The sequence below is a fragment of the Zingiber officinale genome, chromosome 5B (genome assembly GCF_018446385.1).
Source record: "Zingiber officinale cultivar Zhangliang chromosome 5B, Zo_v1.1, whole genome shotgun sequence".
Lineage (NCBI taxonomy): Eukaryota > Viridiplantae > Streptophyta > Magnoliopsida > Zingiberales > Zingiberaceae > Zingiber > Zingiber officinale.
The window spans coordinates 135,929,922-136,001,150 of NC_055995.1; the positions used below are offsets into that span (position 1 = coordinate 135,929,922).

At 38.6% G+C, this 71,229-nt stretch overlaps 6 protein-coding genes across 13 annotated transcripts; 3 read left to right on the plus strand and 3 right to left on the minus strand.

Annotated features, from left to right (window-relative positions):
- Positions 1-28,016: 28,016 nt before the first annotated feature.
- LOC121986192 (hypersensitive-induced response protein-like protein 1) lies at positions 28,017-32,032 on the plus strand. Of its 6 annotated transcripts, none has more exons than XM_042540044.1 (6): positions 28,075-28,146; positions 28,428-28,544; positions 29,372-29,570; positions 30,867-30,987; positions 31,099-31,287; positions 31,408-32,032. In XM_042540044.1, exons 3-6 carry the CDS (start codon positions 29,382-29,384, stop codon positions 31,764-31,766), a joined length of 858 nt encoding a protein of 285 aa, XP_042395978.1. In that variant the 5' UTR covers positions 28,075-28,146; positions 28,428-28,544; positions 29,372-29,381; the 3' UTR covers positions 31,767-32,032. The 6 variants fall into 6 exon arrangements, with proteins under 6 accessions (XP_042395977.1, XP_042395978.1, XP_042395975.1 ...); XM_042540041.1 differs by having other exon boundaries at positions 28,109-28,274; XM_042540043.1 differs by lacking the exon at positions 28,428-28,544 and having other exon boundaries at positions 28,017-28,146.
- Positions 32,033-33,007: 975 nt separating this feature from the next.
- On the plus strand, positions 33,008-39,912 carry LOC121986194 (protein IQ-DOMAIN 28-like). 2 transcript variants are annotated; one of them, XM_042540047.1, is made up of 7 exons: positions 33,008-33,165; positions 33,625-33,740; positions 34,376-34,636; positions 34,780-34,983; positions 36,921-36,980; positions 38,252-39,209; positions 39,662-39,912. In XM_042540047.1, exons 2-7 carry the CDS (start codon positions 33,654-33,656, stop codon positions 39,691-39,693), a joined length of 1,602 nt encoding a protein of 533 aa, XP_042395981.1. In that variant the 5' UTR covers positions 33,008-33,165; positions 33,625-33,653; the 3' UTR covers positions 39,694-39,912. The 2 variants fall into 2 exon arrangements, with proteins under 2 accessions (XP_042395981.1, XP_042395982.1); XM_042540048.1 differs by having other exon boundaries at positions 38,252-39,194.
- Positions 39,913-41,353: 1,441 nt separating this feature from the next.
- LOC121986195 (zinc finger A20 and AN1 domain-containing stress-associated protein 6-like) lies at positions 41,354-44,514 on the minus strand. Of its 2 annotated transcripts, XR_006113356.1 has the most exons (3): positions 43,882-44,514; positions 41,770-42,006; positions 41,354-41,676 (listed from the first exon to the last, which is right to left on the minus strand). XR_006113356.1 is itself a non-coding variant. In XM_042540049.1 (2 exons), exon 1 carries the CDS (start codon positions 44,400-44,402, stop codon positions 43,902-43,904), a length of 501 nt encoding a protein of 166 aa, XP_042395983.1. In that variant the 5' UTR covers positions 44,403-44,514; the 3' UTR covers positions 42,054-42,069; positions 43,882-43,901. The 2 variants fall into 2 exon arrangements, 1 of the variants encoding a protein (XP_042395983.1); XM_042540049.1 differs by lacking the exons at positions 41,354-41,676; positions 41,770-42,006 and adding an exon at positions 42,054-42,069.
- Positions 44,515-46,638: 2,124 nt separating this feature from the next.
- LOC121986198 (transcription repressor OFP11-like) lies at positions 46,639-47,484 on the plus strand. Its single transcript, XM_042540052.1, has one exon. The coding sequence runs from the start codon at positions 46,827-46,829 to the stop codon at positions 47,463-47,465; it is 639 nt and encodes a 212-aa protein (XP_042395986.1). The 5' UTR covers positions 46,639-46,826; the 3' UTR covers positions 47,466-47,484.
- Positions 47,485-47,532: 48 nt separating this feature from the next.
- LOC121986196 (50S ribosomal protein L25-like) lies at positions 47,533-51,435 on the minus strand. Its single transcript, XM_042540051.1, has 3 exons — positions 50,917-51,435; positions 50,005-50,134; positions 47,533-47,969 (listed from the first exon to the last, which is right to left on the minus strand). Exons 1-3 carry the CDS (start codon positions 51,358-51,360, stop codon positions 47,746-47,748), a joined length of 798 nt encoding a protein of 265 aa, XP_042395985.1. The 5' UTR covers positions 51,361-51,435; the 3' UTR covers positions 47,533-47,745.
- A 1,055-nt stretch (positions 51,436-52,490) lies between these two features.
- Positions 52,491-54,200, minus strand: LOC121986199 (tyrosine--tRNA ligase, chloroplastic/mitochondrial-like). The gene has a single exon (XM_042540053.1). The coding sequence runs from the start codon at positions 54,153-54,155 to the stop codon at positions 52,605-52,607; it is 1,551 nt and encodes a 516-aa protein (XP_042395987.1). The 5' UTR covers positions 54,156-54,200; the 3' UTR covers positions 52,491-52,604.
- Between the last annotated feature and the right edge of the window lie 17,029 nt (positions 54,201-71,229).

Consider the following 71,229-nt stretch of genomic DNA (forward strand, 5'->3'; position numbering starts at 1 on the left):
ATAATCTGCAGGTTCGGCATTCCTCATAAGTTGGTCTCTGACAATGGAAGGCAGTTTCAAGGCGATAGAATCCTAGACTGGTGTCAAAGTTATGGGATTACCCAGGCCTTCACCTCTGTAGCTTACCCGCAGAGCAATGGTCAAGCAGAAGTAACTAATAGGGAGATTATTAGAGGACTGAAAACTAAGCTAGATCATGTCGGAGGTAGCTGGGTAGACAAATTACCCAGTGTTCTCTGGGCATATCGTACTACACCTCGTGAAGCTACAGGAATCACTCCTTTCCAGTTAGTTTATGGAGGAGAAGCAGTAATCCCCATTGAGGTAGGAGTAGAATCTGACAGAAGACAATTGTATGATGAGGATAATAGAGATCGACGACTTATGGAGCTGGACCTGATCGAGGAAATAAGAGATAAAGCTGCTACTCGTCTTATATCTTATCGACAGCGGATGAGACAGAATTATAACAAAAGAGTTATCCCCAGATTCTTCCAAGTAGGGGATTTGGTTTGGAAACGAGTTAAGCCTGTGGGAGATGTCAGTAAGTTGGCACCACAATGGGGAGGGCCTTATAAAGTAATAGAAAAGCTTGCGTCAGGCTCATACTATCTCCAAGATGCCGAAGGAAGAATGTTGGAACGCCCTTGGAGCGCTAATCATTTGTAACCCTATCGAGCCTGATTTGATCCTACTACTTTAAGTATGTTCACAGTGGCGAATTGAGATACTTGCAGTTTATGTACTTTGTTTCGTTTGGTGAAAGCCAAGCAAAATAAATATTGACACAGGAAATAAATATGGTTCATACAAATTGATAAGCATCAGGAGAAGCCTCCTTTCTATTTTTCAAGCAGTAAAATAAGGGGAAATCTTAAAGGCCTATTCAGCCCCCCTCAAGGAATTATAAGCCAACATGAGGTTAGCCCAAATATTATACTTTCCTATAAACCAAAGTCGATCGGGAAATTCTATGAAGTAATTCGGTCGGGTCTTCATAGGAGGAACCGAAGACTATAAACCAAAGTCGATCGGAAAATTCTATGAAGTAACCCGAACGGGCCTTCATAGGAAGAACCGGAGACTCTAAACTATTTCAAAGAAAAAGTCGATTGGGAACATTCTATAGAGTAACCCGGACGGGACTTCATAGAAGAAACCGGAGACTATAAACCAGTATAAACCAAAGTCGATCGGAAAATTCTATGAAGTAACCCGGACGGGCCTCCATAGGAGGAACCGGAGACTCTAAACTATTTCAGAGCAAAGTCGATCGGGAACACTCTATGAAGTAACCCTGACGGAACTTCTTAGGAAGAACCGGAGACTCTAAACTATTCCAGAGAAAAAATCGATCGGGAAATTCTATGAAGTAATTCGGTCAGGTCTTCATAAGAGGAACCGGAGACTCTAAACTATTTCAGAGCAAAGTCGATCGGGAACACGCTATGAAGTAACCCTGACGGAACTTCATAGGAAGAACCGGAGACTCTAAACTATTCCAGAGAAAAAGTCGATCGGGAAATTCTATGAAGTAATTCGGTCGGGTCTTCATAGGAGGAACCGGAGACTCTAAACTATTTCAGAGCAAAGTCGATCGGGAACACTCTATGAAGTAACCCTGACGGAACTTCATAGGAAGAACCGGAGACTCTAAACTATTCCAGAGAAAAAGTCGATCGGGAAATTCTATGAAGTAATTCGGTCGGGTCTTCATAGGAGGAACCGGAGACTCTAAACTATTTCAGAGCAAAGTCGATCGGAAAACTCTCTGAAGTAACCCGATCGGGCCTTCATAAGAAGAACCGGAGACTCTAAACTATTCCAGAGAAAAAGTCGATCGGGAACATTCTATGGAGTAACCCGGACGGGACTTCATAGAAGAAACCGGAGACTATAAACCAGTATAAACCAAAGTCGATCAGGAAATTCTATGAAGTAACCCGGACGGGCCTCCATAGGAAGAACCGGGGACTCTAAACTATTCAGAGAAAATGTCGATCGGGAACACTCTATGAAGTAGCCCTGACGGGTCTTCATAGGAGGAACCGGAGACTCTAAACTATTTCAGAGCAAAGTCGATCGGGAACACTCTATGAAGTAACCCTGACGGAACTTCATAGGAAGAACCGGAGACTCTAAACTATTCCAGAGTAAAAGTCGATCGGGAAATTCTATGAAATACATCAAGCAAGATTTCATAGAAGAAATCAGAGATTTCAAACTAACGCAAGGCATAATTAATCAGGGAATCTCCGGGTTTCGAAGTCTAATTAAGCAGGAATTGAGAAGGGATTCTATATGGGAGCCCAGATATATGAAAGTCTTTATTCAAAATCCGGCTCGGATATTATACTCAGCCTGAAGATCAATAATTTTATACAATTCTGTATCCAGTCTCAACTGAGATCATTCATCCTCGGGGAGATACAAAGCATACCGGATGTTACTTAAGGAAGAATCCATCAAGACAAGGCTTAACTCTGAAAGATGAACAAGGGATTTTTCTAATAAAGTTTATATTTAACAATCAAAAGCATGTCAGGAAGGGGTATTCTTAAACTAGCATGAAGGAGAAGCAAGTAAGTGTTAAAGTTTTCTTACACCTTGCAAGTACTTAATTACTCAGTATCAACTGCACTTTTTCCCACTGTCAGTTCTTACTTTACAAGTTCTTATAAATAATTTCCTTAAACATTTGGAAAAGGGCTTTTCAAATCTGAGGGTAGCTCTTCATTAATCCTGCGGCGATTTATGAAAGAAAGGGGAGGTTCTCTGGGTAGATATCCACCCTCTTTTAACTGTTGGAGAACTCCCGATACAGAATGATTTAGCACACCCACTATCCTGCGAACAAATTCCCGGGCAAATGCTGGGGACTGTAAGTAAGCTTGCCGCCATTCTTCCCACCGACTCTTTTCCTGCTCCTTATAATTATGGAAATCAGCTTGCAGCTTTGTGCTTTGTTCTTTTAAAACATCCTTCTCCGATCTTAGTTGTTCCAATTCCTTCTGGAGCAGTGATAATTCGTTATCTTGAGCTTTCCTCAGCTCTTGTTCCTGTAGAATAGTGAAATCATGAGAAGTCAGGTCCTGAGCTTGGTCAGAAAGACAGGCATTATGAAGCTTCTCTACTTTCTCTAAGATAAGACTTTTCTGAGAAGCATCTAAGAGAGCTTTCTCTTTTAGAGTGATCTCCAATCGAAGACCGGAATGCAGTCGATCCACCTGTAATTCTAAGGTTTTTCTAGCCAGCTCTTTGTCTTTTAATAGTTGCTGGCATTCTTCCAACTCTTGTTTTAGGATCCCCAACTGTTGATCCTGTAAGGTCACCTTCTCTTGTAATTGAGGCAGGTCACTGGTAGAAGAAGGAGGCGCGGCCCTCAATGTTTCCAATTGAGTTTTTAACTTCTGGTTCTCCTGATCTTTAGCTACGAGTAGCTGGTCAATTTGTAAACTTGAGGCAAGTAACTAAACAAAAAGGCAAGGTAATTAGGAATCAGTAGACAAAATTGATAGCATGTAACCAGAAATGCTTACCGCTATTGCCTGGCGACTGTGACGATCAGCTCGATGAGGAAGACTGAGGCCCCTTAGCTGCTCTTGACCTTGTGACCAAGATTCAGCTAATAAGCCCTGTAATTGTAACGAGTCATAGCTAGACGGTTCAGAGGGTCGTCTCAATTGAGAAGGAAGACCCAAAGCTTGTCTGAACAAAGGTCGGGGAATGGATGACACAGGAGGTAGAGAAGAAGAAGAAGATGCAATAGGAGGAAAAGCAGAAACAAGAGGAGCAGAAAAAGAAGTAGATGGAATCGATGGTAAGACAGGGGAGGGGGATTCAACAGCTGAAGGACTAATATTTGGAGAAGATCTCCGACAAAACGTCCGTTTAGCTCGAGACTTAGAGGCCAAGGGGGGCAAGGCCAATGCTAAAGGAGCAGAAAACGCAGGAGGAATATCATCCTTCTCAGGAGCAGAAAGCGGGGAAGCTGAAACAATAGAAGAAGAAGGAATAAGCAGGCCAGGTCTCATCATCCTAAGAGCAAGATTAGAGATAAGATGAGTGGGAGCTGTCGAGGCCTTACCTCTCTCAAGAGAGATGGGTGCTGGGATAAGAGGAGTTTGCACAAAAGTACCAAAGAAGTCGCTAAAAGGAGAAGTCTTAGTAAGATTTGGCTTCTGAACTAAGGTAACAAAAGGCTCTTCTTCTTCCTCTTCGGCAAGTGAGGCAGCCTCTGCCCGTCGTTCTTCCTCTGAAAGCAATCCCAGAGTAGAGGGATTAGGATCGGATCGGCGGGTATGTAACCATTCTTCCCCGAGGCTATTGATAAAAGACTTAGTCATAGCAGAATTTTTATACATGAAGGCTGGAAGAAGAGCATCAGCTGCAATATAGATATCAAACACCATTATAAAAAAGGATACGCTAATTAGTATAGGCAAGGCAAAATAATTATACCTACCAAAGGAACTGTCTGTTGGTGCGGGAAACATCCGACGATCGAACCTAAGTTTTGATAATGGCAAAGGATTCAAAGTTAAGGTGCTTTGTTTTCTGACAGCTTTTGCTGAGTGTTTCAGGAAAGTCCTAACTGCGGTTAGGCAAGGTAAAACCCTAGGGGGTGGTAACCCTAGGTCATAGGGGGTGGTAACCCTATGCGGAAAGCCTTGGCAGGTCGATGGCTTCAGGCAAAAGTCCTAGGGGGTGGTAACCCTAGGTGGAAAGTCCTGGTGTCGCGAACCAGGTGAAAGTCTGAACTGGCCGGTGAAGCGGATGTTCAGCAGAAAGTCCGGGAGCATCGAGTGCCGAGCAAAAGTCCAGTCGATCTGGAGGATCGTACTGGCAACAGGTAAATCTCCCGAGAGGAGTAGGACGCGTTCCCCGTAGAGGGAACAGTAGGCGTCGGGTCGACCTAGGGTTTCCGGCTGGAAATCCGAAGTCAGACCCGGACAGTCCGGAGACTGTCATAATTTCATATTCATACTATTATTTTGTGTTAACTTTGTGTTGCAGGTATCTTTGGATTAACATACTTGCAGGTACCAAAACACAAAGAAAGACTCGGATGAACTGTCCGAGGCGCCCCATGGAGCTTGGAGGCGCCTCGGGAGCGAGGAGGAAAGGCGGGACGACGCCGGAGGCCGAGGCGCCGACGAGGTTGAGGCGCCTGGATAGGTCAAGGCGCCTTGAACCAGATAGAGTTCGACCAGGTCGGTGCTGATCCACGCGGTGACTCGGCTCGTTCAAGGCGCCTAATGAGCAGTGTAAGGCGCCTTGAACCCCTTTATAAGGGGTCTCGACCAGCGCTTGAGACATCTTCTTCCAAGTGACTCAAGTGCTACGTCTTGCTCCAAACGACGTCCGAAGTGCTGCTACTTGTGCCCGACGACCAGGAGCTCCGAATCTTCATTTCTTTGTCGTTGGTATAATTAATTACTGTCGTTTATTGTACTTCAACTTGTAATCGTTTATCGAGCTTATAGTTGTTGCCCACCGGAAGCGATCAAGGATCGCGGGCCTTCGAGTAGGAGTCGCCTTAGGCTCCGAACGAAGTAAACGACCGTGTCTCTGTGTTTGTGTTTATTTACATTTTCCGCTGCTTTAATTACTCTACGAACGTTTTACGATTCCGATAATCGAACGAAATAGCCGCGAGCGCTATTCACCCCCCCTCTAGCGCGTCTCGATCCAACAATTGGTATCAGAGCGGGGTCGTTTTGAATTGGTGCAACCACCTTTCAAAACAAATTTTTCGCAGTTTTTTTTCGTTTTCGGAGTCGAATTAGAATTTAGCCTTATAGCTATATTCTAATTTTTGTTTCCCTCGAATCGACTTTTGCTCGAAGTAGGTGCAACACCACTCGAGTTCGTTTTTATTATCCTTTACTCTCGCACTACTAATCCAAGACTCAGTCTTGGAATAGATTTTGTTGTTTTTGTTCTTTTAGATCTAAAATGGCCCAACAAGAAGGATATAGCACCGTTCGTCCCCCACTATTTTCCGGAGAAGACTTCGGGTATTGGAAGGGGCGAATGGAGATATATCTGAAGATCCAGTTCGATACCTGGATGATCATCAAAACAGGACTGGAACTGCCAACTGGTACCGACGGTAAGCCTACACCCTGTGAAAATTGGGAGCCAGCATTTATCAAAAAGGTGGAAGCTGACGCAAAAGCCACCTGCACCATCCAATGTGGTCTTACCAAAGAAGAGCTCAACAGAGTCGGTCCATTCTCCTCCGCAAAAGAACTCTGGGAAAAGCTCATCGAACTCCACGAAGGCACTGACGACACCAAGGTAAGTAAAAGAGATCTTTTACTTAATAAATTATATAATCTAAAAATGCAGGAAGGCGAAACAGCGAGTTCTCTTCACGCAAGACATCCTTAACTCTCTTCACGGAATTGGCCAGAAGATAGAAAATCGGGACGTAATAAGGTATGCCCTAAACTCGTTTCCAAGGAATACATTGTGGGCATCAATGGTAGATGCCTACAAAGTTTCCAAGGATTTATCTTCTTTAAAACTAGATGAACTTTTTAGTGAATTTGAACTTCATGAGCAGACTAATGCACAGCCTACCGAGAAAGGTATTGCGTTGGTTGCAGGTACAAGCCGAACCCGGGAACCAAGACCACGACGGAGAACCGAACCAGCATCAGAAGCTGAACCAGATTCTGACGATGAAGAAGGTGACATTACAACCGAGCTGGTAAACCTCGTGAAGAAGCTCTACAAGATGAAAGGATTCGACAAAAGAGATCTAAAGAAGGCAGTAAAATCAAAGGAAGGCCCACAAAATACAAAGATGAAGTTTGAAGTTACATGCTGCGGGTGTAACCAAAAGGGCACATCAAAACCAACTGCCCTAACCTGAAGGAGATCAAAAACAAAGAAGGAAAAAGGTCCTTAAGGCAACATGGGACGAATCTTCATCAGAGGACGACGACGAGCTCGAACAAACGAGTCTACTCGCATTAATGGCCCGGGACCAAGTCGTCGAATCCGGATGCGAGAGCGAGTCTGAGGCCGAGTCCGAGCAAAGCCACGGATCCGTATCCGTTTCCGAAGGAACAGACCCCACTGTAAGTATTTCCCGGTTGAATACTTTAGTTAGCTATTTATTGCGCAAATTAGCTAAGTCAAACCTGAAAGTTAAGTCACTTCTAAAGGAAGTAAGTGTCCTTAAAGAAGTGGCTAACACCAAACCTTTACCTGACCAGAGTCAGACTGAATTACCAACTCAAGTTCAAAAACTTGAGAAAGAAAATTCAAATCTAACAAATCAGGTTAAAAATTTAGAAAATACCTTAGAACGGTTTACTTTGGGCTCCAAGAATTTGAACTTGATTCTTGGGACACAAAGAGCCATCTACAACAAAACTGGGCTGGGTTACAAAAGTAAATATAGATCCTATTTATCATTAATAAACAAACAAAGTATTAAAACAGTCCAAGCATGGGTCTCCAAGTCTAACTTGGTTAATCAAGTTGGACTTGGCCAATACTGGGTTCCAAAGGATCAAATATACTACCTCGATAGACCATATCGAGGCCATGATCCAGGGGGAGCAAAGAGAAAAACAATCCTAAAAATTTAAAATTAAAATTTGAAAGTAAAAAAAAATTAAATTCAAAATTCAAAATTAAAATTAAATTCAAAATTAAAATTAAATTCAAAATTCAAAATTAAAATTAAAAATTAAATTCAAAATTCAAAATTAAAATTAAATTCAAAATTCGAAATCAAAATTAAAATTAAATTCAAAATTAAAATTAAAAATTAAATTCAAAATTCAAAATTAAAAATTAAATTCAAAATTCAAAATTAAAATTAAATTCAAAATTCGAAATCAAAATTAAAATTAAATTCAAAATTAAAATTAAAAATTAAATTCAAAATTAAAAATTAAATTCAAAATTCAAATTAAGAAATTAAAACTCAAAATGAAGATAAGGGATCCAGACTCGCTGGCACCCCCAACTAAACTACCCGGGAGGGTAACTGAACCTAATCTACCCGAAATGGGTAAAACAAGAGTAGATTACCCGGCAGGATAATTAAGGTTAGATTAAAACGGACTAAGGTTAACTTGAACCACAGTACTGGTGAAGTTTTTGGATGATAGTACGTTAGGGAAGCTTGGGCATCGCATGTCTAGGAAGATATGGCTTCGACCTGGTGCATTTGGCCAAGTGGAACTGACCGAAGCTACCCTTAAATGGATCCTAACTAGTTAGACCAAGTTTTAGTACTAAGCTCAATGGGACTATAAAACCTAGTCAGTAGAATGCGTGTCGTTACAAGTTTATCCAAAGAATGCTTACTTGTTGAACCCAAAGCTAAACCTGAATCTAACACAAAGTTAACCCAAACCTTAAAATTGAATTATAAATCATCTCACATCAATCATAGGTTTCCCTGATTGAAAATTTAGATCGGGTGAGATGACTAAGTAATAACATTCATTTGAAAATCATTTTCAAAATCAATTTTAAAAATCATTTTCAAAATCAATTTTAAAACTCAAATTTCAAAATCAATTTTAAAACTCAAATTTCAAAATCAATTTTAAAACTCAAATTTCAAAATCATTTTAAAACTCAAATTTCAAAATCATTTTAAAACTCAATTTCAAAAAATCCTTTCAAAACTCAATTTCAAAATTATTTTAAAACTCAACTTCAAAATTATTTTAAATTTCAAAATTATTTTTAAACTTAAATTTCAAAATTATTTTAAAAATTCAATTTCAAAACTCCTTCAAAATTTATCTCTAACAAGTTTACTTCAACTATCGTGAAATCCATTAAAACAATTCAACCACTTCCTATGTAGGAATTGGATCAATGGATGTTGGATAGTGGCTGCTCCAGACACATGACTGGAGATAAATTGAAGTTTACTAAACTCACATACAAGAACTTAGGATCAGTTGCATTCGGTAACGAAGGTCAACTTAAGGTAATCGGAAGAGGTAATATCGAACTCAACTCCGATTTTATTATTCAAAAAGTCCTTTTAGTTGAAAATTTCAAGTTTAATTTACTAAGTATAAGTCAATTGTGTGATAGCGGATACGTAGTAACTTTTGACAAAACCAGGTGTTTAGTTAAAAACATTGAAAATCCTGAAATCTTACTTAAGGGACTTAGGATAAATAATATGTATTCAATTAATCTACCGACATCCTCAACAAAGTGTTTTCTAACACAAGAAGAGGAAACTGCTTTGTGGCACAGAAGATTGTGTCACACTCACACTAGACTCATTTCAAAAATGAGTCATAATGGTCTAGTTAAAGGTTTACCAAACCTAAAATTCATTGAAAATTCTATCTGTAATGCTTGTCAACAAGGAAAACAAACTAAGTCAACACACAAATCAACAAATCTTGAAAGAACCAGCTCCTTACTTGAGCTCCTTCACCTTGACTTATTTGATTCACATGGAGCTAAGTCACTAAGCAAGAACCAGTATTGCTTAGTAATAATTGATGACTACTCTAGATTTTCATGGGTAAAATTCCTAAAAACTAAAGATGAAACCTATGAAATATTTAGTAACTTTTGTAAATTAATAGAAAATGAAAAAGATACTAAAATTAAAAGAATAAGAAGTGATCACGGAGGGGAATTTGAAAATCATAAATTTACCCAATTTTGTAAAATAAATGGATATCAACATGAATTTTCATGTCCTAGAACCCCCCAACAAAATGGTCTGGTGGAACGTAAAAATAGAACTCTACAAGAAGCCGCTAGAACCATGTTAAATGAATATAATTTAAATCACCAATTATGGGCAGAAGCTATAAATCATATTCAAAACCGAATTTTGATCAACAAATTTCACAAGAAAACCCCTTATGAACTATATTATCATAAAATTCCTAACTTAAATTATTTAAAAGTATTTGGATGTAAAGTTCACATTTTAAATACTAAAGATTATTTAAGAAAATTCACACCCAAATCTAACAAAGGAATATTTTTAGGATACTCCTCAAACAGTCGAGCCTATAGAGTCTACAATCAAAACACCCTGAAGGTTGAAGAAACAACTAATATAATATTTGATGAAGAAAATAATCTACCAAATATAAATGAGAATGTTGATATTGATCCAAGAAATATAGAAGATGATGAAATTCAACCAAGTCTTAATAAACTAGAGGAACCAGCCCCTGACCCACTTATAAGACCAACTAGGGTCAGTACCTCTCACCCATCTGATCAAATTTTGGGTGATCCGAATCTAGGAGTCAGAACTAGATCCTCCTATAGAATCCACAGTCAGATTGCCCTAATTTCTAAAATCGAACCAAAAACAATAGAAGAAGCACTACCTGACCCGGACTAGATCATAGCTATGCAGGAAGAGTTAGCCCAATTTGAGAGAAATCAAGTCTGGGAACTTGTATCTAAACCCTCAAATAAATCAATAATCGATACAAAATGGGTATTTAGAAACAAGCTAGATGATCAAGGCGAAATAATTAGAAATAAGGCTAGGCTTGTAGCTAAAGGATTTAGCCAAGTTGAAGGTTTGGACTATGATGAAACCTATGCCCCAGTAGCTAGGCTCGAATCCATTAGAATGTTGTTAGCCTATGCAGCAAACAAAGGATTTAAACTATACCAAATGGATGTCAAGTCAGCATTCTTAAATGGATTTATTAAGGAGGAAGTTTATGTAAGCCAACCCCCAGGATTTGAGGACTTAGGATATCCTAATCATGTATTTAAGTTAAAAAAAGGCCTTGTACGAACTTAAACAAGCCCCTAGGGCATGGTATGAACGATTATCAAATCACTTAATATCCAAAGGTTTCAACCAAGGTCAAATAGATCCAACTCTGTTTGTAAAAACTGTAGAAAAAGACATCTTCATAGCTCAAATCTATGTTGATGATATAATATTTGGATCAACTAACTCTAATTTTTTAAAAGAATTTATTAGATTAATGGAAAATGAACTTGAAATGAGTATGGTTGGTGAACTTAATTTTTTCTTAGGCTTACAAATAAAACAAACTAAAGATGGTATATACATTTATCAAACTAAATATGCAAAGGAATTAATTAAAAAATTCTGCATGGAAAATTCAAAAATAATAAATACTCCAATGGCCACCAACATTAACATAGACTCTGACCCTGAAGGAAAACCAGTAGATCCAAAGTACTATAGGAGTGCCATAGGAAGCTTGCTTTACCTAACTGCAAGTCGACCCGACATATTATTTGCGGTTGGAATGTGCGCAAGATACCAATCTTGTGCAAAAGAGTCACATTTAACCTATGTTAAAAGAATACTTAGGTACATTAAAGGTACTCTAAATATAGGACTCTGGTACCCTAGAACTTGCACCTTTGACTTTCTTGGCTATTCTGACTCGGATTACGCCGGATGCAAGTTAGATAGAAAAAGCACAAGTGGTAGTTGTCAATTTCTAGGACAATGCCTAGTAAGTTGGTCAAGTAGAAAGCAACATTGTGTTGCTCTATCTACCACTGAAGCTGAATATATAGCCTTAGGCGAATGCACATCTCAATTGCTTTGGATGATGCACACTCTTAAAGACTATCAACTGAACTATCATAACACAAAAATCTCAATTGATAATATAAGTTCCATAAATTTAACAAAAAATCCAATTCATCACTCAAGGACTAAACATATAGAAGTGAAACACCACTTTGTAAGGGATCATGTAGCTAAGGGTGATATTATACTCAACTATGTTGAGTCAAAATCAAATCTAGCTGACATCTTCACAAAACCCTTACCTGAACTTGAGTTCAGCTCACTTAGAAGACAAATAGGAATGTGTTGGGTAGAATAGACAATGTTTGGTTATCATTTGCTTTTAAATTTCTAGGAAAATACTTATTTCAAAATTCCAATTTCTTAGAATTTTCAACATTTGGATCTAGCCTAAGTTTTCCCCTAGAAATCATGTTCCCCTAGGTTAAAGCCAGAGCATCTCACAAACACCTAGGTCTACCTTGCTTGTGTTTGAAAAACTTAGAAAGGCGTGAGATGCATAGGGTACAGCCTGGACTCAGGAATGCTTATATTTGTGCATCAATATGAGTCTGGGCGTTAAACACATCATAAACAATAATCAAGTCAAGTCTTCCAGCTCTAGCCAACTCTAACTGGACCAAATGGACTTAATTTGACTAACCATGTGAAAGTTACTGCCCTCTAGGCAATCAGCAAGTAGCTAAAGGTTAGACAATTGGGAAAAGTGTGTTTCAATTTGTTGTTTAAGCATGATTGTACTTTAAGATTCTAATCAAATTACTTTACCTTATTATTTTAAAGGCTCTGATACTTAATCAAATTAAACTCAATAATTTAATTTGACTCATGCTTGGACTAGAAAACAAACTACTGCTACTCCCTCTGTCCTAAAACTAAATATTTTTTAATATCAAAGTTTCTTCAAAATGAGTATTCAAAACTTAATTATAGTTTTTTCAAAAAACTTGTCAATGTAATTGAGTATTCAAATAGTTTCAAATCTAGTAAACTTTTTATAACGTGTTAAAGTTATTTTTTTTCAAGTGACCTCATATTTTCATTCAATTGACCTCATATTCTATAACTTCTAAACAAATCCTTTTATTGAAAATTCAAATGCTCATATTTTCAAACTTAATTAATTTTAAGACTATTTGAACTAGACTTAGTTAGATTGTACTCTAAACTTAGCTATTTGGCAAAATATTTTCTCAATACGAATCATTTTGAAGCTGAATATATAGCTAAGTATTTTCAAATTTGGAAAATTCCAAAACTCAAAAAGCTAAGTCGTTTTTGCTAAGAAGAAAATTGTTCTTTTTCCCTCTTTTGAAAATTTTCCTTCAGAAAATACAAATCTACTCTCAAACTGGTTTATTTTTGATATATGGCAAAGGGGGAGAGTAGGTAAATTAAAGCTAAAAGAAAACTCAAAGTAATTAATAAAGGAGGGCTAAACTCAAAGTAATTAATAAAAGGAGGGCTTTTATTAAGGGGGAGTCTAATATTACCAAGTTAAAAGTTTCCAGCTTAACTGCTATTGCATTTGAAGTCTATTTACTTAAGCTTGGTTTACTTTATGCATATGTTGTTTTTTTTCTTAACTTTGAATTACGTATTGCCATAATCAAAAAGGGGGAGATTGTTGGTGCGGGAAGCATCCGACGATCGAACCTAAGTTTTGATAATGGCAAAGGATTCAAAGTTAAGGTGCTTTGTTTTCTGACAGCTTTTGCTGAGTGTTTCAGGAAAGTCCTAACTGCGGTTAGGCAAGGTAAAACCCTAGGGGGTGGTAACCCTAGGTCATAGGGGGTGGTAACCCTATGCGGAAAGCCTTGGCAGGTCGATGGCTTCAGGCAAAAGTCCTAGGGGTGGTAACCCTAGGTGGAAAGACACAGTGTCGCGAACCGGGAAAGTCCGAATCGGCCGGAAGCGGATGTTCAGTGAAAGTCCGGAGCATCGAGTCCGAGCAAAGTCTAGTCGATCCGGAGGATAAATCTCCCGAGAGGAGTAGGTGAGGACGCGTTCCCCGTAGAGGGAACAGTAGGCGTCGGGTCGACCTAGGGTTTCCAAGGAAATCCGAATTCAGACCCGGACAGTCCGGAGACTATCATAATTTCATATTCATACTATTATTTTGTGTTAACTTTGTGTTGCGGTATCTTTGGATTAACATACTTGCAGGTACCAAAAACACAAAGAAGGACTCGGATGAACAGCGAGGCGCCCATGGAGCTTGGAGGCGCCTGCGGGTGGAAAAGCGCAGCAGACTGGAGGCGCCTTGAATGGAGTTCAAGGCGCCTTGACCGGCAGTGGAGGCGCCGATAGGCTGAAGGCGCCTTGAACAGATAGAGTTCGACCAGGTCCGTGATCCACGCGGTGACTCGGCTCGTTCAAGGCGCCTTAATGAACAATGTAAGGCGCCTTGAACCCCTTTATAAGGGGTCTCGACCTTCACACATCTTCTTCCAAGTGACTCAAGTGCTACGTGCTGCTCCAAACGACGTTCCGAAGTGCTGCTACTTGTGCCCGACGACCAGGAGCTCCGAATCTTCATTTCTTTGTCGTTGGTATAATTAATTACTGTCGTTTATTGTACTTCAACTTGTAATCGTTTATCGAGCTTATAGTTGTTGCCCACCGGAAGCGATCAAGGATCGCGAGCCTTCGAGTAGGAGTCGCCTTAGGCTCCGAACGAAGTAAACGACCGTGTCTCTGTGTTTGTGTTTATTTACATTTTCCGCTGCTTTAATTACTCTACGAACGTTTTACGATTCCGATAATCGAATGAAATAGCCACGAGCGCTATTCACCCCCCCTCTAGCGCGTCTCGATCCAACACTGTCCAAGGGAGTGTCAATGTGGCCTATCCCGAAAGGAAACATCAAACCCTCTTCGATCAGATGCGGCAAACTGAACTTTGCCCCTCGCAGTTTAGGTAGAGCAGACGCGACAGAGGGATCATTGAGGAGACCATGAGTGTCGGGAAGCAGGGGTAGGTCATGTATCCATTGAATAGGAAATGGAGGAGGAGAAGGAAGACGCATATAAAATTTTTTTTTATACCATTCACCTTGAGGGGGAATGCGATTGAATAGAATGACCTTGGGACGAGACTGAAACTTAAAAACACCAACATCTACCCGACGAGGGATGAAAAAGTGATAGAAAAGACGAGGAGACAGCGGGAAATCTAACAGTTTGGATACTCCAACGAAGCCTATTAGAATGGAAAAGGATTGAGGGACGAATTGGTTGAGCGGGATAACAAAATAACGGCTAACCTCACAAAAGAAAGGGTGAAGGGGGAATCTGAAACCTTGCAAAACTTGGTCCCTGAAGATGGAGATGAATCCTAGGGGAGGAAGGTGAGGACCCTCATGGGGAGCAGGACGGATAATGTAAGAGGGAAAACCATAAGTTGCCTGTAAGTCCACTTCTTCTGTATCTATGAGGTTGGAAGAACACGAGAGGAACCACGCCGGAGGAGAAACCGCCATAAAGAGAAGAGGTTAAAAGAAAAGGAATTGAGAAGTGAAAAGATGAACAGAAGGAAGCAGAAGAAGACTCCGTAAACCCTTGTCCCTCTTCTAGTCCTGTGCTAAAACCTCTAAACAAAAGAAATGAAAGGGAAAAGGAGAATAAAAGGTGCTTAGAATGTCAATCGTCATAAATAGGTAATAATATCAGAGAATAAAATCAAGGGAAAGAGATGAAGTCAAATAAACTTCCTCGGAAAAGGTGTAAAGTTTCCTTAGAAGTAATTTTTGAAGAGACTTCATAAAGACAAAGTCAAAATTAGTATTATAAACATAGGCTCAAAGCATGGGTATAGTAGAATGTAAGTTGAGCATCGGATATTGATCAATAGATGAAACGGGGTTAAATCAAACCATCCTGATGAATCGACCGGGACAAAAAGTAACCCAGATCCGCTGACTAAAGACTCAGTATAAGCCATCACATAGGATGTGTAATGTTAATACCCATAAGACCTGACAAGGAGGTAAATCGGTCGATTAAGATAAATCGACCGATATCGGAAGTCCCCTCGAAATATCGGGCGGTACTTATATATCGGCCGGGTTGTTGGAGAATTAGTCGTAGAGAAAGATTGAGCATGGATAAGCCAAGTGACATTTGGTACATTTACCTGAAACCAATAAATTATCTAAAGATAAAGTAAGATTAGCAATCTAGGGATACCATTCAAAACCACATAAGTTTGTCGGAGGATCATGGCAAAGTCTCGATCCCCCTTCTTTACAATAACCAGAAATTAAGTTAAAGTTAGTTTTGGGTACAAATCAGGAGGCCTTTCTTCAATAAGTCTGTGACGGTTCAGGAAATTGAGAGGAGGAATGCGCGCTAAGTAGCCCTCCTCTTCCAATTGTCGAATTCCTCCTTTGGCCCCTACAGTAAAAGCAGACAAGATGGATCTCACAATCGGTCGGTTGAATTCATTTGACTCAATCATGACAGTAGCTCGTTCTTTGTAACGAACATCTTCATGCTCCTTATAGACCACCAACGCCATCTGAGAGGTTTTCAATTCATTTTCCCTAGCAGCAACCTCGGCTTTGGTCAAATCAAGGGAACTGTTTAGAGATGCCACCTCGTTTTCTTTCAATTGCAAGGCCTTCAACTTCTCACTCAACTCTGCTTCATAATTATCTTTTAACTCGCCAAGTTTTGAGGTCAACTCTTGATTGAGGTCTGTAACTAATTTGAATTGGGCTTCAAGACTCTCAATTTGAGTTTCAAGTTGCTTCTTGGCGGCAGCAGAAAATTCGGCAGAAGATAGTTCGGTAACTTGCTGTTGCAGCCTTTTGTTCTCCGATTTCAATTTTTCGTTCTTAGTATATAAGATGTGTAATAGTCGAGAGAAACCCATATTCTCTAGCCACCACTGGGAGCATATCCAAAACTGTGAGATAGTATTTCAGAAACAGAAAGCAGGAGTATATAATCATACCTTATTCTCTTTATGAGAAAAGCGGTCAATCGCTTCAGGGATGGAAAGCCCCTCGAAAAGGGGACGAACCTCATCCCAAGAATTAGCAAAAGAGCCCCCCAGTAATATGGGGAGGACAGGGATGGTAGAAGAGCCAGCTGAAAAAGAAGAAGTAGGGATAGATGGTGGAGCAAAAACCAAGTAAGAAGAAGGCGAAGAGGGTAAAGATCCTAAAATCGGAATAGACAAAGGAAAAGTAAAAGAAGCGTCACCAGAAGTACTAGTTTTAGGAAAAGGAGAGGTAGGAAAATTCAAGGAAGGATAAAGTTCTGCTAATGTGGGCTCATCAAAAAGAAGATCAGTTGACACAAAATCTTCTGAAGCTAGCTCATCGGCAGAAAGAATGAGCCTCCTTTTTGGAGGAGGAGCCCTGGTTAGCTTGCGTCCCGGACGCTTGCCCGTAGAAATTTCAGTTATGGGTTTATCAGAGCTACCAGGGGATGTAAGCTCAATAAGAGGAATAGAGGCAGATAAGGAGACAGCAACAGCTGCGGGAGACGAAATAGTGGAAGCAGGATCAGGGAGGATCTGCGCAGCAAGATCCCTAGAAGAACCTCCTGGAGCCTCATGAAGCCCCGACGAGCTAGGCACTTCGGCTAAAATAGTTGGCCCTTCACTTATAGGGGGAGGGGCCAGAGCAGCTAGGAATTCAGCCTCCTTAGCACGAAGTAGGTCCTCCTCCACGCGTAATTCGTTATTGATCAAAGCATCATAGAAGTTCTCCACTGTATGAAAAGAAGAAACGGTTTAGGTAATTAAAAGCAGTAAAGAAGAGGCAAGATGTTACCTAAGGAAATGGGGGTATCAGGTTTGACGGGGCTTAAGCCAAATAGATACAGAAGTTCAACTTTCAACCATTTTGAAATAGAGAGCCGGTGACCTAGTAGCTTCTCACAATAAACGGGAAAAGAGGGAAGCAGATGAAGCTCTCTAGCATCGGGCAGAGGAGGTAAGAAGGATTTCCAAGCATGATACCACGGGATGGGTCCGGGAAACTTTAGGAAGAAAAAACAGGATTTCCAGGCCTTGAGAGACGATGGCATATCACCAAAAAGAACCATTTTAGTTCACGACTGGAACAAGAAAACACCAGGCTCAGAGAGTTTGGGGTAGGAAAACATGAAGAAATTCTGAGGAGTAGGAGGAATGTCTCGTAAACGGAAAAGCATGTAAGTACCACATAGATAACGAAAAGCATTAGGTGCAAATTGTTGCAGGGGAATGTCGAAATATTGACTTATTTCAATCAAGAAAGAGGGGATAGGGAACCTTAAACCCCCTATCAACTGATCCCTGAAAAAAGTCACGCAGTTATCAGGAGGATGATGAGGTCGATCATTCAGTTCTGGGATTATGATTCTATATTCCTTAGGAATTTCATACTGACGACGGATGGATGATCTAGCATTCTTATCAAAGATAGAAGACATATGGACATACCAAGGAGCAATTGCTTCCTCAGCCATGGACAAAGGTATAAGTTAGGGAAACAATAGATTACTTACTGGGGGCAATAAAGAGGAACGTCAAGAAGTAGCAGATACGAAGTTTTTTTTCGGTTGCAGACGACAACAAGAGAATGGTGCCAGAGGAGAAATGAGGTTGAGAAGAAGATGAAGGGTTTAGGGTTCAAGAAATATACCACTATAGACAAAATAAAATGCTTTCTAGTCCAACGGATGCCAAGGATCAGGGGAAAAGAGCGAGTGGTTCACGCAACGTGGCGGCCGGAAAAGGTAAGTGTCAGGTCATTTACATCGGATGTGACAGACCAGATCGCAAGGGGGTTGGTAGTGCCTCGAACATTCTCTCACCCGATGGAAAGCCAATCACTAATTAGAAAGTTTCGAAAGAAGACGTGAACGACTGGGCATAATAAAATAGAAAGGACAGAACTTTTTGACCATACCTACACTGAAGACAAAAATATTTTAAGAATAAAAGTTTAGAAGAGTGGCAAATTTTAGTCTATCCGTGTAGAATATGACTTAGTATTTATTGAAAATATTTTTAACGAGGGCAATTGTGGTTATATTAGTATGATATTGACTTCAGTCAATAAGACAACGTCAGTTGATATAACATTGGTTATAATATCAAAATATATTGATAGTTAAGATAACCTTAGCTATGATAAATGATGCATAGGATACATGAAGAAATAATGAACATAACACCACATTATAAATAATAGAGGAATTCAGTAAAAGCCTTTGATTAGATACAAAATTTGTCTTTACACTTAGAATCTGATCAAATACATAGCGTCACATTTCCTCAGGAACAACAAACCTCAAATAGATAGTAAATATTACAAGCACAAGCTCTTAGAGCCTTCGGAAAATTTCAATCACCACTGGAGTCAAACTTACCATGGAGCAGAGATAGAAATAGCCCACTTCGTCTGAACTTGTCAAGGCACATAAGAGGCAATATTTTGCCCTAGACGAAGAAAGCAACAAAAAACAAAAAAGCTCAAGGGCAACGAGACAGGGGAACATTGATTCATTCCATGATGGAAAAGTAAATGTAAAAACCACTTCCCCTCTCAAGCCGTGTGAGCTCAGCGAGTGGAGCAACCAAGTTTAGCCCAAGGGTAACTTGTGTTGTGCCCTTCACACAACACCCATGGGTCATTTGGCTGCCCCTCTATAAGTAGAAAAAATTTCTCTGAAGTTTCTTGGGTCCTTCAAAGCACCTACATCTTTGGATAGAAGATTTGAACTGTGAAGCTTCCTCTCTTAAGACGATCCCTTGAACCCCTGTAGTAAACGGAGCAAAAATCCCAATAAACTCATATATAGATCTCACCTGGTCCAACAAAAGTTGCCTCCAAAAAGGAGGATCCATGACCATGGCCTTAGCAACAAAAAGCGGCAAGGAAGAAAAAGAACTTAGAGGGGTTGTGAGTGAAGAGAAGGTTGTAGCCCTATTTAAAGGAGAAAAAGGCTCACAGGATTGCTATACTTAATTTATTAAGACAGTGGTACACAAAATCTGTGAGGTTATTTCAAAATCTGAAGCAGAGTCACGGGTAGGAAAAGACAAGACCATACTTATGTCTAGTCAGTCGTCTACACCTCCTTCGACTAGACTTAAGGGGAAGGCTAGTGATATGGGTTAGGTTTTAAGGGTCTTCAGATGAGGAAAGAAAAGGAAGAAAGAGTCAAAGGAGGTGGGCCAATAACGGCCGATACATGCCTGCCGAACGAAGGTAGGCCAATATCGGTCGATACATGCCTGTCGAACGAAGGTAGGCCAATATCGGTCGATACATGCCTGCCGAATGAAGGTAGGCCAATATCGGTCGATACATGCTTGCCATATGAAGGTAAGCCAATAACGACCGATACATACTCCAGAACAAAGACAGACCAATATCGGCCGGTACATGCCTGCTGAACGAAAGTAGGCCAATATCGGTCGATACATGTCTGCCGAACGAAGGTAGGCCAATATCGGTCGATACATGCTTGCCATATGAAGGTAAGCCAATAACGACCGATACATACTCCAGAACAAAGACAGACCAATATCGGCCGATACATGCCTGCCGAACGAAGGTAGGCCAATATCGGTCGATACATGCCTGCCGTATGAAGGTAAGTCAATATTGGTCGGGACATACCTTCAGAACAAAGGTAAACCAATATCGGTCGATACATGCTTGCCATATGAAGGTAAGTCAATAACGACCGATACATACTCCAGAACAAAGATAGACCAATATCGGTCAAGAGGGTTCTTTCGAGCAAAGAACCCACACAACTCCTTCAATGAATACCTTAGAAACATGTTGAATAAAATATTATTTTTTGACACAACAAAGATACAAATAGAAGTCATATGAGGAAGAATCATACATGAATATATCGAATAGAATAATTCATGATAGAGAATATATATTTTGGCAGGAAATATGCTTTCAGCTTGTCTTGCAGGTGCTAAACGACAAAGAAGGTACATCTGGGGTACGAAAAAGATTCCTTAAAAATTATCTTCCGCAAGGGCGCAGCTGACGTCATCTCATAACAAACTCTAACAAACCGGGGTCCACTTCATGGCTACGGAGGTTACATGAAGTGGTATAAAAGGGGGAATCCTCTCCGTTGGCTAGGTAAGTTCACATCATTGTGTACTTTCACAACCCTAATTTTCTGGCTACTGTTCATCTTCTTCCTTGACATCAAGAGAGATCACTGACTTAAGCGTCGGAGGGCCTAGCCAGGGATTTCCACCCCGGTCTTAGTCACTGACGATAGTGTTGGTTGGTCTCTTGTGCGCAGGGAGCCTCGGGAGCTTGGGAGGTCGACTTTCTCCTATCTGAACGGGGATTTCTTCCTACTTATCAGATTTCCTTCGGTGACTCTGGTTTTCTTCCGATCCGCTTTGGGTTTCTCGGGTCGAGGTTCTACCGGCATTATTCTTCATCAGTACGGTGGGTTTCCTTCTTCCGGATCTCCTTCACGGTCAGCTTCTCAGACAGGATCAATGAGTCTGGGTGTTAAACACCTAATTAACAGTAATCAAGTCAAGTCATCCAGTCCTAGTCAAATCTAACTGGATCTATTGACTTAACTTGACTAACTAAGTGAAAGTTGTTGCCCTCTAGGTAATCAGCAAGTAGCTAAATGGTTAGACATGTGGTCGCGAATCTAAGTGCTTGACTGTTAATTTTTTTTTAGTTCACTCAGACTTGAACATTAGGGCTCTGATACTTTACGTAAAGAAATTAGCTAATTTACAATCAATCTAACTCAACTCATGCTTGGGCATTAAGACTTTAGGCTCCTCTTTTTCCTTCAAAAGTTTTAAATTGACTATTCGTCTAAAAGAAAATTCCCTTCAAATTTAGCTAAGTTTTTACAAAATTTAGCTTATTGCTTTCAAAAATTTCCTTTCAAAAATCATTTTGTTCTTTTTAGCCTTAGCCGTTCTTAAAAGTCTTTTTGAAATTAATAATTGTCAACAAAGCTTTTTTCGAATTTAACTAAGTCTTTCAAATCTCTCCCTTAATAACGGTTGAAAATTTAGCTCTAAAACATGTTTTTCAAAGAATTCAACTAGGCTTCAAAATTGGCTAAAGTTACATTTCAAAGTCAACTTTTTATTAGCCTTTTAAACTCAGTTGAAAGAAAAATTACTCTTTCAACTTTGATTTCACTTAGCTATGACTTTTATAATGAATTATAAAAAGCTAAGTGTCCTAAGGAATTTTTTAAAAATGTTTGAAACAATAGTTTTTACTATATTGTAAAGAAAAATCTTTCTCTAAGCTAAATTAATTGATAAAGTTTTAGAAAACTAACTTCGAGCTCAAACTATCTTACTTAGCGAATTTGATTTACAAGAAATGTGGCTTTTAAAACAAAGTAACTTAAAGAATCCTTACTTAGTCTTTTTCCTCTTACCTTTTTCCTAAAATCTTCATAAAAAGTTAAGATTTTTTTCAAACGTGTTTATTTTTTGATAAATGGCAAAGGGAAGAGTAGAGAAATTCAAAAGAAAGTTTTATAAAGAAAGCCTTTATTAAGGGGGAGTCTGACAAAGTTTAAGTTTTAGTTTAACCATGCTTGCATTCAAAATTTATTAAGCTTGCTTACTTAAACTTTATGTATCTATTTTACTTAGCTTTGAATTTCTGTTGCCATAATCAAAAAGGGAGAGATTGTTGGTGCGGGAAGCATCCGACGATCGACCGTTGTTTTGATAATGGCAAAGGAATTCAAAGTTAAGTTATTTTGTGATCTAAGGTACTTAATTGAGTGTTTTAGGAAAGTCCTAGCTGCGGTTAGGCAGGTGGAAAATCCTAAGGGGTGGTAACCCTAGGTCATAGGGGGTGGTAACCCTATGCAGAAAGTCTTGGCGGGTCGAGTGCTTCAGGCAAAAGTCCTAGGGGGTGGTAACCCTAGGTGAAAAGTCCTGGTGTCGCGAACCAGGTGAAAGACTGGACGGGCCGGGGAGCGGGAGTCGAGCAGAAAGTTCAAAAGCTTCGAACGCTGAGCAAAAGTCCAGTCGATCTGGAGGATCGCATTGGCAACAGGTAAATCTCCTGAGTGAAGTAGGTGAGGATGCGCTCCCCGTAGAGGGAACAGTAGGCGTCGGGTCGACCTAGGGTCTCCGGTTGGAAATCTGAAGTCAGACCCAGACAGCCCGATGATTGTCAATTATATCTATCATATTGTTTCTGTGCTAATTTTGTTTTGCAGGGTTTGTGTTTGAGACTAACACATTTTGCAGGAACAAAGAAGCACACTTAGCCTCGGATGAACAGTGTCCGAGGTGCCTCCATGGGGCTTGGAGGCGCCTCTGGTGCTAGCCGAAGCCAGCTGTCCAGAGAAGCTTGAGGCGCCTCGGAGGAAGCTGGAGGCGCCTTGGACCAGGCGTTGGAGGCGCCTTGGAGCAGCTTGGAGGCGCCTTCAATAGGATAAGGTGCGACCAGATCAGAGCTGATCCACGCGTGCGACTCGGCGGCCTGGAGGCGCCTCGGACAGGCTTGGAGGCGCCTGCATGACTGTTTTATAAGGAGGGTTCGAGCAGCACTAAATTCAAGAATTCACAAGCGATTCTTCTGCGTTCAACTGCTAACAAGTTCATCCCAAAGTACTGCAGCAACCTTCCGACGACCCGGAGCTCCGCTGTTTTAGAATATGTCGTTCGGTATAATTTACATTCTCACACTTTTTGTAAATCTTAATATGTACTATTGTTTCGAGCTTATAGTTATTGCCCATCGGAGGCGATCAACGATTGCTGGCCTTGGAGTAGGAGTCGCCACAGGCTCCGAACCAAGTAACTCCTCGTGTCCTTGTGTATTGTTTTTGTTCCCTTTTCTTTATTTCGCTGCTTAAACTCGTACGATTTACGAATTCAAAAATAGTGAAAGTCACGAGCGCTATTCACCCCCCTCTAGTGCTTCTCGATCCAACACTTACATACGATAGGAAAAAAGGGGTGAATATGAAACCGCATACTGGCAGTAAACTAATCCCTTAAGAAACAAATGCAGCCGGGTGGTGGAGAATTTAGCCGATTGGAAGGAGAAGGGAGGACAACTTTGTAGCCAGGAGGAAACTCAAATGCGGCTATCAAACTCTCAGCATCGCCGGCATCAAACCTGGACTCGGTAGAGGTATACCATAACCCAGGGATGCCGACAGGCGGCTGTGAAGAGCTTGCCATCGAAACTAAAGTTCAACAGAAAACAGGAAAGAAAGGCGACTCGGAAAAAAGGACTCTACAAGCAACAAACAGCTTCAATCGAAGGAAGATGAGGGCTTACGAGAGATCGCAGAGATTGCCGGAGAAAGGGCAATGTAGCAAAGTGCGACGAAGATGGCGACGACGAGAGGCTTGCAGACGAAGACGACAACACAGAGTGAAGGAGACATATGCAGACGATGCTTATAAACCCTGGGGTTGGCCGACTGGAGCCGTTCGATCTAGGTCGCATAAACCCAGGCAGAGATCAGCCCGTTGAATTTAAACCACCAAACATCACATCGATATCCTGTCGCGTCAGGTGTGCGGTGGCAGCGGGCGTGACACGTGGCGTATCGCCACGGGCCAACATTTAATGAGGGCAATTAAAAGGCATGGGGGCGTGCTCAGCCTTAATGCGAAGAGATTTGCACGATTTCCCAGAAATCTGGGTGACGTAATTCAAGATCGCTCTCACCCAAAGAAGTCCAAGAACAGATTGCCAAGTGTGAATGCTCGTTGTGTCGATCGCCTTAAGGTGGCATAATTATGGCATATCGACAATCCTCAATAGGTCGATCAGCAAAGAGCGGTCACATAATCGACCATTGGGTCACGTTAGTCCGATTAGAGGCCAAGAAGTGTCGAAGCTGATCGGGTGAAAAGCTTCGCAGACAACTTTGTATAGTCAGTCGGACTTGCAGCCTCCGATCCTTCGACTAGATTTGAGGGGGATGCATGAGATACGGTGATAAGACGGGGCCCACCCTGTGGGGGATAGTTATCGCGGTGGAGGTCAAAGTCAAGAAGATCAATGCTCATATAGCATCGGCCGGTCGGGCGAGCATGCCTCGACCGGGGGGAGAAGGACCTGATTCGCCGTCACCTTCGACACGGGGAGGAGTCAAACGACCGATGCTTAATGGAGTAGGAGACTATGTGCAGAAGCTGAGCCAAGCGGCTACCCCGCTTGATGAGGCAGCAGGACTTGGCATTGGCAGAATAGAGCTTCGGCCGAGCAGCTACCCTACTCGGCGAGGCAGCAGGACTTGGCATTGACAGAGCGGAACTTCTGTCGAGCGGTTACTGCGCTCAGCCTAACAGCAGGACGCGACACAAACATAGTGAAATACGGCCGAGCGGACGGGGCACAAGCATGGTCAGATTCCGACCGAGCGGATGAGATACAAGAACAGCGAAGTTTCGGCCGAGTGACCAGCCTGCTCAGCCTAGCAGCATACTCTGGTATTCATTGACATCCCTTTGAGAGTTAGTGCTGCCGACATCGGGCATGGACAATCAGAAGATCGTACGACGTAAGCTTTCACTGTCACTTCAGAGATATGCTCGGTCTGTTAAGGTACTGTGTCAGGGGCACTTTACTGACAAGTCTTTTCAGGGGAAAATTTGGAAAGCGTGCTCGCCTTGGGAAGTGTGCACGCGCGCTACAGGAGCTTTATATAAAGGGAGTCCAAGGTATGTGATATTCACTATTTGCGCTACAGTTTTCTTGTTGCTCTGCCTTATACTTCATTGTCGGTGATTGACTTGAACGTCGGAGGGCTAACGCGGGGGACACCTTCCCTTGCTCGGTACTGACGTCATCTGTGTTGCAAGTCAGAGCGGAGTCTACAGGTGATCAATGGGAACGTCACATTCCTAGCTTTCCATCTTTTTAATTTTCGACTTTCGGACTTTCGGACCGGATCAATTAAGAACAATAAAACGAGATTTAATCAACTAATCGTTTGATTTAAGCCAAAAGTGCTTGTTCAAATAATATTTGAAGCATTAATTCTCTAAGAAAACGTGGATTGATTTAGGAGGACAAATTATTTAAAGGGATAAATTATATACGAGTTGAGATTTTATTTTTTTTAAACATAAAATTAATTAATATGGATTGATTTTAGATAAATTTTTATTCTTCTACAATTAAATAAAATAATATTTTTTACGTTTCAAGAAAGTCCACATGTTCAGCTCGAAAGCTACTTGTAAGTTATTGGCTACTTATCATCCGATCCTTAAAAAATCAGATTTAAGTTTAGAGTTTTTAGATTTAGATTGGATTTAAGTTGGAGGATTTTTAAGTCAGAGATTTTCGGATCGTATTTAGCTTGATCTGAGTTGATCCAAATTAATATTTTAGTAGAGATTGTAGAATTAAATTAACTTTTATTTTAAAAATTAAAATACTTTATGTATATTAATATTAATATTAGTATGATATTAATAAAGTATTAAGATAAAAATAAAAAATTATTCAAAAATATTTTTAATCAGATTATTCAGATTAATTGAATTTAAATTTAAGAGTTTTAAGTCATATTCGGATCATGTTCAAATTAGGATTTTTTTATAATTTTTTTCAATCTAATCCAAATTCAATCCGATCCCTCGTAATTTACATTCGTAAGCTTGAACTTATCCATCATAATTTTTTTTCCTATGGCTCTCTTTTTCTAAAACATAAATTGATATTTTTAGTTATTTTTTGTTCTTTTTCTGGTGGCTACTTGCACATTTATAATATTTTTCAAATGGACTCCGACAAGGATAATATTATCTTAGCATGGGTCAAAATAATAATAAAACAAGAAAATTTATTATTTTTGCCCTTCAACAGAGTCAAAATTCGGGCATAAATATTTCTAATTAGTAAAATTCATAAATATATATTCAAAATTTTAAAAAAGGTCAGTAATTTTAAAAATAAAATGCATGATTTTGAATATTTAGGAAATAAGTAAATTACCCTATTTTTATTTTTTTATAAATAATTATAATATTTTTATACTATGATCTTTATTAGTATGGTTGTAAAAACATATAATATATATATATTTTTAACTTTAGTGTGGTTTAAAATAGGTGATTAAAATCATTGAACTTCTAGTGCGTTTAAGTTTTTATAAGGGAATACAATAATGCTTACAAAAAAGTTCTTTAACTTTTTGCAAATAAAAAAATGATGATAAAAATAAAACAATCTTACGAAATTAATTTACTAAATCACCCACATAAGTTTTCTAAATAACCTAATCAGACATCCTATTTTTTAAATTATTAAATAAAGTCTAAAATTTGTAAGCGTAAAAATTTAAAAAATAAATCACAAATTTAAAGAAATATCAAATGAACGTTTGGGCATTATTATAACTGTAAATGACCCTAAATTTTCCCTACAAAATTTTAACTTTGTGGTCGATCTCTATATCAAAAAGTATTATTTTAATACTTAATTCACACTAATTCATTATTAGTACAGACATTTTGAAGGACCGTTACAAAATATAGTACAAAAGTCTAAAAAAAAGATATCATTCATTAAAAATAAGATATAATTTTTCCTAAATTTAATATCATTTAAATTCAAATTTAGTATACTATCTATGCATATAATTTATAAGCATATGATAAAATATAGGTATAAAAAGTCCATAATAAAATATAATTCTTCCTAAATTCAACATTATTACGGTGTATATAATTTTTTAGGTATGTGACAAAATATAGTTACAATAAATTTATAATGAGATATAATTTTTCTTAAATTCAGTATCATTTAAACAGAGTTGAAATAAATATTTTATGAATAGTGAAGGAGCAATTTACCCCTATTATAACAACTATTAGGTAATTTTTAAATTTTAATTAATTTAAAATATTTTTAATTAAGTTTAAATAATTTTAATTAAATTGATAACAAAGATTTTGATGTAATAATATCTCATAGGTTAGAATTCGATTTTAAGATTTAAAATTTAATTACAACCATATTTATTAGAGGGCAAATCTATGTAAATACGTCATAATTAGAAATTAAACTATTGATACCGATAATTAAACACCTTTACTATTATATCATAACCCCAAGAGCTACTACTATGTATAATAAAAAAAATGATAACCTCAATTAATTTTATTAATTAGTCCTGAGTGACCAATCCATATCTATAAAAAAATTTTATTAACTACCAAAATAAATCAAAATACTTGTAGTGGATAATCTAGAAGCTTAGCAACATTTTGTTGTGCAGATGTATAATAGCGGCTAATTGTGATTGCTATATGAAAAATTGTTTATTTTATTTTAATCAAATTAAATTATCAACTTTAAACTGTCACCGTTCTATTTGTTGAAGTAGCTATTAAAATTCTGGAAAAGGGCTATTTTTGAAATAAAAATATTTAATGGACTTTGTTTTTTTTTTTTTTTTTTTTTTTTTGACAATTTATAGAATTTGAGGTGCCTTTTTATTTTATTTTTTGCCAATTTTTTAAAACACTCCCTAAAAGCCTCGTACGCGATTACGGCTATTCATTGTCCTACTTCTACGTCAACGAGGAACGAATCCCCCACTCTGTTCCCTTCTCCAGCGGATCCCTGGTGAGTGATCTCTACGCGCTCTGTTGTTCTTCACATACCTTCGCTCAATTCACCGATTTCCTTCTCGATCTGCGGCGTTTCTCCGTAGTTTCATCCGTGTTTCTTCGATGACGCCGTCGATTCGTTTGGTAACTTCATTTTCTGATCAAAATTTCACTATTTTTTCGGATGTTCTTGTAGCGTGCTAGTCCTGTACAGTTTCACGTCCACTTGTTCTTGGTGGTTTGGAAGTAAACCTATCCCTGACGCCATTATTTTTTTTCCCATCCACCAAATATTAGGGTTAATCTCAAAGTCGGTCAACTTTAACTCTTATCCACTAATCTGCGGCGGTCATTGACCATGACCTCTTCGATCTGCTATTGCGTGGAAAAATACCCATCGACTTTGACTTTTTGGTAAGATATGTTTATATAATATATATAAAGCGATCTCCGCTGCACTTCTTTGTAGTCTTCTTTAAGTTTGCCCGTCAAATTTCTGGTAACTCTGAAACCTACTTTGATCTGAAAACCATATTGTCCTTTTTTTGTGTGTGTTTTTTCGCGAGAACATCTTATTATGCTTATTAGGCTTGCACAAAAGGTGAGAAGTTTCTTTCTACATGCAATAATTTTTTCTTCTCTTATCAAGAACAATCGCTAAAGTGCACATAAAAAATATTGATTGATTGCTTAGCTATTTTATCTTTAGTTATTCACCAGGGGAATTGTTCAACAATTCGAACCTGACATTTGTGAAATTGCAATATGATTTTTATTTTATTAATGAAAGCTAGTTATTGGTAGTAAATCATTGAATTACATCCTTAATATAGGTACTGGTACTTGTAATTTGTAAAAGAAATACTATTATGAAAATATCTGAGCTTGTAAGATGTTGATGATTTAATAAGGTAAAGTTTCAAATTATTTTTTTCTTCTCTAAATCAAATTTCTAATATCCAATATATCAATATTCTTCTTTATAGATGACCCTAAATTTGTTCAGACCACCACTGCCACTGCATGAACTGTTTGGACTATAAAATATATTTACCACTGTCACTGCATTCACTGTTTTTATACATGTCCTACTACCTTATCCTTTTGTGAAATTGCACTTGTGCCTTGCTCTCTCTCCCTCTCTGATGTTAATGAAATTGAGGTATTAAGCTGCAAGTTAATTCATACGCTATGTTCATCTGAAATTAATGTTCAACTAATATTATCGACTGGAATTCTAGGTGGTAAACAATGGGACAACTGCTTTGCTGTGTACAAGTTGATCAAGCAACTGTCGCAATCAGCGAGCAATTTGGCAAGTTTGATGCTGTCCTTCAGCCAGGATGCAATTGTGTGCCATGGGTTACTGGTAAGCGAATTGCTGGTCATCTCTCACTGAGATTGCAACAGTTGGATGTCAAGTGTGAAACAAAAACAAAGGTATATCTGTGTCCATGGTGGATATTTTTTATCATGTTAGTTTAAAATTATATTTTCCAAATTATTATGATTACATATAGGCTGTAAATAGCAAGTTTTTATCTTCTACGAAGTTGACTGTGCATTTTTTTTCTTTTTGCCTTTTCACGGGCTTTTGTTTCGACTACAATGCAAGTCCTGTCTTGATTCAAATGAAAACTAGAACCCCATTTTTAATTAACCTTAAATTTAACTTTTAAAAAAGAGAGCTATTTTTATGCTAAACTTGTTATGATAGACCTTTTAGAGAGTATATATTTTTTTTTTCCAAATATTAGAAAATAAAATAAAATTAGATATATAAGAAGAAGATAAGGAGAACTGGAAACCTAATAATCTGCTTGCCAAAATTGTTGATATTGTTTCCTTTTGAAGATTCTATAGTTAGTATTCTAATTCACATCTTACCTACTTTGGCGTGATTCAATTCTAGTGCACTCTGGTGTGCCATGTGAAAGCACATGCATTGTCGCATGAAATGATATAGATGGAACTTGTAGAAGTCTTTCTTATCTTTTAATATCTGAGACGGGCATTCATAAACAGGCTGATGCAAATAAAATATATCACTTTAAAATAATTCTTTCCCATAATTGAAACCTATTCAGGATGTGTAGTAAATATAACTTATATGGTCTGAAATATGATTTATTTTATTTTAAACATGCTATTTAATTTTCAATACACTTTGCCATTGTTTTTTGGTGTGCTGGTGAGATCGCCCATGCGATTGTTGATTGAGGCACACTCCTCATTTATGTGCTACACCATGCAAACTGATAAAATCATTGACTGAGGCACACAAATATGTCTTATGTCACAGTTGTTCATACGTCTCATCAGCTATCAAGTAGTATTTGTCTCATAAGTCTCTATCACAACATCATCACAGTATTTGTGAGGGGTAATTCCTATTAAATCTATGTAGTCTGCTTTATGTTGTTGTTCATTTTGCTAACATTTCTGTTCCTATATTTTTGGTCTCATAAACTAGGTGAATTGTGCATTTGACAGGTACCATGACCTTCTCTTGTTGCATTTTATGTTTTCAGTTAATTCTAAACTTCCAAAGTTCTCTCTGATCATTTCCCTGATGCGCATATAATCAGGATACGGATAATGTTTTTGTATTTTTGTATTTTTTTTTGGTACCGTAAATTGAACCACATTGTGGCATGTGATTCAAGCGTTCAGTTAATGCTAAAACTTATCATGTTATCTGTGCTCATTTCTCTTGTCCACCTGTTATGCGTGCAGGATAATGTTTTTGTAAATGTCATTGCCTCAGTGCAATACCGTGCTATGACCAACAAGGCGAGTGATGCTTTTTACAAACTGACCAATACAAGAACTCAGATTCAGGCTTATGTCTTTGATGGTATGGTTTTATCTCCTTGCCTTGTGTTCAGTTGTGATTCCTAGCGCAAAGCACAACAATGAAATATTTCTAGTTGAATGTTCTTGACTGACGTAGCATTCATGTATCCAGTAATCAGAGCCACGGTACCGAAGCTCAATCTGGATGATGTATTTGAGCAGAAGTCTGAAATTGCCAAAGCAGTTGAGGATGAACTGGAAAAGGCTATGTCAGCTTATGGATATGAAATAGTGCAAACATTAATTGTTGATATTGAGCCAGATGAACATGTAAAACGTGCAATGAATGAAATTAATGCTGGTACATCTCTGAATTCCTCAAAAGTATATTTTCCAACATCATTGGTCTATATAAAGTTGTGATTCATTTCCATGATTCCAAACTATTGCATTACATGATCCTGAAATGAGATCCTTTCAGCTGCAAGATTGAGGATGGCTGCAAACGAGAAGGCCGAAGCAGAGAAGATCATCCAGATAAAGCGGGCTGAGGGCGAGGCAGAGGCCAAGTATCTCTCAGGTTTAGGTATCGCTCGACAACGCCAAGCCATCGTGGATGGACTTAGGGACAGTGTCCTAGGCTTCTCTGGAAATGTTCCAGGCACCTCACCTAAGGATGTGATGGACATGGTGCTGATAACTCAATATTTTGATACCATGAAGGAGATTGGTGCGTCCAACAAATCATCTGCTGTATTTGTCCCCCATGGACCTGGCGCTGTTCATGATATCGCACAGCAAATGCGGGATGGCATTCTTCAAGCTTCCTTGAGCAAGTAACTATCATGTCTGACCGACTCCGAGGACAGGCTGGATCCGAGGTTCGGGGCGTCTACATACAAAACCAATGCATTAGTGTTGATGAACTTGTTGCCGTATTGATGTGTGGGGATTGTGTGATATCTTAGTAAGCTGTGAATCTTCTGCTACTCTTTTCAAGTCTTATGGGTAATGGTTGCAATACTAGTTGAATGAACTATTAAATGTACATGCTTTTACATAGCAGTCAGTGTTGCAGAATTATAGTCCATATATACATTATCTAATCCATGTCTGATGTCTCTCGATACAATTAGCTTATGCAAGGTAATAACTTAGTTTGGCATGCAAAGCTTTACCTTGGAAGATCAGTTACTCCGTGAAGGGTGAATAATCTACATGTTGTAGTTTTCTGCAAGGGATTTTATTCTGCAGGGTAAATAAATCCTCAAGTGAGGTAGCGTTACCTTCTCCCAGTTGATTACCATTATGTAACGGCCGGGTGGCTTTCCAGTTGAATAAGCAGTTGAGAAAATAATTTCTTAAATGCGCCAGATAATTAAGAAGACTCGCCGTTACACGAACGACGAAATGGGTCCATTCAAAACTTAAATGCCACAAACTGTCTCGTTATAATCAAGTCCGTTTGGTGAGTGTCGCAGCCCGGCTGCTATAATCCGGTAGTTGGGTGGGCGAGCCGTCCGACATCATCACCGACACCGGTCTCCATCGTCACGGCCAGTTTTGTCATCACGAGCTGGGTTTTCGCCCGTATCGGCTTCCAATCCGATACGTCGCCGCGAATGCCCCGCTATATTCATTTATAATCCCGCGACGAAAACGACGTTGAATTAGTGGACCTGTTGTTGGAAGACAGTCAAATCGGCTCCTCTCTCCTCTCCCTCTTTCCTTTTCAAAACGTCCCGCGATATTACTTACCAATTGCTCGCGTCCCACCTTCTCTACCAAAAAGAGTTAGCCACGTCAGATGGGTGGGCGATCGTGGCGACTCTTCGGATTCGCTTAGGTTTCTGGCTTGGTTGGTGGGGCATAGCCGGTGAGGATGAGCTGAATCATGCAAAACACCTATTTGTAAAATGGCAAATCTGTAGTTGAAACGTTGCGTAAATGGCTGTTTCGTGTTTTGGATTAGTCGCTTGCTTTCTCCGTCGCTTTGTTGCGCTTGCCTTTTTCTTTTTCTTAGTGGCAAATTTATTATTTATTTGGATATTTTAAAAAAAAATCGAGGATTGATTTGTCCTTTTACTTTTCAGTTTCATCTTTTACGCTTCTGCTCCTTCACTCCGTCTCAAGGGATAGAGAGGGAGCTCTCAGCGGGGAGGCGGAGAGGCGGTGCTGAGGGAGCTGCAGCGGTGTCTGTCTGCAGGTCCTTCTACATTCTCCGCAGAAGAAATCACTGGTGAGTCCTTCAACAGATCTGACTATATCATCAATCCTCCTCTGATCTGTTTTCGTTTTGTTTTGTTTTTTGTTTTATATTTTTTAATAGATATTTTGACGGGATCTGCTCTCGTTTTCCGTTTATCTTGTCAGCGGAACATTATACTTCGACGTCGAGATCGTTTTCAGCTCATGTTTATTTTATTTTATTTTATTTAGTTTTGTCTTCATCGAATTTGCCTTGCTACTGTTGTTTACTACTTATTATAGTCTTAGATTTGTTTTTTGTTGACATGCTGTACTGGTTTTGGGAATGTCTTTTGAATCAACTCTGGATCTTGTTTTTTAGGGATAAATGGACAGATGGGTATTTGTTTTGTGAGTGAAAGTTACTTTGGGAGGGCTTGAGTTTGAGTGGCTGTACTGAAGTTTATTACTGACTGATCTTGGTTCTTCCGGTGGCGTTTGTGATGTTCAGATCAGGGTTTCGAGGCTTGCAATTTTCCCATGGGGAAATCTCCTGGAAGATGGATCAAGACACTTCTCTTCGGAAAGAAGACTAAATCACATACTTCAAGGGGAAGGAATGTACTGGTATGAATTTTATTATGATTATTTTGATTTTTTTGGTTCAAGTATTGTGTAGTACACTAATAGATAATACCTTTTGTGAAAAAGGGTTTGTAGCTGATTTTCTTGCATTTGTTACACTGACAATTTGTTTGTGCCTCAGTTATAATATACATGGCCATGGATCTTAGTATAGGTATCAAAAGTAGTTATAAGATAAACATTATAAAATTTAAGTATGGAGTAGACAGTGTGGATTTTTATGGTGCAAAATTGAAGAAAATTTTAAAGCATTTATAGTATTACCATGAATAAGAATATTAAAGATGAAAATTATGTCATTTCTTGAAACTTTAGCAACTGAGATAGATATAATCCTTGGCCTAATGTTCTCTTAGTCTTACAAATATGTTAATTTTTAGCTCTCACAAACAAGGCCTTGATCTCCTGGTTGGTTCCTCTCATTCTTTAAGAGCTGCCTATATTTGACCCTTGTATTTCTTAGAAGTAAATATCCCCCTCCATTAATTAGCTAAATAATTTTGTTAGTGTTGTTAAGTAACTGAATTTATAAATTGTCAGGATTTTCATATTCAACTAGCTTTTATCTTGCATTTCTAGAAAATTACTCTTATGATGATTACATTTGTGATCTGCAGTCAGAAGCTAATAACAAAGGATACGCTGTTGGAAAAGATCCGAATTTGGTAGTGAATTCCCTAGAAATTTCCGAACCACTCCCTGTAAGCACTGAGAATAGTAGAGATACAGTAAATGACGGAAAACCATCAGATACTGGGGAGCCAGCCATTTCCAACACTAGTCAAGGAGTTGTAGGATCTACGACATCAGAAGCCATGAGCAATAACATAGAAAAGCAGGCTGCCATAAAGGCACAGGCAGCATTCCGTGGTTATCTGGTAATTCAATATCTTATATTTTGGTAAAAATTACAAAATTTCTTTTCCAAAAGAATCAGAGTGCTTCTATTTTATGTTAACTTACATGGTACTTCCAAATGGCATACCTATCTTATAATTTCATTAATGATAATTTGGTGCAGGCTCGTAGGGCATTTCGTGCACTGAAAGGTATTATTAGGCTGCAGGCTATAATACGTGGGCATCTGGTGAGAAGACAGGCTATTGCAACTCTACATGCTATGGAGGGAATTGTCAAGTTACAAGCTATAGCTCGTGGAAGAAAAGTTAGAAGTTCCTTTAGTGAGCTGAAAGTCACTGTAAACTATTATCAACTAAAGACTGTGGTAAATACAAACTAATTCCTTTTTTTTCCTTCTATTTTTGGTTTGTCATAATAGATCTCTTTTTCCTTCTAAATCAAATTAAACTTTTCATTGTTTAATTTGCCTTTCATAACATTGAGTCTGACCTCAAAGACTATCAACCTCATTTTCTGGTAGTTTATGATCCTGGAATAATGTCCTCTAATTCACATTGAAACAAATTATGCTCAAAGAATCAATGCATGGAACTCCACGATGCTTTGAGTGGTTGATTATAATAGTATATACTAGTGTACCAAAATCATTTTGCTGACGTCTATTGTCATAATTATGTTTTGTTATAATCCACGATTTAGTCAATTTAGTGAGATATATTTTCATTAGCTATTTACTGCAGCTTCATCCATATGAGGCCTATGTATTGACTGTTCATGTACAGGGAACATACTATCAGAAGTAGGACTTCTTGGAGATACCAGGCATCATTTGAGATGTGAAATATTCTTGCATGTGTAGAATACAATATTTACTGTTTTCTTCGTCTATACATATAGGAGAGGAATTCTCTTTTACTATCAATGACACAGGTGAAGAATCCACTTTGAAAGTCAAGAGCTCTAGTATCATTGTACCTGATCCTGTAGGTTAAGTTGACCGTAATACATGGCAACCTGTTCCATGGTGCTCTCACCACCAGATTCAAGACAGTGAAACCAGACAATTTGTTGCCTGCTAGTGAAATTCATTAAAAACTTGTTAGTTTCTTATCTAAAGTTCAGATGAACATTCTGAACTATCAATCCATGGGCAGCATGTTCACTATTAGTGCTTGTAGCACTGATTATAAGGACGAAGTAACATTGATCAGCGTAGGAGGAAACCCTAGTCAGTTGACTTGGATGAGGAAGCTCTTATTCAATGCCATGTGAATTGTGCATCTTTGCTTACTTCTGGAAGAAGCATTGCACACTGTTGATCCTGTAAGTGAGAGGGACAGAGAATTGAGGATAAGCTTATCTGTTATGAGTTTTGGTTGCATGAGTTAATGAATAGCCGCTTAAGTGTGGATAGGTTATATTGGTTGCCTTGTCCCGTCTAGGTTGCATCCATTGGATTAGTGGTTCTACGATATGCAGATTGGAAGGACCTTATGTAATCAATGCCAACTAAGAGGTGGGTGGCATATGACAAAGATCAATGTGTTTATTGAGGTAGTCTCCTCTGTGTGACTAAGTTCAGTTTCAGTCCATAGGATAGGTGGAATGATAAGTTTAACCTGTGCCGACCAAAATGGAACAACATTTTAATCTTTGATTTTAGCCAATTCCAAACAGTTGGGATTTATGCGGCCACATGATGATGATGAAAAACTTACTATTATTTAGCTGGTTTGGGGGCTTATAGACAAAGCTTCTAATTTAAGTAAAAAAAAATGGTCTATTTATCACATTAGGATTCTCTTTCAATTGAAATGCTGATTTTTAGTAAATTATATACTTCTAACTTTCTTCTAATATCAGGTTTCTGGAGTCTTTATCTTAGAGCAACTTTGTTATTAACGTGAAGTCATAAGGAAATTCAAAAGTGATCCAATATTGACAGATGAACGACTAATGTGATATTGATTCCTACGTTGTGATTTTAGTATGAAATTTGTATTTCGCTATGTTCTTCCCCTTCCATTATCATGTCACTGGTATCTGTGAAGTCATAAGGAAATTCAAAAGTGATCCAATATTGACAGATGAACGACTAATGTGATATTGATTCCTACGTTGTGATTTTAGTATGAAATTTGTATTTCGCTATGTTCTTCCCCTTCCATTATCATGTCACTGGTATCTGTTAGGGATCCCTTTATGAAATTCTCAAGTTATATTGACCTTTCTATTTTTTCAAATTTAAATTAAGACTTTCAATCCATACTTTAGTATTCATTTTTCTTTCTTTTTTTCCAGGATCCGATATCACAAGATGCTTGGAAAGGGAAGTTTTCATCAAATACATATATATGGAAGGTATATTTGTTCCGTTCTATGTTTTTTAAAGCAAATAATCCAGGTTAGCTAGTGTAACTGTCTCAACTAAAGCCTTTTGGTATCAAACATGTCTATGGTTCGATTTGAAAATACAGTTTGGCTCAAACTCTTCTCGGCATATACACTTGCCATATCCATGTCATGTCATTCAGTTTGGTTCTATCACTCAGACTCAGCATATACACCTTTTGTACCCATGTCAAACCTGACAATGTTATGAGTATGAAAAAAGAGTCCTAGTAGCTGAAATAAGAAGAAATCCTGAAGGAATTTTACCTAGGGCTTCGCAGGCCAATCACATCATGCTCGGAGAAAGGAAGTTTGGCAGTAGGGAAGGAGGGGACTACAGTGGTTGCATTGGGAGGCATCTTATTGGGATAAGAAGAGGGAGGGGACATTGCAGCTGCTCGTGTTGAGATATATGGGAAGGGGTGATGGCTGGCTTGGTTCTTCATTTCAATGTGCTCTATCTTGTTTGTAGATTGTGTATCATCATAATCTAGTTGTTTCACTAACGACTTCATTTCTTTGTGTGGTTGTGAGTGATGAAAGGATAGGAAAAAGGTAATATTTGTGGGGTAATGGAGGAGAGCACTAGGCCAATTAGGTTATATTTGGGAACATTTCAATAAGCCTTCCAAAATTTTTAGTAATTTCAAATTTCCCCCAAATTTATGACTTTTCAAAATATTACCAACTTTTTAGGTCTTTTCATAATGCCCCTTAAACTATACACAATAGGTTATATACATTATATGCTGCAGGAATTATATATGCATTTGCTATATATTATATGAATTATATATTACCTTACATCAATATTTATATTTTTAGATTCATTTTCTCCTTGCTCCCATGCCCTAATTTGGACCCCACCTTATTATGATGAGTCCTCTTTCCTCTTTTGAACAAAACATGCCTTGAATGCTTGAATTCATACTGTGCCAGACACCTTCATCTAAGTGCAAGTTAACAGCTTGGTATGGAAGTATTTGGTGGACATGTAAAATGCTGCACTCACTGCTGAACTCTGCTGATGGCTTGACATTCTGTTCTTTACTATACCAATTTGTTTGCTACCTTCTAGCATATGTTACATTTGCCTTTGTAAAATTATCATCTTTCTTGCTTGTTCTATTAATTCCATGTATCTATGATTTTTTTAGTAGTTTTTTTACTTTTTTTATTGTTTTTGAATAAACTGATCTGCCAACAAATTTGTCTGTTTACAAGTTATTCATGTTCTGCAGCTTCTTTCTTCATCCATTCTTGCAAAACCATTGCAAATTAATTATGATAAAGGTGACCCAAATTCAGTCTTCAGCTGGTTAGACAGATGGACCACTATCAGTTTCACAGTGCCGACAGTCAAGTCGAAACGGAGAATTATTTCGAAAGGCCAAGCAAACCGTGCTGTGGAATATGAATCAGGAAAATCAAGGCGCGTGCGAAATAGCTCTGCCTCAAATGTTGGAGCTGCTCAAACAAATACCAACAATGAACCTGAGAAAACAAAGAGGAATCTGAAAAAGGCAAACACTTACCAAACAGAAGGCATACCAGAACAAGCACAATCAGAGCTCGAAAGGGTAAAACGTAATTTAAGAAAGATATCTACTATAAAGGATGGGAATGAGCAACCAGAGATTGGAAGTCAGAAATCAGACCTAAGTTTGAAAAAGGTGGCTGTTAGTTTATCTGAGAATCCTAGCCAAGGAGTTGTTGATTCCATGGAAAAAACAAAGAAGGATACTGCTGTAACACCTACTATGAAACTGGATACTGAAAATGCTTCCGGACCCACTGTAGCAGATGAACAAATTGATGTGCTGCCTGATGATAAACCATCGAATGAAACACAACTATTGCAGGAGATAGATAATTCTGAGAACAACATAGTGATGAGTGAAGAAGTAAGCTTGAAGGAAGAACTTTGTCATGAAACCCAAAAGACCAGCAAAAGGAGATCTTTCTCGGCCAAATCAGAATATCCTGAAAACGGGTTGCCAAATATTCCTGTGGTTCCTAGTTATATGGCTGCAACTGAATCTGCTAAGGCAAAATTACGTGGGCAAATATCTCCAAGGCTTGTGTCGGACTCTGTCGACAAAAGTGGAATTACTCGCCGACACTCTCTACCGTCCACTACCAATGGCAAGATGAGTTCGCCCAGGACAAAGAAACCAGTACAAGGTAGGGATGTAAATGGTATGAATTCATTCCTTATCTTCAAGATAGATGCATTTACTTTGTTAATACTTCCGAAAATATATTTCAACCACCCTTCCTCCTAGTGCATTTACCTGGTGCTATCTAAAAAAAAATAGTTTGCTTTTTCAAAATTTTCATTTCACTCCTAACCCCATTAATCCTGTTAATTCATTGAACGACATAGTAAATAATTACTACTGAGTGATATCAAAGTCATTGTTATTCTTTTGCTCATTTATTTTTTCTTAGGATTAAATCTAGTGATATTCCATGTATAACTTGAATGACAATTTACAATCTAAAGGTGCAGAGAGGGACTAAAAATTTTAAATACAATGACTCTGCATTGCCTTCGTTTTCAGGGGAATGGTCTTCAAATTTGTGCACTAGAAACACTTAATATAATTTCCTTTTCATGGAATTGGTCTTCTAATTCTCTACATTTGCAGATAGGGCGATTCAAGTGGGTTGGAGGCGGTGAATTTTACTCGGAAATACAGATCCACTGTCTGGAGTAAAATTTGACTTTAATCGGAGTAGATTTTTGTTTCCTATTTATTTGCTTGTTGATATTGTGCTCTAGTGCATTCTAAACTTACTGATTTGAACGGATCAATGTGTGGTTTGTTCCAAAAGCATCCATATGCCCTGCCTATGTCTGCCTGTGCATAGTCTTATCTGCAGGGTTAGCTTTCAGTCAGCTTTGCCTTCCTTTCTTTTCGGTTCTCACTTTTTTCTTCTCTATTTGATGATGTGATATGAACATTTGAAGATTCATGGCAACTTATGAATGTTGAGGGAAGGCTGATGCAAGGTAGGAGTTAAGCAATTAGGATGGATGGATATTTCTGATGTATCGAGAATTCGAAGCAGTAGTTTCTGATAGTAGTTACCAATTATCATGCGAATGGAACCTGTCGTTGGATTTTTCCGAGATGTTATGTTGTGTGTGTTGTCTTGTACATTAAAGTAATATGAGGGCTTGTTTTGCCCGGTGAAATGAAGGCCCATTAAATGAACATGGTCCAAACATTAGCCCATTAAATGAGGGCTGTAGTCATAATCGTTGCCTGGCTCCCGTTTTGCTTTAAAATCGACGTGTATATGGACAATTAGAGTCAGCGTAGCTTATTAAAGTAAACAACCGTCTATATTCAGTATCGTAAGGTAAATTAGTACCAAAAACGGCCCATTATTCCTCGGTAGCTTGGCACGAAGTATTAAATCCATTATGTTAAGTAGGATAGAGGTGGATTGCCTCACGTTAAAAGTCAAATAGAGTCCTAATTTCAGTTGATTAAAAGTGTTTTTTGCCATTGGATCCATTAATTTCAATGGGTCAAACTTAGACCCTGCACGCTGAGTTGGATCTCAACCCGTTGGAGATGATAGACAAATCTTGACCCACCAAATGGGCTGCATTTGGGTCCATTAAGGATAATATCGACCAAATCTCGGTGCATTAAAGCTAAGAAGGGCCGCATTCCGTCAAACTAATCGGGACGATTTCAGCCTACTAAAATGGGCCTGGCCTCAGCTCAGTAATTGTGGCCGCTACATTCCCAGTATTGAACCATTGAAAGAAGGCCCAGATTGCAATCCCGTGACTTAACATGGGCCGATACTTGTTCAGCTTGGGCCAAGAGTTTAGCCCATTAACAGCGATTGCCACCCAACATAGGCATTACACTGACCTGAAAGAACATAAGTTGGGCCAACCCATTAAGATCCAGTTGGACTCCCACTTGGGTCAACACGCCCATTGAGCTGCTTACTTAATGGCTCAAATTGTAGCCCAGTTTCTAGTTACAACACGATGATTATTAGCCAACAAAAAAATCGATGAATATTATCATAATAATTAAACTAAACAAATCATCAACAATTGAATAATTATAATGCGCAATAAGCTTCCCGGACATAGCACAGATGAACATATGACACATAATAATCAAGAGTCATTATCAAAAACCGACGATATGAAATTTATCCTATCATGATACCAACATCCGTGTATCTATATTTACCTCACTTCATATCTATAGAGCCGATACTAGGGGACGTTAAGATAACATATTTACTTTTTTTTTTTGGTATTAAAATGCACAATAAGAACAGTCGTTACACAACAGTCACAAATGGCTCAACCACACCAGTCAAGTTTTCACACATAAAAATTAATAATAATAATAATACTTTGAATATAGACTTTTCTGCTTGAACCAAAATCAAATCTGAAGAACCAAACCTCAACAGATATTATCTGAGAGCTAGTGGAACCTCTTGGTTCCACGTCCCCATCAATTGTTAAAAGGAACAAATTTTGGACCTTTCTCAGTGATGGCAATGATCGTGACAGAAAGATAAAGCCATCTCAAGATACAACCTTCATATCTCTTTTGAATAATACTAAGCAATGCAAATCTCATGGAGGACCCTCAGAAAGATTCCTATCAGGCCTAACCTGGCAAGCAAACAATGAAAAAATTTAGCATAAGAAGCTTCAACTATTTGTTAACTAATCGAAAGTTTCTCCTTGACCAATATGTAGTTTGACCTCTAAAGTCAGTTTGTCGAAAGTCGCAAGAACTCAAAGAAACTCCCAAGGCTGTCACCTCCATTGAGCCATCAAAATCAAGAGAAACTGATACATCTCGGCTATACTTGGCATAGGTCGGACAATAATGGCTGGGGATATGATCGCAGCCGGCTTGGATGGCTTGAAGAGGTTCCTCTATAAAATTTCAATTCCTGCTAATCACTAACAGAATCCTAAACTTCTGTTTCCTGGAATCTTTGTTCAATAACATATATCAAGTTTCAGATAATACAGCGTCAATAGCTAATCATCCGTGTCCTATAAATGAGACCAGTAAAAAAAAACTTTTGAACAAGCAACAGTTGAAAATGCAGACAAAAGGATGAAAAAAAAATAAAAAGATGACATAGAAGGAAGAATACTGATATTTCATCAGCACCCCAAAGCCAAGCATTGTCAATAGCAAGAACCCTAGAAACATTGCTCAAGTGGAAAACCCAAAACTCACAAATCCATCAAGGCAATTGCCTTCTGGAGCTTGAGCGAATTTTTTCATTGGCAACTAATTGAATTTTTGGCATATAGAAGCTTAACCACGAAAGTACTGAACATCTGTAAATAGCCGAGCTTTACTTATAGCCATTTTAATCTTGACAAGGAAGAATAACACTAATCGATTAGGAATCAATCATCCACTAAACAGGATAGATTGCAGTCATCATGCTGACTGACTGCATCAACCCAGTGGCCTACAAGTGATGATTGGCAAAAGGTCATTGAGCCAACTCTTGTTTTGATGCAGTTGTTTCCCTTATGCCTGTCAAATCTCACGTTTACCATGATGATTTGCCAAGCCAAAAATAGTGAATGCTTTATGGTCTTCATTTTACTAATCACCACTTGGCAAATTGGACGAGATCCATAGTTTCCACACGGCTGAGACTACCTCATAGGAAACTAGCTAATAAACTCTTTCTCCTGGATGACTCCATGATTCTCGCGCAATGTCTGAATCTATCATTATGTGAAACTCTAGTAGATTTTGGTTCCATCATTGTATGCCAAACAATTTCTATGGAGTCAGAACAGTCGGATGAAATGGTAGCAATCCTACTAATGAGAGTTATCGTCAATGAGTTCGAATTTCCTTCATACCACTCATTCTTAGATTCTTTACTCTTTGCAAAGTGGTAGGATCTTGGGGTGCCCGACTCAACTGGGATAACAAAAACTTAGGCAGCTGGTATTCCTTATTTTCAAATGTAATCCTTCTCTCCTAGTGTTATGCTACATGTCATCAGCATTTCCATACCAATTTTATCTCATCAGTGGTAAATCTTTCACCTTTTGAGTGATTGACCACAGATTTGGAAGTTAGGATGAGACGACTAATTTAGAGGCTGTACTAAGACAGTTTGGTGCGAAGCTTCTGATATGATATGAGCAACTATCTTTCTCACAGCATTAGGCAGACCCTTAACTGGGTGTAGCTTAACTATGGTGAATATGATTACCTAAGGCAGAACATGGCAAAATAGTTTAACTTTTGAATGTCTTAACCGCCTAAATTATAGGCGCTAAAGACAATTCCTAAGGCTGAATTAACAACAAAAGTATGAAAAGATGTTTGACAGCCTATGTAACAGAGAAATCTAATCCATTCAAATCAATAATGACGCCAACAATCACTTCCTAACATTCACACAATACATATGTTTTCGGAAATTGTAACCAGTAACCAGACAATCAGCAAAATAACCAAATTAGGAGGAGAAGTAGCTTAACTTTGGTGAAATGATCACTCAAAGCAAAGTACGACAAGAGAGTTTAATTTTGAAGATCTAAACAACCTTCATTTTGGTACTAAATTTCATTGACTGACTTAACAAAGTAAGTATGGGAAGATGTTTGGTAGAAGAAATATCAACCATGAAAAGCAATAATGACACCAATCATTTCTAGTATTCACATAGTACATAGTTTCTGGAAATTGTAACCAGTAACCAGATCAATCCAGAAAAATAACCATACTATACACGTGACTACGGGAGACAAATTCAGATAGAACAATGAGTGAATTTTTCATGCCAAGCTGTAGATATATTTATTGTTTCAGGAAGAAGAACATACCAATGAGGAGGTCATGGACGTCAAATTTTGTCAAGCTTGTCCATCTTTACCACAGGGTTTGCCTTGGAGATCGCCTCCTGGCCAGAAGCCTTGTAGTCGAAGGTACAATCGTGCTTGTCGGAGTACCTGTGGACAGAACAGAACACCTCCCCACAGCGGCACTTAAACCCCATCAATCCCACCTTCTTATTGCAGCAACCGCAGCGATTCTTCGGCGGCGCGTCAGAGCTCTCCGACGCCGCATCGCCGTACCCGCCCAAGCTCGCAGACCCAGCGTCGATCGCGTCGGCTACGATCGGCTTCTCTTCAAGCAGTTTTGGATCAACGGCCAGCGGGATTGCGAGCGTCTCCATCGACGCCTTGGATTTAGTCAAGTAGTAGTCCTTGTAGCATTTGGAGCAGAGGTCGTTCGTCGCGGGGCTTCCGAAGAAGCCGCAGTTGTTGGCGCACAGGATCGGGATGTTAGGGGACTCGAACTCCGACTTCTCCGCCGTCTCCAGCTTCTGCCGCTCCTGCTCCATACCGGAAGAAGAAGAACCCTAACTGCGATCCGCCGCCTGCTCCACCGCCCTCTCGAGGCCCTCGCGATCGATGCGAATCGAGGAACGATCTGCGATATTAAGGAGGATCCATGGAGAAGCTGACCATCGCGTTCTAATCAGTTAAGCTGGCCATTGTTGGCCCATTAACTCTTTTGGCCCATTAAGGATGTACCGTCAAATTATTCGTTCAGATATCACATTGGTGTAAAATGTTTTTTTTTTCAAAAAATAAATAGATAAAATGACATTTTACTTAACCGCGTAATGAAGTTTGAATATTACTCACTCAACTTTTATAATTCTAAAAATATGCATCATATTCTTGTTATACCTCTCTTTTCTTTTTGCATGAAATCACTTCAAGCTAAAATAAATATACTCATAATTTCTACTTTCAAATGTGAATACCTGAACATTAATTGAAAATAGTAAATTTTTAAATTTATAAATGTTGATAAAATTTATCAAAAGTTCATTATAAAATCAAGGATAATAATACATGTTAACCAACACCGTGATGGATTCTCTGGACGCTTAACTTATAAAATATTAAAATTTTTAAATTTTCGAGCAAGGACAACTCCACTTCTCCCTTAAATATTTTAATAGAAAATAATAGAGTACTATAGTAATGAAGTATAGTAATAGTTCCTTTATATTTTAAATAAATTTTACTAATATATTATTTATAGTTATTATTATTATCCTATCTTATGTTTAAAATTTTTTTATTGATCCGGCGGTAAGAATGGGGGATCCACTTCCTGAAGGGTCCCAGCCAGAGGACGGATGGAGGATTGACTAAACGGGTAATGACCGCGTCAAGCAGTCGAACAGGTCCGAGCGGAGCCAGAGATAACCCAGCCATGGGCTTGGGTTTCCGACGCCAAGGCGGGAGGACTGAATGGCCGAGCGGGTGTCTGCCCGGCTGGGACCGAAGGGCCGAGCGGGTGGTCCGCTCGGCCAGGATAAGGGCGAGGATACAAAGGTTAGCCGAGCGGCCTATTCGTTCGGCTCGGGATATGGGATGTCAGCAAAGGCATGTCTAGGGATATGGGATGTCAGCAAAGGCATGTCTGATGATTATGCCGTACACAAGATTGCACGATGGAGGATCTCGCCGTCACATCATGGAGAGGTTGATACAGTAGAGGTATGGCCTTATGGATGCCCTTCTGACAAACTCATACCTGGGCATGGTCGAAAGCAGGTGATTGCTTTGATTGGCGCGCCCAGGCTCCTTCGAGAGGTCTATATAAGGTCTCCATTTCTTCACCGGAGGTACGCTGGTCTGAATCTCTGAAGCCACCTCTTTGTTATTCCTCGTCTGACTTGAGCGTCGGAGGGCCGTCGCCGGGACACCCCTCCCGGCTCGGTTTTGTTACAGGTTCGCCGGAGCACTCGAGGATCCAGTAGGAAGCGCCACGTCCCTAGCGTCCTTTGACTTCTGATTCGGACAGGATCATTTATAATCAATAAAATATTTTCCAAAAACTCCATTAATCTATAGCAGAATGTTTGAATAAAAAGAAATTATTTTTCTTCAGAGATATTTTTTATATGATAAATTATATATATATATATATATATATATAATCTTTACCCCTTGTAAAATTTCTGGAATCTGCCCCTAGACCATTAGTCAGTTTTGAATGAAAGTGACATATTCATCAGGTCTCCTTAATATATCCATGATTAAAATTTGACATCATAAATAAAGAACACTAAATTTTGGAATGAATTGAATAAAAATTTATGTATGCGGGAATGTGATACGTTTGATTATAATAACCAAGGATGTTTTTTAATGTTTGTTCAAAATTTATGACACCGTTATTTATTCCGTCAACTGAACAAACAAAAATCAGAATTGAAGTGTTTTTTAGTGAAACTGAACAGAATATTAATTCGACCATACCTTCCAACTAAATAACTAAAGACCACATATAGATCGATATTGAATGAATGGAACATATATATATGGATGATATCATATTATTTTATCACCACTCTATCAAACTACTTCTGACATCACTCAGATCAAGCAAAACAAGGCCAAAATCTTTATGAACAAAATGAACATAACAAAGACATTTTTACCTTTCAAAAGTTAAAAATAATAATAATACTGAAAGAAGCCATGCAGCTCAAGATCAAGCAAAAGCTACTAGAGCAAGTTAAAAGATCTAAATAGCAGTCATTTAAATACTCCACATGCATAGCTGATATAACTCCCCAATCTCAATTAATGTTCCAGTTTCTGACCCATAACTTGCTAAAATTAACTGCAGAAAAAGAAATTAGGGACTAAATTGCTAAAACGCAAAAGTATGAGGGACATTAGCCCACTAAACTAGTATATAATGTTGTCCTACTTCTGAAAAGTGGTGCTTTCAGAGAGTCATGGAGAAGGAGGAGGAGAAGAAGAAGAAGGAGAAGGGGATTCGCAAAGCTCTGCAAACGCACCTCTCGAAGCTGAAGAGGATGCCGTCGAATCTAGTTAGCTTCTCGAACTCCGGCCACCCTGCTGCTTCCGCCACGCATCGCCTTTTGTCGGCGTGCAAGTACCCGAGCACTCCTTCCATGGGCGCCGGCCGGCACACCGGCGCCACTCTCTCCGACATCGACCGGTTCCTCTGCGACAACTTTCGTTCGCTCTACGTCCACGATGACGAGGCACCGCCTGGCTCCGCTCCGTGGAGCGACGCAACCGCGCCATCATCGTCATCTTCGTCGGATGAAAAAAGCGAGGGCGTCGCGGTGACGACGGTTTCGGTGGACCCCTATCGCGATTTCCGGCGGTCGATGGAGGAGATGATGGAGTCGCGGCTCGCGGATGCTGCGGACCTGGACTGGGATTTCATGGAGGAGCTCCTCCTCTGCTACCTGGACCTCAACCATGGGCGCGTCCACAAGCACATCCTCAGGGCCTTTGCTGACCTCGCCATCAGCTTCGGCCGCTCTCGCCGGTGGAGATCGGCGGTGACAGAGGGGAAAGAGCAAGCCAGGACGTCGTCGCTGCCTGGGAAGATCTGCAAGTAGCAATAATCATATAGACAAAAGGAAAATAAATAAATAATAAGTCAAAACACACACATATATACACATATAGTTCACACATTCAGCGTATGAAATCTTATATTAAGTTCAAAAGCTCTGCCGTGTTTGCAATTGTGTTGCAGGACAAATTGACAACATTGTATACCTGAGCATGTTTAGAGAAACAACATCAAATCCATGTTTAACATGTTTCTCAATTCTAACATCTTAAAAAAAAAAATCTGGATTGCAAATGGTTAGCCATTTTATCCAAACAGTTCACTCATTTTGATTTCTTCGACTCCCTAGCTCCTCTCGATCCGATGATGTTACAAATGGGTTGATCGGGGGATTGAAGTAGTCGGAGGGCAGGATGAACTTTGAGGTCTCGCATTATCAGCTTCTGGCCCACATCCAATTCGCTCAAGTCGACATCTATGTAGGGTGGAATGATGTCTGCAGGGCAAAGATACTTCACTGTCCTGTTTATAGTATTCAAGTAAGCGCCTGCAAAGTAAGAGAGTAGTGTTTATAGTATTCAAGTAAGCGCCTGCAAAGTAAGAGAGGAATGTTTTACGTGTATAAAATCATTAACGAGCAAAACACATATTATCTACTTAATTTGAAGAAATCATATGCGTTCTATAACAGTTAACATAGAAGCAACGTATTCTGCAGTTCGTAACTTATACAGCACATAGAACAGCTCACCACTTCGTGCATCTTAGTGCCAATGAATGCAGTAGAGCTATGGTTCCTTATTTGGTTGAGTATTATAATGAGAAGGGGCAAAAGATCCAAAAATAGAATACAATTTTGGTTCTTTCAAAAAATGGAATGCATGTTAAGCATGATGATCTACAGTCAATCAACCGTTGCCTCTCTATCACCACCAATAACAAAAGCCTACGTTGCAAGAGATAGTTTCTGCAACTTGAACTCGTGGCCATAAGGTCAAACAGCGATAAGTTTACTGTTGTGCCAAAGCTCTCCTTGGCCACCAATAATAGTCTATGTAAACATGCCAAAGAAAGCATTAAAACCGCAAGAATGAACTCCCAAGTCCTAACAACCACAAGCCATCATAAATGAGAAAACAGAAAGAGAATCAAGAAAATTTATCTGTGAGATTTTGAGAGGTAATAGAAAGTGTTCACTGCAGTAAGAGAACTGGCCTGTGCAGATGCAGCGGCAGCCATTCACTGCAGTACAAAGATCAGAGAATCAAGCATGGCAACAACAAGGCCTTGCCTTTGACTGTTGTGAAAGCGAAGGTGGAGGAAGATGAGCAAGAAAAGCACGAGGAGAGGTCGCCGTGATCGGTAAGACGAAAAACTAGGATTTTTTTTCAGGTTTTAACTTGATCTTGTAATCTTGTTCAACAGAGTGCCATCGTGATGGACTGAACAGCATTTACTCTGATGGTTACATGCAGACCAATTGCAATATGTATAGTTGCTTATAATAAACAAGCATATTGGGGACTGCATATACAGTTCCACACACAAATGCATAGACGGCCAGATATGGAGTTGCCTGAAGCACCTTTTGGAAACATGGATAATATACTCTAATGAAATTAATAATTGTTTAACATAATCAAAATGGCTTAAAAGTTCTACATATTTTTACTTATTAGAATAGCGATATAGCTTATGATAAGATAACATTGATCTAGTTAACTCCAAATAGTCCATGGATAGGTTAGTAGTCAAATCAACTGAATTTGGACTGATAGCTTGCTGTTATTTTACATGACAAGTATTAAAACAGATAAGTCTATAAATAAGGTGTCAAAGAATAACGGCTATAAATATCCCTCACACTTTCCCTATAACCTTCAATGGCTTCTCTTTTAGCTCAAAATTTGAAGCATTGAAGGAGGATATTCTTACCCATCTCCCATTCATATTTTAAAGGTTTCCTTTAAGACAAACCTTCAAGATTGATCTTTGGCTAAAGAGGATGACAAAAATAACACACACACACACACAACCTGTTCTTATCCATTGTATCTTTCTCGGTCAATCATTTTGAGATAACATCTGATAGATAACTAGTCAACTTCCAAATACTTAGTATAATCCAATGTCCACTAATTTTCCAGTTGACAGGAATGCTAATATTCAGAATTTTTCCAACACATTTGTCAGAACATCAGAGCTTTCCACATTACAACACCTAATAAAACTATATCCCTTATAAGGCTCCTCCTTTTGAGAAAAATAAAGTCACTGATAGTGAGAGCTGATATAATCTAACAATTTGTTCTAACTATAACATAATTATATGTTAAGGTAAATTTCATAGATGGCGATATCCAATGACACATTTTTTGGTCCACACAAAGGGCCTGCTAAAAGGCATATAGCTAAAAGAAAAATATTGTTGAATGGAAATTTACTGTCACAATGGCAATGGCAATGGCAATGGCAAAAAGTTGCCTTAAAAGCCACTTATACCATAAAACAAGAAACCAAATATCAGAACTAAAGTGATGGCTTTGTATTACAATAACAATAAACATGGAAAACAGAAATACCTTTTCTAAGTCCAGGAGATGCATCTTCCCCTCTGAAAATGAGAGGAACATCAATTTTTAATAATGCTGAAGAGGGGGCTCTCACGAATGTCACATTAAGGGGTTCGTCAGTGGCCGAATGAAGATGCAACTAACAGGATTAAGAAAACTAATTAGTTGGTGTTTACATCAAGAAATGGTCTACTTTTGTATTTAAGACAGAAACACTTATATTAGCAACAAAGATGCATGGATCAGAGAAAAATCAGAGTAAGTGCTCCCAGAAAATAATTCAAGGAAACAACAATCGCATTCAAAGGACTGCACAGAAGCTTTTAAAATTAGATATTCACACTCCATATTTACAGAGTTACAGTAAGTAATAAACAAGAAAGTATCTAGCAAAAGATAGAATCTAGAAACGTTCTGTCTTTTTTCATCCTTTTGTGTGTGCGTGTGTTTGAATCCATGAATCAACAATACTAGTAAACTAATGTGAAGGCCCCTGTCCTAGGTACCATTGTTATTTTACTCAAGTATTACACAAAAACGAGCAAAAGCTTGCAATACTTTCAGAAAAGCTGGAGAGATATCATCATTTTATTTTTTTCAAAAATCAAACAACGATCTTTCATCAAAACGTCCATGAAGGTTAGATAAAAAGGAAATGACAAAGTTTCAGGAATTGGAGATATATGCGGTGCTATATTTTTTTTTTCTCAGCGTTCATATGCTTCCCAACTACATAATATGCCGTCCAAATCTAAGTTCCATATTTCACTAAGTCCGACTGATGATAATAGAATTGTTTTCAAAGCAGAATTTGCCCATGATAGATCCTACTCCAACTTTAGATTCATAGAAAAGTAGAAATGATTGCACAAATAAATAAATGGAGGCAACTCGGGGGAAAAAAAAATAGGAATGTGTAACCTTTCGTGGCAAGACCCGAACTTTTTCTATGATATCCCCGGAATCACCAAATTCGGAGAGCACCTCGAGCTCAAAGAGCCTGGAGAGGAAGAAAGACCTGCCTAAGTGATCCACGAGCTTCCGTATCTGCTTCGTCTGGACGGAAATGAGCCGCTTGTTTCCTCCATGTTGCCCATCCTCTTGCTCGAACACGATGCTGGGAACCCTCCCGGCCTTCCTCTCCTTGCTGGAGATGTTCTTACCGGACTTGTCCCGCGGGATCGCCGTGATCGTCTCCGAGTGTTTTGGGTCCGGCCTGGGGAACCCCTCTAAGTACTCGAGACGGGGCAATGGCTCGATCGGCGCCGGTTCATGCTGAGGAATCGTCGCCGCCGCCGAATTGGAAAAGTAACGGAGACGGAGGATGCCAACTCTCAGTGTTTCCGGTGATCTACGGAGCAACATTGAGGAAGTTTTGGGGTCGGTTGCAGTTGCGAGTGCCGGCGGCGAGGACCAGAGGTTTTGGTTGGGCGGTGCTGGTCCTTTATTTAGGGAACTTAGGTTTTGGGTAAATTGTTGATACACTCATTTCATTTTGTGGAATTCATTTACCTCCTTATTTTTTTGAAAATTAATACAAAGACTTTAGCAAAATATGAAAAGAGCGGACTTAATTATTTATATTGTTAAAAACAGCATTCTACTTATAATTTGATTATATGAAATATACTTCTATATATTTTTTAATTGATATTAAATATTTATTTTTTATAAAAAAATTGGAATATGCAAATGAGTAAATATGAACAGGCGAATCATTTATTCTAGAACTTGCAACAAAATGAATACTTTTATTTAGAGGTGTCAATTCAAATGGATCGGATAAGTTTGGATCAAAGATAATAATATTATAAAAAAGAATTTAATTTAAACTTGGTTTAAACTCAATTCGAAAATCTTAAATCCGAATACAGATTATCCAACCAACTCAAATAATATGTCCGATCTGAAAATTTTCTTTTTTTTCATTATTTCATTATAATTTTATTTTTATCTTAATATTTCATTTATTTCAGTTAGACAAATATTTTATTTTTCATATACATAAAACATCTTAATTTTTAAAATAAAATAAAATATAACCTAAAAGAAAATCCTTGAATCCTAAACTATCAATCCGAATCTAAATCAACTCAAAAATCCTAACATGAATCCAAAAACCCTCAATCCAAACTTGATATTTTTCGGATTGACTTAGATGACGGATCAGATCTATTTTTACAATCCTAACTTTATCATTTTTTTAAAAAAAATAATAATTTAATATCAATAAATTTTGTTATTAAAGACTCGTAATAACACTTAATTATCAACTTAGACACCAAACACTGTAAATTATTGGCTTGTGAGCTTGCGGCCACGGGTTGAGTCATGAAAACAACCTATTAAAATGTAAAATAAAAATGTGTATAATAGACCAATACGATTCGACCCTTTTTGAGATCCTGCATTCACCGTTCAAAAGTTGTGTGTACCGCCCTTTATTCACCAACAACAACAAACTTCCCATGCACATTATAACAGGTCATAATCTGTATCTGTAAAATTGTATCTGAAAGCAATTCATAAAATGTGATGAACAGACAAAACATGTAAAAGCATAAAGATCAACATTTTAATGAATTGCAGCAGTTATCGAAGGGAATGAATCAGGATATTCTCACAACCATCTTATTCTTCCTTCCAGCAGATAACAAGAGCAGTTTGCCATCAACAATGTCGATTCCTTCCACCCTCTTTTCCTCGGTATCGACCCTTTTGTTATTCAAATAGAGGCCTCCTTGCCTCATCAGCCGTCTTGCGGCAGACTTGCTAGCTAGCAAACCAGTGGACACTGAGAGATCAATCAAAGAAGAGTTCAGCACTTGCTCATATGACAAAGAACAAGATGGCACATCCTCCGCGATTCCTTCGATTGTTGCAGCATCCAACTGTGTCTCAGCTCCAGGTCTCAAAGCTTCGGTTGCCTTCAAAGCTTCGGTGAGTCCCCCATCCCCGTGCACGAAGCGCGTAACCTCTTCCGCAAGCCTCCTCTGAGCTGTATTAGGAACATAACCGGGCTTCTTCATTTGATCCTCTAGTTCTTCAATCTCTTCCATACTCAAAAAGGTAAGGATCTTCAAGAACTTTACGACATCAATGTCCGGTATCGAGAAGAAGTATTGATAGAACTTGTAGGGAGACAACATTGCCGCCGACAACCATATAGCCCCGTCTTCGGATTTCCCAAACTTGGTACCATCACTCTTGAGCAAGAGAGGGAAGGTCAAACCATAAGCCCCCTCAACCTGCAATATCTTTCGAATCAGTTCGGTGCCAGCAGTGATGTTGCCCCACTGATCGCTACCGCCAATCTGAACATTGACACCCATGTTTTTGAACAAATGTAGATAGTCATAACCCTGCAACAGCTGATAAGTGAACTCAGTGTAGCTCATTCCTTCATCTGAGGTTAACCTTCTCTTCACGCTCTCCTTGGCCATCATTATACCAACCCTAGCAAATCTTCCTACCTCTCTCAGGAAGTCTAACAATTTGATGTCCTTCCACCAGTCGTAATTGTTCAGAATCACAAAAGAATCATCAAAGATCAAACCTTTGTGAGGTTTCGCTTCCAGGTCGTCGCTAATATCCTCGTTCCCTAGCTTTCTTCCTAGGATTTTAGAGATTAAATCCTTGATGCCGGCAGTATTCCTCTCCAAGGTGTCTAGATCGAGCTCCGGCCGCTCTAAGCTTTTTCCAGACGGATCTCCCACGCGGCCAGTGGCGCCACCGATCAGGGCAACAGCCTTGTGGCCGCAGCGCTGGAACCAGGAAAGGACAATGATCCCTAGGAGGTTCCCGAGGTGCAAGCTTTCAGCGGTCGGATCGAAGCCGCAGTAGACCTTGAGGGGACTGGCGGCGGCGTTGGAGCACGCGGATCTGAGACTCTCGCTGGTGATGGATTCCACGAGGCCCCGCTCCTGGAGGATTTCGACGACGTTACGAGTGGCACAGGAACGGTCGGAGGGATCCAAGTCCAGGTTCGGCGCCGCGATGGTTTGAGGGGACGATTGAGAGGAGCATCGACGGAGAAGAGGAACGCCGCGGCGGCGGAAGGATAAGTTGGGCAGCGGCACGGATGGCCGAAGGGGCTTTAATCGGAGGAGGTGGAGGAGGGAAGCGCGAGAAGCCGTTAGGGCGGCGGCGGCGGCGGCCATGCCCCCAAGCTCGTATGCGGACGGAAATGGTTCGCAGGAAGGATTCTGGATTTTGGATTTTTGTGGAGTATAAGAAAATAAATGTATTATAAAATATAATGGGCCGATTCAGCCCATCAAGTTTTATTCCAAATAATATCAAATGAAAATAGCAAAAACAATATTAATTTATATAAAATAAAATACATTGTATTACATTTTATAAAAAACAATTTTACCTAAGATCATATATTACAACTACATGTTGAATAATGATTCTTGTATTTAGTTTATAAAAATATTATAGAGAATAGGTAAGAAATAATTTTTAAAATAATAAAATATTCTAGAATACTTTGTTATACTGTTACATTGTTTGGCTATCCTGTTCATGCTCAATTTGATTAACTTAGGGCGTGTAAATGAGCCAAGTCGTTCGTGAACTATTCGAAGTTCGATTCGATAAAAACTCGTTTGAGCTCATTTAATAAGGCTCATTAAGATAAACAAACAAAGCTCAAGCTTCACAATATTCGGCTCGTTAGCTCGTGAACATGTTCATTAAGTTCATAAATCAACTTTTAAATAAAAAAATAATAATTTTGATATTGAATTTATAGATTTTACACTCTACTTATGAAAAATATAGACAAATATATTAAATTTATTTATTAGAATAAAATTATAAACTTTAACCAGAGTATTATATTTTTTTAAAATATATAATTTAGTTTTTAATAAATATTTAAATTTATAATTTATATTTATTAAGCTCGTTTAAGTTCGATAAAAGCTCGAATAAGCTCGTGAGCCATGAATATATTCGTTAAATAAAGCTCATAGACAGATCATAGTAAGGGCTGTGCTGGGCTGTAGCACAGCCCTATTTCTAGCCATTAAATTTTTTATAAAGGTTTAAGTTTTTTTTTTTAAGGTTTTAGTTTTAGGTTTTCTTTCTTTATGCGACAAACATCTCCACGGTGACGAGGTGAGTCAGGCAACGAGGAGAGTCAGGCGACGAGGATCTCCACGGGCGACGAGTCTCGGATCTCAGTAGTTCTTCTCTTTTCTTTGTCCAGCCTCTTGAGATTGCCTCTCTTGCCGCGTCCATCGGTGCTCGCGCGATTGAATCGCTGGCCACTGCTGCTCGCGTGACCAACTCACACACCCCGCCCCTGCGCCCAACGGCTTGCTCCTACCCTACCATCATTCCACGTAATGCTTTGGCCGCGACTCCTATCGTGTGTGCGGCCACAAGAGGCTCCTGTTTTTCCACGATCACAGCATATCCATTGCCACGGCCAAAGCATCGTAAGGCAGGTTCGGCAGATAAACGAATATGTGAAACATTGAGTGACTGTGGTTTGTTCATTGTTTGATAATCTTAATCTATTAAATGAATATGTGAAATAGTGATTGATTTTTTCTTTCGTTTTTTCTTTTTGCACTTTCACCAATATGTGACACAAATGAATGGTTTGTTTTATCATTTACTAATATGTGAAACAATGAGTGATTTATTAAACGAATAGGAGATATGCTATCAATTTATTTTTACTGTACTTGGTGGAGAACGGAGATGCCATGACAAGAAAAAGGAAGCTAAATTAAAATTATTATTGTATCTTATTATTCATTTGAATTTTTATTTCTTATCCTCATTTTTTTTTTCTTACATTCTTGGCTTAAAATTATGAATGGTGTGATCTTAGTGGGCATCGAGACTTGCTTACTTTGGATTTTAATTTCAGAAAAGTAAGTTCTTTTTTTTTTGGTAATTTTGTTATTTTTTAGTATGAGTTATGATAAATTATTACTTTAAAGTTACTCTCTTTCTAAATTATGTTATTTTTTGAGTTATGTAATGTTTATGATTTGATTTTAATTTATATTTTATCTCAAGATATACTTATACAATTCATTATACTTGTTTATTTATATGTTTGCTATTTTATTACTTATTTAGGGATATGATTTGAATTATTTCAAAATAGAATATCAATCTATTGTAAAGAAAGGAAAGATATCTCTTTATTTAAGAAGAGAGATCATCAAACTAGTAAAAATACTCCAATTTCTACCATCCCTATAATAGGTAAATTTCACCCTGTCTATGCAGACACTGCCCCAACTTCTCACAATGAGGTGGTGGGACCCACTACTTAAGTGTGGGTCTCACCATCCCAATGTGAGAGGTTGGGGCAGTGCCTGTACAGGCAAGATTGAATAACCTCTGTAATACAATATCAATCTAGTGAAAATCTTCCAATTCCTAGTATCCAAATTCTTATTATTTTCTCTTCTAGTAAGAATCATATGTCACACTAGAGGATAATAATAATATAATTTATATTAAGTTAAGCCCTCCCTAATTCTAATTCCTAGATCCGTCCCTGATAAAACTCAAGCTTGGCTCGATTATAAACGAGTCAAACTCAAACATCCAAGAGTTCGGCTCGACTCGACTCGATTACACCCCTAGATTGACTCATTCTAACTCATCAGTCAATACATTGGCTCGACACAACAGTATAGATTTTTTCGATATCCCCTCTTGAGACTTCCTTAGTTCACTCTCGGAGATTTCCATCAACTTTGGAATCCTTAGTGACTACCTTGCCAATTTCATCTTCCGCAAGCTCCAGCTCATCTACTACTAGCACGCCATGCTTGATAGAATGATCCACTCGTGGAAAAAATGTAACTTTTAAGTTTCCTTGGATAAGTTCATTATAATGAAATGTCCTGAGACTATATTGTAACGGTAGGATATTTAGATCATTATTTAGACATCCACGATTTGATCCTCTAATTATGATATACTGGTCATTTTTAAGAATAGTCAATGAAACTAACTGAGATTATTAATTTTTTTTATTTTATTATAACTTAATGAAACTATTAATATTTAATACTTATACAAGTTATGCTGGAATAAAAAACTAAGGTTTAAATGAATCCATCAGCGAAACTTGTATAAATGCATAAGATTGGATATATATTTGTTTAGCTTATTAATATTAATGAATAAAAATTGTCACTCATAGTAAATAAATAAATAAATATTATTAAAATTTAAAATCAATTAAATAAATTTCAAATTATAAAATTTTCAAACCATTAAATAAGTTTGAATTGAAGTCCAATAATGTGTAAAGGAATCAAGTAAAGTCGAAATCAAACTCGTAAAAAAAATTAAATTAAATTTGCATAACTATTTCAATATAAATTTGATTTAATTTAACTCATTATTTTATTAAATAAATTTAAACTCCATCAACATTTGACTTTGCTTGTTTATCATTTCTAATAAGCAAAAGTCACATGCAAATCAATAATCCAATTCTCATACATCGTGTCCACCCGTTGCTAAAGCAAAATTTGATACGTATATCAATAATCCATTAAAAAAATTTAATCAGACAGAGTCCCGAAATAATAATCCATACATAAATCAATATGATAGACACCTATTTGTAAAAATGATATCATTCTTTCCAAACTATTTAATATCATAGACCTCATGATAAAACATATAGATTATAAAGGATATTTTATCTTAATGCAACAATCCTTTTATATGAAACAGGTAAAATGCCTAACGAGAGATTTTGTATCAACTAAAAATTGATCCAAACTTATTATAGCAAACAAGATCTAATAGGAATTTTCAAAGTACTATGATTCGATTCTCTATTGAGAAGTGCGCTGGTATTGAATTTAGTGAAAAACTTAGGTGGGCGGACGTGGGTGACCATGGGCGAAAATGTCCACGAGTTTATCTTCAAGTAGAATACCGATTCAATATTGGATAGTTTTATAGGGACGACGACAAATGTGGAGGTTTATTGTCGATGATTTGATGTTACATTTTCATGATTTATCTTTAGGAATTGATAAAAAAAATTATGTAAAATTGAACTGGTCACTTTCAAAATTAATTGAATACTACAAATTAAACACTTGAGCCATATATATAAAAAAAATTAAAACAGTGGAAAGCACGCCTTGAAACTCCCCTATGTATCAGGGTTTAAACTTTCGGAGGTTAAAAAAATTCTTGAGCATTTCAATCACTAGAATTGTTGGACTAGTCACTTACACTTTAAATTTAGGGAGCGACTATCTACATCCCATGGATTACTAAACACATCCCATTTTATAAAGACACTCATAAAAAAAATATTTTATCATAATTCTTTCTAAATACATCCCATAAAATTCTTATATTATCCTTTCTAAAAATCCTAAAAACTAGACAAAACCTTAACAACATCTTCCTAACTGTGATTTTCACCGTTGCTCCTACTTGTGCCATTTTCGTCGTCGTCATTGCCATTTTTGTTGTCTCTCCCTCTCATCTCTCCACTTGGGCAACTCAATTTACAGTTGAATCAAACAATGTTAGTGCTTGTTCAAATCATTATATTGTTTTTGTTAGATTTTGTGTTTAGGTTTCAAGTATTCATGAAAATCTCTCGAATTTTAGTCGTGCGCCATTCTTCCCTGGTTTGTCACTTGTTTATTTACAATCTGCCGAATGCACTAGAATCTGTTCGATCATAGTCTACAGAATGCAACACAATGTGTTCAATCAATGAACGCCGAACGGAACACTAAACATTCGGCCTCTAGCAGCTGAACACCGACAGATTTGTTCCGTTGTGTGTTGCCAAACACATTGTATTTTGTTCCATTTGAGTGGCTGAACATCTTTGTTTCTTTTCAATACATGTTGGTTGTATATCTAATCCACTTGTTTCTTATGTGCAGTAAAAATGTTGAAAACATTTTCAAGGAGGAATAGACCAACGACTTTTGAAAGAAAGCATCGACAAGAGAGACTTGCATGGGAGGTATAATCATTACAAGAAGAGGTACAATAATCACAAATACCCCAAGAAGAGGTACCACAACAAGAAAATGTGCATGAAGAGGTACCACCACAAGTACCGTTACAAGAAGATGGGCATGAAGAGGTACCTCCACTAGAAAATTTACCTTCAGGAATGAATGAGGATGAAGGAGAGCACGATCCCGTTGGAGGGAACAATGAAGATGATGAAATATTATGCGAACCATTTCCAGGTGGTCCACATGATCCACCATTGTTGTGGGATTTTAAAATGCATGTATAACTATCTTGGATATATTTTTATGTGATTTTGCATGTATAACTATTTTGGATATATTTTTGGAGTAGTTTGATATGAAGTATGTTTGCCGAAAAGAATTATTATGTAGAGTTTGTAAATATGAATATGTTTGTCGGACGAGATTGATTGGTAAGTTTGTCAACGATTGGTGAGCTAAAAGCTACGACCCGTGAGCAAAAGAATGTATCAATAGTTGACTAATCAATTGAAAAACGTTCAATCGATTGAAATGTTGGAGTGTATACTAAAAGCCTAGCTTTTGTATAAACATTTATAAGAATCACATTGGTCAAGTGTCTACATTTATATATACCAAATGTAGATGTTCAATTAATTTATATTATAGATAACATAGTGTGTGGTGTCATACATAAAAGATTGTATTATCGGTTCTTTATAAATTATAAACAGTAGCTCACGACTAAGATGGAAAGGAACAAACCATTGGAATAGTCGTAGTGTAATTAGACATTAGTTTATCTTGACTAATAAATTACACTAGTACACTTTAAGTGTATTGAGCAGGACCATTTAAGGTAAGTTCTTTTTGTACTGATTTAATAAAAGAACTAGACTTTAGTTATTATGGAAGTGTGTGCTCTTAATCCTAATATAATAACAAGCACATATATTTAATATTTATTTCTTTGACTTATCAAAGGGTGAGATTTAGTTCGATAAATCAAAATGCCCGATAAGTTGGGAAATGATGTTACTTATAGTGTGACTTGTTGATTATAGAAGGAAACTGTGTCTTAGTAATCTAGGTTGATAATGTCCCCAAGAGGAGCTCATAAAGATTGTCATGTTAAACCATACAGGTGGACTTAGTCAGACATGATGATAAGGTTGAGTGGTACTACTCTTGGACTAAGATATTAATTAAATGAGTTGTCAGTAACTCACTTAATTAGTGGACATTCGACATCTTAAAGACATGGAGACTAACACACTCATAATAAGAAGGAGCCCAAAAATGTAATTTGGGATTGGTGCGGTAGTTCAATAATAATTCTTTAGTGGTATGAATTATTATTGATGAAGTTAAGTTGTGTGTTTGGGGCGAACACGGGAAGCTTAATATCATCGGGAGACCAAAACCAATTCCTCCTCTCGGTCCCTATCGTAGCCTCTTGTATATAGAGGTTTATACCCACCATATACTCACTTCTTACCCAACTCAAGGGGGCCGGCCAAGCTAGCTTGGAATCCAAGCTAGGGCCGGCCAAGACCCAAGGATGGAGTCAAGATTAGTGGTCGGCCCTAGCTTGGAGTCCAAGCTAGGTGTGGCCGGCCACATAGAAAATAAAAAGGATTTTTATTAAAATTATTTCTTATGTGGATATCATGATTTTAAGAGAGAGTTTAAAATTTAAATCTTTCCTTTTATAGCTTTCTACAAAAGATTAAGAAAAGATTTGAAATCTTTCCTTATTTGTAGATTGATAGGTAGATTTTAATTTTGAGAAAACTTTCCTTTTTTAACCATGTTCATGATTTAAAAAGAAAGTTTAAAAATTAAATATTCTCTTTTATAAGTTTCTACAAAAGATTAAGAAAAGATTTGATATCTTTCCTTATTTGTAAATTGAAAGGAGATTTTAATTTTTTGAGATAACTTTCCTTTTTGGAAATCATCCACATGTTTAAAAGAAAGATTTTAATTTATAAATTTTCCTTTTTATAATCCACCATGAAGGGAAAAATTATTGGAGAAATTTTTATAAAATTTCCGGAAGCAAATAAGGAAGTTTTAATTTGTGTTTAAAATTTTATTTGCTTGGAGATTTGGTTGTGGCCGACCATTATAATAATGAAAAGGGAATTGATTTTTAATTAAAATAAATTTTCTTTTTCATGACAATAGAATTAAGGAAGTTTTTATTAAAATTTTCTTATTTGCCAAGACCAAGGATTATAAAAGAGGGGGTAGAGGTGCCTTCATGGCTAACGAATCTATTCTTTTTCTCTCCCTCTTTTCCTTGGTGTGGCCGGCCATAGAAGTTATCTCTTCTTCCTTTTCTTTCTTCTTCATTGGCCGAGCTTCATCATCTCATGGAGCTTGAAGGTGGCCGGATTCTAACTTGGGGAAGAAGGAGAGAAAGGAAGCATCCCTTGGAGCTTGGTGGTGGCCGAACCTCATCCTTTCATGGTGCTATTATGGTGGCCGAATCTTGCTTGGAGAAGAAGGTGTTAGGACCAAAAGTAGCTAGAGGGGGGGGGGGGGGGAATAGCTCGTCGCGTTCGCTCGGTGCTCGGCGTTGCTTGTTTCTTCAAAGATATGGCAGCGGAAAATACACAAACAATCACACAATGCTAACACGGTTGGTTTACTTGGTATTCACCTCACAAGAGGTGACTAATCCAAGGATCCACACCAACACACACACCCTCCACTAATAAAACTCTCCTTTATGGTAACTACCAAGGGCGGAGAAGCCCTACAAGACTCAATACAAGAAGAGAGGGAAAGGATACAAGAAATACAAGCTTACAAGCTTACAATGAGTATAAACCCTAACCCTAGCTTCTCTTCTTGGCTTTGATCCGCCTCTTGACTTGGAGAACTTCCAAGATCCTTCAAGAACTGGCGATCTGAGCTTTGTGAGTGCTGTGGAGGAGCTGGTGAGAGATCTGGAGTGAATCGGTGAAGAGGTGCCGAAGACAACGTTCGCCTGCGGCTATAAACCCGACGCAACGGTCGGATCCCGATCGATTCGAATGTTCCCAATCGATTGGGGAGGCTTTGGATCGATCCACGGATTGATCCAGAGCGCCTCTGTGCTCTGGGAAAAACGCCTGGATCGATCCAGCGCTTATCGCGCGAAGCAGCCGCGTCCCAATCGATCCACTGATCGATTGGGACATCTGGATCGATCCACTGATCGATCCATCTCCTGGATCAATCCACGGATCGATCCAGCACTTGGTTTTTGCCCAAAACCAAGTCCCAAGCCTCTCAAACCAACATCCGGTCAACCTTGACCTGTTGGTACATCATGCCTAGCATCTGGTCACTCCTTTGACCTGCTAGGACTTCCCACCAAGTGTCTGGTCAATCCCTTTGACCCACTTGGACTTTTCTATTCATGCCAAGTATCTGGTCACTCCCTTGACCTACTTGGACTTCCATCAGATGTCTGGTCAATCCCTTTGACCTATCTGTATTTCCTCGTGCCAAGTATCCAGTCAATCTTTTGACCTACTTGGACTTCCCAACACCAGATGTCCGATCATCCTTGATCCATCTGGATTTTCCCTTGCCTGGCTTCACTCACCAGGACTTTCACCTAGCTTCACTCACTAGGGTTTTCCATCTGCCTAGTTTCACTCACTAGGGCTTTCACCTGGCTTCACTCACCAGGACTTTCACCTAGCTTCAATCACTAGGGTTTTCAATCTGCCTAGCTTCACTCACTAGGACTTTTCTTCTGCCTGGCTTCACTCACCAGGACTTCCATTCTACCTAACATCCCAGTTAGGACTTCCCAGTCAAGTATCCGGTCAACCTTGACCTACTTGACTCTTCTTCAATCAATTTCTTATTGTCAAACATCTAAACTCAAACCAAGACTCAGCTTGGTCAACCAGGTCAACCTTGACCTGAGGGATGTTGCACCAACAATCTCCCCCTTTTTGATGTTTGACAATACCACAATAACACTTACAATATCACATGTAAGTTAGGCTAATCCTATAGCCTCAATCTTCATGTCACTAGGTGATGAACACATAAATTAAGCTCTTCATTCTTCCCCTAAGAGGGCACACTCCCTCTAGGTAATGAATGCCTAACTTACACCCATTCACAGGTCCTTTCATTCTCCCCCTATTGGCACACATCAACCCATCTTTGGGCATACATCAACCCATGCCCCAATTTTGGGTACACATCAACAAATCCATTTGTTGACGACTCTCCCCCTGAAGAGTTGCTCATCGTTGTTCACAACATCACTCGTTGTGATCAACACGATAAAGAAGGTCCCATACCCTTCATTTATCCTTAACTTCTCCCTCAATGTAGACAAATACCCAACCTTGAGCATTTTCTAACCACGTGAGTTTCCACTTGAAATAATGAGGATATCCACTCCCCATTTCAAGTTCAAAAGCTCATACATGAGCATTTTCTTTAAAGAAGGTTAACCACCTTCCAAGGTTCATGAAAAATAATTTTTCATGTCTTTAAAGAGTCCCTCCCCCTAAAGACATGGTGGTAACTTCTGTCATTGCACCAACAATGACTTGGAATCCCTAAACCTTTAGGAAACCCAAATTTAGAAGTTTTGAGGTTCCAATACTCAAAATTTGAAGCAAACCTCAACCTAAACTTCAATGAAGCCTTCCTTAACCAATCCATCCTTGTTTTCACATGAAAACACTCTTTGTATGTATACAAATGTATTTTAGGGGTTTGGAATGGTTACCTAGACTCAAAGAGGTTCAAAGATGCTGAAATCAGGCCTTCCCAGCCAAAATCAGCAACTTGGATCGATTGGAGTTGGGTTCCAATCGATTGAACCTTTCTGAATCGATCCACTGATCGATTCAGACTCAATCGATCGATCTTCTGATCGCGAGAGCTCGCGGGAGACTTGCCTTCTGAATCGATCCACGGATCGATTCAGGCACTCCAATCGATCCATGGATCGATCGAAGCTCTGATAGTTGCTGAAATTCCATTTCAGTCAACTTCAGAAACCCCTAGAAAATTCTACAAAAATCCAAAAATCATGAAATTTCGTGTAGACATTATTTAGGGCATACTTAATTATGGAAAAATAGTTTTCTATGAAAATACATCATATTTTCAAAGATTGACACAAGCTTGAAAACTTACTAAAACTTTAGTGTTTTCTTCAAGTTTGTGTCTAACTATTTAATGGTGATTACTATCAAAAGATAGCCTTCACCATAGTTTTCCAAAAGTAATTTTTTTTTAAAAAACATTTTCAAACCAATATCCTATCATGTTCCTTGGGCATAATGCACATGACTTGTACATTAGCTTTCCCAATGATGGGAAAACACATAACTATGTGTTTTGATGAACCTAAAAACTCAAAAAGATGCACTGAATCAACATCTTGAGCTTTGTTTATCATCGTAACATCTCACTTGTATCTAATGTGCACTAAAACACATACAAGTCACCTTATAGTCTTTGTGAGATGTAGATTTTGGTTTTGCCCTAATCTAGGGATCATGCATATCTATCTAGGCATTTTAGAGATATTAGACATCCACCTAGGATGTCACTTGTTAATAAGTGTTGTTAAATGTCATTTGTCCTTAATTACAAGGAATTAAACTAATGCATGATAATGTTATGGCATACATCAAAATAAAATAACTTTCAAAAGAAAGATTCCTATAACTACATGATGTATGAATGTCGTGACATGGTATTTTTTGGATTTTTCATAATAGCACATGAATGCACAAATAAAACATGATGTCATGGCATATAATGGGCAAACAATCATGGCAAGAATTAGCATAAATAAAATATACCTAGATTATCTATCTAAGTATTCTTAACCACTTAGCTACCTCAAAACCACTTGTTTTAACTTAAACCGTTAAACCTAGATTGCCCTAAATGCTTCAAAGAAATGCCAAAACCTAAATTGACATTTCTATTTCTCTTGATTTGTTTATGCCACTTAAAAATTAAGCATGTCCTGAAATGTTGGCATATTTCATTTTTCCTCAAGAGTGATTACATAAATCAAGGCCCGGATTGCCTTAAATTTCCAGGATAATACCAAAATCCCAACTTGGTATTTCTCAAGGTTTTCCCAATTTGTGTCATTTTAAGATAAAATCAATTTTTCCACCAATAGGCACATTTTACTCTTTCAAGGAGTAAACATTAGTTCCATTCCATTTTCAAAGGTTAACAAAAACCTTGAAAATGCTTCTTGAGTGTCAATTTCCTCAAAGTTGGGTTAACTACCCTTCTAATCGGAGTTGACACTCTCTGACCCATATATGGGGTAGAGAAGATGCTCCTAGGAACCCAACACCTATTGGTGCTCCTTGGATGCTCTAGGTACTCACTAGGGATAACTTCCCTAGATACCTTCCTAGTGACCTTGTTGGGCTTCTTAGAAGCCTTGGCCACATTTTCTAGGTCAACTCTAGGGATAGCCTCCCTTGTGACCTTGTTAGTGACTTTCTTAGACTTCTTAGAAGTCTTAGTCACTTTGGTTGCAAAGACACTTCTAGGGATATCTTCCCTTGTATCCTTGACTTGACCTCTAGACTTAGGGTTTGTTCCATAGCTATATGGAACCCTACGATAACTAGGCACATCCTTTTTTGCTTTGGGTTTGTATCCCAAACCTCTATGGCCATTGGATGGCTTTTGTACCCCTAAACCTAGGTTATGCTCATTTTGCCCTTTTAGGATATTTTTCATCCTTTTTAGGGTCTTTTCCATTTTATCAAGTCTTGATCTCAAGACTTGATTTTCTATCATTAAATCCTTAGATTTTGATTTTTCATTACACCCATGAGCATTTTTGTTTTTGGGCTTGTATCTATTATCCTTAGTGTTCTTTCCCAAGTGTCCATCTACTTTCCTAACCTTAGGTTGGGTAGTTTTGGCATGTAGGGCCACATGATTTTCCTTAAAGCCCTCATGCTTCCTATTCTTATGATAAATCGCATTAAAATGATAAAAATTAGAACTATCATGTTTTTTACCATAATGTAAAGGAGTAGGCTCAATAAATGTTACCTTCTTCTTTACCTTGGAGGCTCCCCCTTGACTAATGCCTCCTTGAGCCTTGACCATCTTCTTCCCCTTGAGGCATTGACTTCGATAATGCCCTTTTTGTTGACACAAGAAGCACACAATGTGCTCTTTGCTCTTCTTTGTCCCGGGGGTGGTCTCCTTGGGCTTCACCTTGCCCTTTTGTGCCACTTGACCCTTCTTCTTGGCCAATTTAGGGCACTTGCTCTTGTAGTGCCCATGTTCCCTACACTCAAAGCATATAATATGATTTTTATTATTAATTGAAATATTTATACCTTTGCTTGTAGGGGTGACATCTTTTCCTTTGGATCCGGAGGTAGAAGCTTCCTCTTGATCGGACCTTGATTCTCCTCCATTTAATTTTTCTTGACTTGTGGAGGTAGAATCTTCTTCCTCCTCTTCGTCTCTTGACCCGGATGTAGAAGCTTCTCCTTCTTCTTGATCTGGCGTCACCAAGGATTGCTCCCCCTCAATCCTAGAAGTGGAGGCTTCATCATCTTGAATATGAAACAAGGAGTATGCTCCCTCCTTGTTCCCTTCGTTGCATTCCCTTGAGGATGAAGCTTCTTGGATTTCCTCTTCTTCGGAGGTTGAGCATCTCTCAACCTCGAAGTCCTCCTCTTGGTCTTGCTCCAAAGAGTCACCCTCTCTGGATACTTCTTGCTCTTGTATAGTGGAGGGGATCTCTTCATGAAGCTTGTCCAATTTGCTCCATAATTCCTTTGCATCTTCAAATTCTCCAATTTTGCAAAGGATGGTGCTTGGCAATAAATTGACCAAAAGCTTGGTCACTTTGTCATTTGCCTTGCACCTTTGAATTTGCTCCGAGCTCCATTTGCTTTTCTTGAGAGGCATGCCCTTGGAGTTTGTTGGAGCTTTAAATCCTTCCATTAGAGCAAACCATTGCTCTATCTCCATCATAAGAAAGTTTTCGATTCTTGATTTCCAAGAATCGAAGCTCGTGGAAGTGTATGGTGGAGCCACCCTTGTGTCAAATCCAAGTCCATCTTGGAATTGCATCTTGAAGTTGAGCTTCTTGAAATCTTTGACTTTTGATGAATTTGCTTCAACTTCTTCACCCTCTAGCTTTTCTTGTTATGCTTGACCCTTTCGGCGATGATTCCGGTGAAGAGCGGCCTTGCTCTGATACCACTTGTTAGGACCAAAAGTAGCTAGAGGGGGGGGTGAATAGCTCGTCGCGTTCGCTCGGTGCTCGGCGTTGCTTGTTTCTTCAAAGATATGGCAGCGGAAAATACACAAACAATCACACAACGCTAACACGGTTGGTTTACTTGGTATCCACCTCACAAGAGGTGACTAATCCAAGGATCCACACCAACACACACACCCTCCACTAATAAAACTCTCCTTTATGGTAACTACCAAGGGCGGAGAAGCCCTACAAGACTCAATACAAGAAGAGAGGGAAAGGATACAAGAAATACAAGCTTACAAGCTTACAATAAGTATAAACCCTAACCCTAGCTTCTCTTCTTGGCTTTGATTCGCCTCTTGACTTGGAGAACTTCCAAGATCCTTCAAGAACTGGCGATCTGAGCTTTGTGAGTGCTGTGGAGGAGCTGGCGAGAGATCTGGAGTGAATCGGTGAAGAGGTGCCGAAGACAACGTTCGCCTGCGGCTATAAACCCGACGCAACGGTCGGATCCCGATCGATTCGAATGTTCCCAATCGATCGGGGAGGCTTTGGATCGATCCACGGATCGATCCAGAGCGCCTCTGTGCTCTGGGAAAAACGCCTGGATCGATCCAGCGCTTATCGCGCGAAGCAGCCGCGTCCCAATCGATCCACTGATCGATTGGGACATCTGGATCGATCCACGGATCGATCCAGAGGCTCTCTGTTCGCTTAGGAAAGGCCTGGATCGATCCACTGATCGATCCATCTCCTGGATCGATCCACTGATCGATCCAGCACTTGGTTTTTGCCCAAAACCAAGTCCCAAGCCTCTCAAACCAACATCCGGTCAACCTTGACCTGTTGGTACATCATGCCTAGCATCTGGTCACTCCTTTGACCTGCTAGGACTTCCCACCAAGTGTCTGGTCAATCCCTTTGACCCACTTGGACTTTTCTATTCATGCCAAGTATCTGGTCACTCCCTTGACCTACTTGGACTTCCATCAGATGTCTGGTCAATCCCTTTGACCTATCTGTATTTCCTCGTGCCAAGTATCCAGTCAATCCTTTGACCTACTTGGACTTCCCAACACCAGATGTCCGATCATCCTTGACCCATCTGGATTTTCCCTTGCCTGGCTTCACTCACCAGGACTTTCACCTAGCTTCACTCACTAGGGTTTTCCATCCGCCTAGCTTCACTCACTAGGGCTTTCACCTGGCTTCACTCACCAGGACTTTCACCTAGCTTCACTCACTAGGGTTTTCAATCTGCCTAGCTTCACTCACTAGGACTTTTCTTCTGCCTGGCTTCACTCACCAGGACTTCCATTCTACCTAACATCCCAGTTAGGACTTCCCAGTCAAGTATCCGGTCAACCTTGACCTACTTGACTCTTCTTCAATCAATTTCTTATTGTCAAACATCTAAACTCAAACCAAGACTCAGCTTGGTCAACCAGGTCAACCTTGACCTGAGGGATGTTGCACCAACAGAAGGTGGCTTAGGTGGATTCTCATCTCGGTAGATCGTTGCCACACAACGTCCGGGATAAGAAGAGGAATACGGTAGAAGATCAAGAGGTTATTTGCTTACAAAGAAAGGTATAACTAGTAATTGTTTTTCGCATCATACTAGTTTTCCTTGTATAGTTATTTTTGGAAATACCAAACACAAGAGGCATATGATTCTAGAGTTTTCGGATTTGTTTCGAAGTTGTGTTTCTTTTCTTTTATTTTTCGAATTTGTGATTCGATTGTTCCTTTTGGTTAACCTAGAGTTATTTAAGGAAATTAAATATTAGCTTTCCTTAAAAGGCTTTGTCTAGGCGGTGGTAGTTGCTCCCATATCCAAGAAGGCCATGTGCCTCGCGCATACAGTCCTGAAAGCTAATTTTGGAAATTAATATTTAATGGAATTAATAATATAGGTGGATTTGAATCAATAGTGTTAAGTTCCGTTTGCGATTCAAATCTAAACCATTAAGAACATATAAGTTAAATTTGGAATCAATGATATTAAGTTCCGTCTGCGATTCCTAATTTAACTTCTAAAGAACACAATAGGTTATTTAAGGAAATGTTCGACACTTGTACAAAATTTTTGTACAGTGGAACCGGTACAATTTTCCTAGGACTAACCAACATGAAAAGCATACTCGCGCGAACAGAGCACTCTCGAATCGATCAGTTGATCGATTAGATTCTCAATTGATCAACTGGTCGATTAAGAAGCATACTCCTGTGTACAGAGCACTCTCAAATCGATTAGTTGATCAATTAAATTCCCAATCGATCAGCCGATCGATTGAGAAGCATACTAGCACGAACAGAGCGCTCTCTTTTTGCCTTTCTTTTTTTTTTTTCCTTCTTCTCATTTTTTTTTTCTATTGTTAGGCCTGATATAGAGAGATATCAGGCCTACATTGGGCCTGATATGAAGATATATCAGGTCAACGTGGGCTTGATCCCCTATAACAGAGTTGAGAAAAAAGAAGAAAAAAATAAAAAAATAAGAGGAAAAAAAAGAATTTACTTTTTTCAAAACCTTTGAACAACCACTAGGAATGCTTAAAATAATAATGGAAAGCATACTTAGAATTCGTGCAATTTAGAGTGCTTGGAGGCACCCTCGTGCAGATAGAAACCATAGTAATCGGTGATTATCAAGACCAAAGTTTTCGAGATCATATTTGCTATTGGAGGCGCCCTGATTTACCTTGGAGGTGCCCTTAATGGTCAATAAAAGAGTAGTTTCGGCCAAAATTAAAACACAACTTTTGTAAGCGATCTTTCAAGTTTTCGGTTGCTCCTACTTTGTCCTCCTACCGTGTTGCAATGCTGCTACAATATACTAATGCTGAGAAGCCATTCGATACCGAGGTTGATATGATAATCTTCAAGTGTTGGGTAATGAAACTTTTAATTAAGTGTTTAATTACTGTATAAAGGAAAGTGTAGATTGTTACACTTGTCTTCAGTTTATTATTGTATTTGATTCCCTCTTCCTACTGTTCTGGAAGAGGTTTATAGTAGATTACCTGTTCATACAGTCTAACGGATCATGGGTTTTGGAGTAGGAGTCGTTGAAAACTCCGAACCAAGTAACTCCTCATATACTCATATTTTCGGTTCTGCTTTATTTCTAATCCTACAAAATCTTCATCTTAATTCTCCAATGTCAACTCTAGGAGCAAAAGGTGATATTACTCATCTTAAATGATTCAGTATCATTGGTCCCGCGACAAGATACAAGTAGGTAAATCACACGGGGTATTTTGCTCTAGTGTAATAATCCCTTAGATGCGGGAGGTTAGATACTCAATGAGATATTTTGTACCCACTAAACATTGACCCCAAGACTCACGACAACAATTAATTCTTCATCACATTTCATTATGAGCTACGTGATCACTAACACGTTTCGTTCAAATACAAAGCTCTAATCAGTCAAGATCATGTGATGGTGTTTCATCTCCTACTTTCTCCATGGATCGTCCGATATGAATTGAACAACTAGATTCTACGACTACAGGTCTAGGTGATCGGAGCATACAGGCAACCGAAGCAGCTTTCAGGCGACCGAGAGACAACATTATCAACAATCCAAACAAGACGGTCAAATAAAGTTTGACCCCTACACAGGCGGCCAGAGGTTGTATAGACGACTGGAGAACTTCATTAATGTTATTTTATGGATAGAAGTTGTAGTCACATCAACACCTATACAGGCAACCGAGAAGGCTCTAGGAGACCAAGGGAGTCCTATATAGGAGTTTCGAGGCAGAGCTTCTATGGTCACTTGGACCCTCCAAAATCCTTTTGTTGAGAGTTATCATCAGTCAATCACCCCCGAACTCCATTCGGTTCCCTGGAACTACCAAACATGTTTCCTTGCAGTTGTTACATGTAATGAGTATGATATAAAATGTGAAGTTACTAGTATTTACTTAACTAGATTGACCCATCTAGTTCAATTTTGCCAAGCAATCAACTTCTAGATTACATACACTTGGACTTTTTGCTAAGTAATCA

Coding starts and splice junctions, on each gene's coding strand:
- LOC121986194 (XM_042540047.1), top strand. CDS start 33,654: ATGGGGAAATCTCCTGGAAGATGGATCAAGACACTTCTCTTCGGAAAG. Junction 34,637..34,779: donor CAGCATTCCGTGGTTATCTG/GTAATTCAATAT, acceptor AATTTGGTGCAG/GCTCGTAGGGCATTTCGTGC. Junction 34,984..36,920: donor ATTATCAACTAAAGACTGTG/GTAAATACAAAC, acceptor CTTTTTTTCCAG/GATCCGATATCACAAGATGC.
- LOC121986198 (XM_042540052.1), top strand. CDS start 46,827: ATGGAGAAGGAGGAGGAGAAGAAGAAGAAGGAGAAGGGGATTCGCAAA.
- LOC121986199 (XM_042540053.1), bottom strand. CDS start 54,155: ATGGCCGCCGCCGCCGCCGCCCTAACGGCTTCTCGCGCTTCCCTCCTC.
- LOC121986195 (XM_042540049.1), bottom strand. CDS start 44,402: ATGGAGCAGGAGCGGCAGAAGCTGGAGACGGCGGAGAAGTCGGAGTTC.
- LOC121986192 (XM_042540043.1), top strand. CDS start 29,382: ATGGGACAACTGCTTTGCTGTGTACAAGTTGATCAAGCAACTGTCGCA. Junction 29,571..30,866: donor AGTGTGAAACAAAAACAAAG/GTATATCTGTGT, acceptor TTATGCGTGCAG/GATAATGTTTTTGTAAATGT. Junction 31,288..31,407: donor AATGAATGAAATTAATGCTG/GTACATCTCTGA, acceptor AGATCCTTTCAG/CTGCAAGATTGAGGATGGCT.
- LOC121986196 (XM_042540051.1), bottom strand. CDS start 51,360: ATGTTGCTCCGTAGATCACCGGAAACACTGAGAGTTGGCATCCTCCGT. Junction 50,135..50,916: donor TTCGGGTCTTGCCACGAAAG/GTTACACATTCC, acceptor TAATCCTGTTAG/TTGCATCTTCATTCGGCCAC. Junction 47,970..50,004: donor ATCTCCTGGACTTAGAAAAG/GTATTTCTGTTT, acceptor CTTACTTTGCAG/GCGCTTACTTGAATACTATA.